We start from the raw sequence: 72,089 nt of genomic DNA on the forward strand, positions 1-72,089 counted from the left end.
GAACTATCTGGCTATAATTTCAAAATGTATGTTTGGTGCACATCATCAAAAGAACACCATACCCACAGTGAAGCATGGTGAAAGCAGCATCATGCTTTGGGGCTGCTTTATTTCAGCTGGAATTGAGGCTTTAGTCAAGGTGGACAGAATCATGAAGAGCTCCAAGTGTCTGTCTATTTTGGTGCAAAACCTTCAGGCATCTGCTAGAAAGCTGAAGATGAAGAGAAATTTCACCTTTCAGCATAACGACCCAAATCATAAACCAAAATCAACAAAGCAATGGCTTCATCAAAAGAGTTCTGGAATGTCTCAGCCTGAGCCTAGACCTTAATCCAATTGAAAATCTGTGAAGAGAGCTGTGCACAGGAGATGCCCTCAAAATCTGACAGATCTGGAATTGTTTTGCAAGGAGGAGTGGGCAAAAATCGCAAAGTCCAGATGTGCCAAACTGATGGACTCTTAATCAAATCAAAAGGTGCTTCAACTAAGTATTAGTTTAGGAGGTGTGCACACTAATGATCGTCTGCCTTTTCTCATAACAGTGTATACTACCTACTATTTGAGATGAGATGTATTGTGATTGGTTGATTCTGAACACAGCCACATCCTTGACTATTACACACTAATACAACCAGGTTTCTGTATGATTTTATTTTCATTTTTTAACTAAACACTTTGTGATTTATTTTCATCTTCTTTGTATAGATTGCAATTTTGCAATTTATTACACAAAATCTGCAATTTTCCCAGGGTTGTGTATACTTTTTATATCCACTGTATGCATAAATAACTAGAACTAGCGACTGGGAGCCCGATCGAATCGGGCTACAATTTCTACGTTTGTGAAATCCATACTTTCTCAGCATTATTTGTTTTTTTTAAGTACTTGAAATGATTTTGTTATCATGGCACTGATTTGTGCTTAAAATAGACCTTCCGGTTTAAATGGGTCTGCAAGATGTGAACTCGGCTCTTCGGCGCACCTCATTTGATTTTTTCCGTCAAACAAATAAAAAAAAAACGTATTTTACGACTCTAATCAGAGTCGGAGTAATAATTATGTTGGCATGGTCATTTTAGATCTGAGATCAGCTAAAATTTAAACAATGACCGTTGTTAATACCCAGCCATCATTACTCAGTTTGCCAATAGATGTCAGAAGGACAGATGCCAAAACTGAACTGCCCAAAGATAGATTTCGACGTATCAAGCAAATGGCAATACGTTCTAAATTACTTACAGTTCCGGAGCTGTCGAAGGGTTTAAGTCAGTCAACGATGTTAGTCCTGGAAAGTATGGCCCACTAAACCAACATTCTAAAACCCAATCGAACTTACTGTTATCTGCTCGAACCAACACCGACTTACTATACTCGGCAGTCCAGTGGCGTCACTGAAGCATTCAAACATTCTTAGCTAATCATGCAATACTGCGTCCATGTTTGCCACGTTATGTTCTAACTACAGAGGCAGAGTCCCATTGCAGGGTTCTAACTTGTATTGAGTCGAGGTATTGATGCGAACACCATACATACTGGGTATTGACTCGAACACCATACATACGGGGTTTTGACGCGAACACCATACATACGGATAGTATCAAATTATATATAAGGATAATGGTTTGCATTTTATTAATACGGTATGATGTTTGGGTTGGTATGATGGTGCATAATTGAGAGATGCTGCCTCATGGATGTAATGTCCTGGGTTTGAATCTCAAGCGTGTTCCCCCCATGTTTCTGTGGATTTTTCTTCATGTACTCTCACATCTCCAAATATATACAGGTTATGCTGACTGGCAAGTCTAAATTGGCATTCGGAGTGTGTGACTGGCATGCAATGCTGTCAGGATTGGCTCAGGTCTTCAGTGCCTGAGAACAGGATTAAGCTGATTTGAGAATGGCATGTTATGCAGTCTGTGTGTGTATGTAATAGGAAATGCACAGTATGAGAATAAATAATAATCCATCCAACTATTTAATCCTTTCACTTTTTCTTCATGGAGGTCTCTTCTTTCATGTCATTTCTAAATTGCCTGTTTTTTTGAAAAGTACCCTTTGTAACGTCTGAATTTACACAGTAGTAGGAAAGTCTGTGTGTCTCAGATTGGGAAAACAATCCTAGGTGACTCAAAAATTTCAGTATGGTGCAAGATTGGTCCTATTCTAAGGTGGAGAATTATGATTTTATTAACTTAGGAAGCTACTTCTAACTTCAACAAGGTTTAGGAGAGCTTGGGTGTTGCCATAACTCACTAGGAGCTGCCAGAAGGTGGAGAGATCGACACGCAGAACCTGGGAAATGCTAAATGTTTTGGAAATGCTGGACAACAATGAACAATGAAGATATGTAATAATATTCAAAACAAATCTTTCACATTATGTGATCAATCCATCTACCTGGAGATGCCAAGTGCTATCAGCCAAAATGAAGCATTGGTAACATAACGTTTTTTTAGAAACAGGGAAAATGCAGCTTTGAAATGATGATTTGGGTATATCATAACCGACCATTTATTGAATATTTCATGAAACTTTGAACATCCTTACAACACATAAAGTAATATGCAATGTAAGAGACGACTGGCAGCCCAACACAGCCAGGACACCCAAGAAGTGGAAGGATTTGGGAAGGCAGCCTCTTTAGGGCACTGCTTCCCCCAGAATGCTAGATGACAGCTCCCCTGGATTACAGTGGTGCCCTGGATTCCTACTGGGTACTATTGAACTTGGAGTTCTTTATCACAGCCCTGTTGGATACCATGGATGCTGCCAGGGGGTGCTGTAAAAATGGAGGAGCCATGTGGCATGGGGTTTCCACCTAAACTGGATGTGCTTACAGGCCACATGGGCAGAAGAACAGAAGCACTTCCGGGTTGGCCACTATAAAAGGACTTGCCAGCCTCACAGCGAGGAGCCACAGTCGCGAGGTGGAGGACAAAGCTTGCGAGGAGGAGTGGAGACAGAAGAAGAAGAAGTGGACTATGCATTATAATATTTGGTGCTTTGTAATGTGCTGTGAAGTGGGGAGCAAAAGAAAAATGCTTCCATCTTGGCACATGTTGCATTATTATTATAGATGTTGTGTAGCACAATAGCACAATATTCTATATTGTTATGCTTTTCTTGTTCTTCTCCTCCATCTTTGAGTATTAAATAGTTTTTTTTTGAAAATGTTAAACATTTTCTTTTACGGCTGTGTTTACGGGTGCCACTATTTTCTGCGTTTTTGCCTGGCTCCAGCCATGTTGATAGTTGCTTTGCACTGTTGCTACCTGTGATTTGCTTTGTTCTGCCAACTTATGCCTGTGTGTCACCTAATTTAAAGTTGGCAGAATGCTGTTTTAAGTATTCACATACTGTATAGTATAACCTTTTAAAAAACATTTATTTCATTAGTGTTAGAGGTAGCTAAAAGGCATTACTCAGAAGAGTCCAGTGTTACCCCGTTTTTTTTCTCTTTCATTTCCATTTTCCTGGTCATTTCTGGATCATCAGTACCTAAACTGTTCATTAACAGTTAACACTAAAATAGTGAAAAATACCCAAATTACTGATATCCACGTGTGGGAGTAATTATAATCATTTTGTCTTTTTGCTGTCTTATCATAGAGGTAGAAAAGCCCACTCATCCATGTCTTTGGAATTTTTCCCTAATTGCCTTTCTATAGTAGTGCAGACAAAGTGAAAAAGGAGCATTTTGAAATAGGGTGTGATTAGGTTTACAGTAATGTTAATCTGTCAACTGCCTACAAATGCTGGACAATATCTTAAAAGTACAAAACTGCCACTGATGTTACCCTTTGATTGTCCTTGTCCATCAACAACAATAACCATGCCATTCATCCAACCATCCATACGTTACCTGAGATCTATGTAACTGGTAAGCTTTGTGCCCACTTCACTAGCAGGCATGTTCACATATTTTTATTTGAGTAAACGCTATTTTTTAACCTCATAGTTATGTGCGTGTTTACACCAAAAAGTGAAGGAGCATTCTATTCAGGCTGAGCTTGTCATTTACAACTTATTTTTCTGGCTAATTCAGGTTGTGCTTGCTTTCAGACTCAGCCAGCCCTATCCCCTGACATCAACATTTTATACTGAATTAAAAAAGATGGGGAAACAAAATTAACCCTAACCCTAATGTCTAACCCTAACCCTAAGCCTAAAGTTTCAAAGCACTGGGCTGGCAGAGCAAGGCAAATTAGAAGAATAGACATATGGAGGTAAAACCACAACAAAACTGGATTAATATCAGTCTTACGTCAAACACACAACGTCACAAACACTTAGCAAAAGACAGGAGCCAAAAATATCATCAACCGGTCAAAGCTCTAAATTAAAAAAAAAAACCACCTGAATAGAATGATTTCACAGAGGCCTGTAGAGCACTATGCTTGAGCACTACTTAAGCAATACACTCCAACCATTTCCTGACTTTTTTAATCCATTCTAGACCAATTATGGACCAAACTTCACCTTGGTGGCAGAAAGCAGCCCTTAACAGAGATGAATTGTGCACATGTTATGAATAGGGTCTTTATTTACATTTTTAATTTGTGTTTCTCTTTGTCTTTGCATGAGTCTGAGCACTCATTTTGCTTTTTTCAGCATCCGATTCCAAATCTGACATTGGTTTGTGGTCAGTGTCTTTTTGTTGTTGATAATTTATTTGGGCTGTTTTCATGGCCATTTTGATTATTTACATTGCAGCCAGTTTTTCCAACCCATCATAGAGGGACAGCTGTAGTTTGTCAAGGGGTGTGTCCTCAGAGGTCTTCTGCCTCCAGTAATGACACGATGGGTTAAAAGGTCTTGTTTCAGACATTTCCCCATCTGAGTTTGCAGATTCACAATACTCTTTTGTCAATCATTTCTGTGCTTCTTAAACCAAAGTTCTGATAGCTTTTCCTGGTTTCAATTCACACTTGACATTTTGATTTGGCTTTGGTAACATTGTGGTAGATCTCCAGGTTTGTGAATCTTTTTTGATTTCTGAATACATCTTTTCTTCCAGTTACTCTTGCTAGGGCTTCTAGCATAAAAGTAACTCGGATCATCAATATGACTGGCCCTGAGTTGAGACGTATTAATCGTGATATGCGAACTATGCACCGAGAGATTAAAGAACCTAAGAAACAAATTGCAGATGTTCAAACGTTTCTTCAGCAAATACCAGGGGCTGTCAATTAGATAGATAGATAGATAGATAGATAGATAGATAGATAACTTTATTAATCCCAAGGGGAAATTCACATAATCCAGCAGCAGTATACTGATACAAAGAAACAATATTAAATTAAATAGTAAAAAAAAATGATGTTAGCATTTACTCCCCCAGGTGGAATTGAAGAGTCGTATAGTGTGGGGGAGGAACGATCTCCTCAGTCTGTCAGTGGAGCAAGACAGTGACAAAAGTCTGTCACTAAGGCCTTGTTCACACGGGCGTTAAGTTTTTGGATAAACGAACTTGCTCTGAACGTCCTAGACGTTTATGTTGCATTTTGTGGTTTCGATCGATTGACTTCTACACCGGCGTTCATTTGTCTCTGTCTAACGCCAGCCTGCAGCCCAAATTGTAGTTTGTGTGTTAACCTGTGGAGGCAGTGTTGGGAACTGGATATGAAAGCCCTTGTAGTTTTATTTGAGGTGCCCCCTTTCAATATGGATCATTTTGCTATGTTAGATATTAATCTTCTTCTTTTAAAAATACTCGTAATATGGCGACGTAGGGAGAGAAAAAATCGCCGCCGCTACTGGGTTCATCCTCTGACTGCACAACGTCGGGTTAAAGGAAGTTTTTTTGTGCTTTATGAAGAAATGCGAAAATTTCCGCGCAAGTTTTTTAATTACTGTCGGATGTCGCTTTCCAATTTTGATTGTCTGCTGCAGCTGGTGCAATGCCACATTGCACGCCGATCAACCAATATGCGACTTTGTGTTAGCCCCAAAGAGAGACTACTTGTCACTTTGAGGTAAGGAAACAGTAGTCGAGTGTGCGCTTACACCGGTGTTATGCACTGAAATCCCCGAAGCGTAAAATAAACGCGCAGAAAACGAACTAGAAGCAGTTTCCTTGCGTTCGTTGGGTTTTGAACGGCAAGAAAAAGCTGCATGCAACGTTTTTTGATGCCGTATAAACGCCAGCCGGAAAACGCACGTCACCAAAGCCCGTGTGAACACTCTCATTGACTCCTACGTAGAAAACACTCGGCGCTTGATCTGCGCTCACCGGACGCTGCGAACGCAAAAACGCTCGATTTTAACGCCCGTGTGAACAAGGCCTAAAGCTACTCCTCTGCCTGGAGATGACACTGTTCAGTGGATGCAGTGGATTATTCATGATTGACAGGAGTTTGCTTAATGCCCGTCGCTCTGCCACAGATGTTAAACTGTCCAACTTTACTCCTACAATAGAGCCTGCCTTCTTAACAAGTTTGTCCAGGCGTGAGGCGTCTTTCATCTTTATGCTGCCACCCCAGCACACCACCGCGTAGAAGAGGGCACTCGCCACAACCGTCTGGTAGAACATCTGCAGCATCTTACTGCAGATGTTGAAGGATGCCAACCTTCTCAGAAAGTATAGTCTGCTCTGACCTTTCTTACATAGAGCATCAGTATTGGCAGTCCAGTCCAATTTGTCATCCAGCTGCACTCCCAGATATTTATAGGTCTGCACCTTCTGCACACAGTCACCTCTGATGATCACAGGGTCCATGAGGGGCCTGGGCCTCCTAAAATCCACCACCAGCTCCTTGGTCTTGCTGGTGTTAAGGTGTAAGTGGTTTGAGTCGCACCATATAACAAAGTCTTTGATTAGGTTCCTGTACTCCTCCTCCTGCCCACTGATGCAGCCCACAATAGCAGTGTCATCAGCGAACTTTTGCACGTGACAGGACTCTGAGTCATATTGGAAGTCTGATGTATATAGATTGAACAGGACCGGAGAAAGTACAGTCCCCTGTGGCAACCCTGTATTGCTGAACACAATGTTAGACCTGCAGTTCCCAAGACGCACATATTGAGGTCTGTCTGTAAGATAGTCCACAATCCATGCCACCAGGTGTGAGTCTACTCCCATCTCAGTCAGCTTGTCTCTAAGGAGCAGAGGTTGGATGGTGTTGAAGGCGCTAGAGAAGTCCAAAACATAATTTTACAGCACCACTGCCTCTGTCCAGGTGGGAGAGGGATCGTGTAGCATATAGATGATGGCATCCTCCGCTCCCACCTTCTCCTGGTATGCGAACTGCAGAGGGTCGAGGGTGGCGGACCTGTGGCCTCAGGTGGTGAAGCAGCAGCCGCTCCATGGTCTTCATCAGATGTGACGTCAGAGCAACAGGCGGAAGTCATTCAGCTCACTAGGACGTGATACCTTTGGGACAGGGTGATACAAGATGTTTTCCAAAGCCTTGGGACTCTCCCTGTTCCAGGCTCAGGTTGAAGATGCCTGTAGAGGACTCCCCAGTTCCAACGCACAGGCCTTCAGCAGTCGTGGCGATACACCATCTGGACCCGCTGCTTTGCTGGTACAAAGTCTTTTCAGCTCTCTGCTCACATGGGCTGCTGTAATTGTGGGTGGGGATGTCTCACCTATGCTGGTATCAGCAGAAGGATGGTTGGAGGATGCAGTACTCCGAGGTGAGAGTGGGTTAGTGATCAAACCTATTAAAGAAGTTGTTCATTTGGTTTGCTCTCTCCCGCCTGTCTCGATGGCGGCACCCGCTTGAGCTGCAGCCAGTGATAATCTTCATCCCATCCCACACTTCCTTCATGCTGTTGTTCTGCAACTTCTGCTCCAGCTTTCTCCTGTACTGCTCCTTCACGGCCCTGAGCTGGACTCTGAGTTCCTTCTGCACGCTTGAGCTCATGCTGATCACCACCTTTAAAAGCCCTTTTCTTCTGGTTCAAAAGGCCCTTGATGTCACTTGTAATCCATGGCTTGTTGTTAGCATAGCAGCGTACTGTTCTTACTGGAACTACAATGTCCATACAGAAGTTGATGTAATCAGTTGTGCATTCAACAGCCTCTTCAATGTTCTCACTATGTGACCCCAGCAATATATCCCAGTCTGTAGTTCCAAAGCAGTCTCTCAGAGCCTGCTCTGCCTCAGGGGACCACTTCCTGAATGAGTGTGGTTGTAGGTAGCGCCCTCACTCTTGGTTTGTATTGAGGCTGAAGCAGAACCAGGTTATGATCTGCTTTCCCAAGCGCAGGCAGCGGGTGGCTGTATGCGTCTTTAACGTTTGCATACAGTAGGTCGATAGTCCTGTTTCCCCGGGTGTTACAATCCACATACTGGGAGAAGGCAGGTAATGTTTTGTCCAGCGTTACATGGTTAAAGTCTCCAGCTATTAGCACAAGTGCCTCAGGGTGCTGCGTTTGTAACTTAGCAACTGCGGAATGGATGATGTCACTCGCCATCTCGCGCTTGCTTGAGGGGGATGTAAACAATAACAACAATCACGTGTCCAAACTCTCTGGGCAAGTAATAGGGATGCAGACTTACGGCCAACAGTTCGATGTCCCTGCAGCAATTGGAGATTTTAACGTTTACATGTCCTGGGTTGCACCACTTTGTATTGACATAGAGGGCGAGTCCTCCTCCTTTCTTCTTTCCACAGGTACTTGTGTCTCTGTCTGCTCTAACTGTGCTAAACCTGGGTAGCATGTTTCACTAAAACAGAGCAAGCTGCATTCTCTGTAGGTTCTGACATTTTTCACCAGCACAGCCAGTTTGTCGATCTTATTTGGTAGTGAGTTTACATTTCCCAGGATTACAGAAGGCACCGACGGTTTATAACGCCATTTTCTCTCAAGTTGTCTCGATTTAATCTTATCTTTTTTCTTTGCGCCGCTCGGCTGCCCCGATATCGTCTTCTTACCTTGTCAGGTAAATAAGGAACCACACCGGCATGAGCATTTCTTCTCAGTGCTTTAAGCTGACTACTTGAATAGGTGATTCTCGGAGTGTAAAATCCATGTCAAGTAGTAAAATAGTAAAAGTGTCCAGGGAGCAATTCCACATAAAAGAAAGTGGTAGAAGTGATCAGTGAAATAGAGAAAAATAGAGATAAAAAGGTAAAAAGATAAAGTCATATACGGAGCTGCTGGAAAGGCTTCCACTGGATGCGGCGCCGGAAATCATTAGCTGTCAAACAAATTAACAACACCAAAAAACAAGAGTATGTTCACAAAATTAATGGCAAGTTTAGAAACGGGGGCCTAAAAAACACCTGAAAGTGCTCAGACTAGCGATTAGACGAAGAGAAACACAGAATGAATAAAGTAAAGTCTCTATTCATAACACATAGTAACAATTTAGCATTACTAATTAAGCTCACATGTAAGTATGTGGAATTTGGGAGTGAAAAAAGTATTTGTTTTTTGATGCCATGATCCAATCTCTCCCAGAAGACAGGCAGAAGATTCCAATGCCAAAGTTGGTGCACTGGGTTTCCGGCTTGGTTTCACCCAGGAATAATACCTGGCCAGGAGGACAATATAATGGAAGGACAGGGGAGACAACCTGGCAGGACTGCAGACCCCTCTGAGACAATAAGAGACAGTTTCCTTGGGCGATGTTATCTCTATGGATACCCGCAAGGCACTCTGGACATTATAGTTCCCTAGAACAGCTTTGTCGGGTTTGGTGGGGGGCACCTGAAGGGATTCCTCATTCCTGCTTTAATGGAATTCCAATGACCCAGAAGTGCTTCCATCGGGCCATATCCCAGCACCAGAAGTACTCCCAGGTCTGGGATAAAAGAAGCTGCTTGACCTCATTCAGGGGAGTCAGAGTCAGGAGGAAGTGGGCAAAGGGAGGTGGAGAGGAGGAGAAGGGTACAAGACAGCATGGTAGGATTTGTGTTTATTGCATTTCTGTAGCCACTGTGGAAGGTACTTGTGTAAATAAACTGGTTTAATCTAAACAGGACTTGTGTCTGTGAGGTTGTATTTGGGGTTGGGAGATATCTGGCGCCCTCTACTGTCCACACAGCGTTATGCATGAATGCGCTAAATGAGTGCCAATCATTGAACTTGCTTATATTTTTGTTGAGCAGTGAGTTAGGTGAATCAGTTTGCACCTAATAAATGTGAAAGTTTGCCAGAGTTAATGATAGTCACACGTCAGAAGTAGGAATAATAGACAAAAATGAACTATCGTTTTTTACGATGGCACTCGGTAGGCGTCTGGCATAGCTACTGCTAGCAATGCAAACAACGCTGTCACTGATACTGCTGAAGCCACCTCATATGAACATTTGAAGGACTTTTATAAAAGGATCAGCAGAGATTCCAATGGAAAAAAATCTCACATTTTATCGAAATTATGTCAAAAAAATAAGTCTGAATGTCAGAATTTGAAATGATAGAAGCATCCAAACACCCTGGGAAAATGTTTTGTGGGGTTGTAGAAGATGTTGATTGGCAGTTGTGGTATGACATACTGGGTATAGAGGTGTAGCTGCATGACAACTGGAAATTATTGACTTTTTGTGTTTGCTTATTTAATGTTTAGTTTTAGTCATTTCCTTTTTAGAGGATGTTAACATACTAAATTTGAACAGACTAGGAACAACCTTAGTTCACATTTCCACTGCCTGGTTCTATTTTCTTACAATTTTTGCCCATGTTGAAACTGAGGACATGTTATTACTAACGTTGTTCATGCAGACTAAATGAATTTTCCATTCTATCTGCATCTCTTTTTTAACTTTCTGCATAATTAAAATGTATATAGAGCTGAATTATATTTGTAAATTAATCTGTTTTGAGTTGTCCTGCTTTACGATACATGAAGAGGTAAAACGTACTATAAGTTATTCTTGACATTTAAAAGGAATCTCTGACTGTGAATCTCTATAGTAGTATATAGTAATTCATCAAATTTGAGAAGTAACAGTGATTGAGGGCTGGCATTTGATGGGTAGGAGGACAGATCAGAGCAGCTCATTAAACAAATGCAGAAGATAGGAACATGAACAAATTTGTTTTTTTTTTTTTTTTTTTTTTCCCTTTTATTTATCAGTTTTCCATTTAACAGCAACATACATACACATCTCTTCAAATACATAAAAATGCCAAAGGTATCGATAAACATTTTAGTGTTGATTATCAGATACAAACAATAAACCTATAATGCCTAAACCCCATATCCCACCCATAGGCCCACAAAAAAGATAAATAGATAAAATAGATAATGATTAATTAAATAATTAAACAACAAGAAAGCAATTAAAAAAAAAACGCTAATACACAGGATGTTACAAAAAATAAGAAGATAACTAACAAAACAAATTTGTTTTTGGGACTATAAACAAAATTGTGAACTATGAAGTTAAACTAGTTCATTTTAATCAGTGTGAACCGAACTTTGAGCCAGCGGCTGTTGTTAACTGAGAACTTGTACAACACAGTTGTTTATTAATAACCGTTTGCTAATAAGTAGCGTGATTATGCTGTGATATGCGTTGATGTTGTGGTAGCCACAATGGCCTGGATCTGACCCTCAACCGAAGCAAATCAAGTTAACTTTTACTTAGTGTTAGGCAGATGAAAAAATAAATCTATGATTGTTCACACTTTTGCTTTGCAGGTTTTTGACTTCCTGTTTTTGTGCTTTTTTTGGCCTTGGCGATTGGCTTTTCTATTTATTTCTCCTTGTAATGACCTTCTGAATTTTTCCAGACTACAACTCAGATTTTTCCATTTGATTTTCTCCATCTACCTGGACATTTTATTCAAAATCAGCCTATTTGACACTGGTCTACTTTGATTCAAACGTTATTAAAACACATGCACACTGGCAATGACCAGGCAGGTATCTCATTGCTAACCACTGTGCCCCCCAGAATTATACCAATGCTTAATATTTATTTTCTCAGCCTGTTACGTGGCGTGACTCCTGTATCATTAACATGGCTGGACAACACATTCATATAGGCAGGTTATGGGCAATTGGCACAGCCGTGAGGACAAGCCCTGATGTGATATCATGGTAGTCTTCTCCACTTATAAAGTTCCTTGTGTTTGACTGGTTGATACTGGCAGGTTTGACAGCAGTTCCACCGTCATAGCAATCAACTGTAGCCTGCTTATGAATGATGCTGAAGTATGTTGTTAAGTGGTCATCATTCTGACCTTCTACCTGTTATTAAATGTTAGCTCATGGACTGAGCCTTTCGCGTTTCCTGTTCAGCGTATATACATCAAACTTCCAATACAACTCGGAGTACTGCCACGTGCAAAAGTTCGCTGATGACACTGCTATCGTGAGCTGTATCAGGAGTGGGCAGGAGGAGAAGTATAGGAAGCTAATCAAATGGTGCGACTCAAACCACTTACACCTGAACACCAGCAAGACCAAGGAGCTGGTGGTGGATTTTAGAAGGCCCAGGTCCCTCATGGACCCCGTGATCATCAGAGGGGACTGTGTGCAGAGGATACAGACCTATAAATACCAGGGAGTGCAGCTGGATGATAAACCAGTCTGGACTGCCAATACTGATGCTCTGTGTAAGAAAGGACAGAGCCGACTATACTTCCTTAGAAGACTGGCGTCCTTCAACATCTGCAATAAGATGCTGTAGATGTTCTATCAGACGGTTGTGGTGAGCGCCCTCTTCTACGCAAAGGTGTGCTGGGGAGGCAGCATAAAGAAGAGGGATGCCTTACGCCTGGACAAACTGGTGAGGAAGGCAGGCTCTGTTGTAGAAATGAAGCTGGACAGTTTAACATCCATGGCAGAGCGACTGGCACTGAGCAGGCTCCTGTCAATCATGGAGAATCCACTGCATCCACTGAACAGTGTCATCTCCAGGCAGAGGAGCAGCTTCAGTGACAGACTGCTGTCACTGTCCTGCTCCACTGACAGACTGAAGAGATCGTTCCTCCTCCACACTATGCGGCTCTTCAATTCCACCCAGGGGGGTAAACACTAACATTATTCAAAATTATTGTCTGTTTTTACCTGCATTTTTATTACTCTTTAATTTAATATTGTTTTTTGTATCAGTGTGCTGCTGCTGGATTATGTGAATTGTCCCTTGGGATTAATAAAGTATCTATCTATCTCTCTATTTATCTATTTACTTCTTTTCTCCACCACTAATGTGGATCATTATTCATTTTAAGAAGTAAAGTCAGAGAGCGTCCATCTAAAATCCAAAGTGCATTGTTAACTGCACCTTACATTTTCAATTACAAGGAACCAGGACTCTGTCTGATGGTAGGTTTAGGTAGTGTCACAGATGCCTGGGGTTCTTACCCAGCAGGGACGCCAGGAAGGACCGGAAGGTGGCATTTATATCTTCCAGGTCACGAGGGGGCAACTGTCCTGGGTTAGGAGAGGACCCCGGGAGAGGAGCAAGGAGGTTCCAACCTGTTGGGACCCGTGGCCACTGCTAGGGGGCGCGTCAAGCCTCATGACACCTGGGAAACGTTTACTTTCCCCACACCTGGGAAGATGGAGGAAGAGCCTTCCAGGGCTGCCCGGAGTGCTTCCGGTGCCACACCAGGTAGTGCTGCCGGAAGAACATCACCAGGCACCTGGAGCACATCCGGGTAGAAATAAAAGGGGCCGCCTCACTACAATCTGGAAGCTTGAGTTGGGAGTGGGAGCAGACACCTTCTACAACTGTCAGACTGTCCTCAGAGGAAGCTTCGTTTTCCACTTTACCCATCAGACATGTTCATTCCATTGCATGTATGGCACAGAACTGAGTGGTCATGCCTAGATTGACTTTTGGGCCTGGATCACACAATACCACTCCTAGCATTGAATAACACTGCTGCATGAGGTTTCTTATGACATATTTTGATTGCCCTCAGATCCATGAGCCACTAGTAGGGGCCTGCATCCTCTGTATAACATTGGTATGGCTGGGTGCTGTAAATGAAGTTCTTATCCAAGTCTAACAGACTCTCATTCATTGACATCATCAGCACAGGAAAAAGAAAAATCACGCTAGGACCTACAAGTTCTCTCAATCATGGAAAAATACTGAAAGCCTGTTTTCTTTCCCCTCACCATATTCACTTCACATATTTTTTTCCAAAGCTGGATCCTAGCCGGCAAAAAAAACAAAACAAAAAAACATGTATACACACATTTAAAGTCACCATATTTTATTTGCTTGTTTTTGCTTAATATTTTTAGCCCTGCAATAAGCAAAACCTAGATGTTTATGTAAATCAATCTGCCCCTCATGTACTCATTTTTAGGTTTCTTTTTTCACTCCTTTCAAAACAACCCGATAAAAAAGAAAAATAAAAATATTTGCAGCCTTGCATTTTTCTGCAAGGAAAGGAACATTTAAAAAGAAACATACCTAAGGAAGTATTGCTTTGTGCAAATGAGTGTCAAGTCATCATGTAGTAAGTTACACACCACATTATTAGAGAAGACAAGTAATAGTAATGCAACTCAATTGAATTTAAGGTGTTTATACCTTAAACAAACTAAAGGTTAATAATCATAATGGTTCAGAAACATATAGTGATAACACAAAACAAAGACACAGTAGACACAAAATACTAAACAAAGCAATAACAATTAAACTATTACTATTACTATTAATGATTTACAGCAAGTAAGCAGTGGTTGCAGACTGACAGGCAGCATGGCTACACTCATGATGGAATCTTGGTCACAGGTCAAACAGATGACTGTATGGAAGTTAAGAGTTTAATGGCCTGAAGTTGGAAAGTGTTTGAGAGTCTGCCATTACAGCATTGCGTGCTACATGAATTATCGTGACGTTTGTGAGACTTACCAGGAACATTTATTGGCTTCATCTGCTCTCACGCTTGAAGACTAACACATACACATTGTGATAATAGCCAGACCCAGTCTCGAGTGGTGCCAATTACCAGTCACTCTGCAACATTCTGCATAAGATTCTTTACCGTATGTAGGGATTCACTATCATCAGCTCTAACAAACACATAAAACACAACTCTTTTGGTTATATGCCACTTACAGGCCAAAACTATATCTTACTTTTGCTGCATTTGTTCTTATTATTGAGGAGTGACCTCATGGCCTTGATAAACCCTTCGAATAAGAAAGCAGATATCTAGGAGCATACAGAAGGTCACCAAAGAACACTTCTTGGTTATCTAAGTTTGAGTTTATTCTCAAGCGATTAATCATTATTGATGGAACATTTGAAGACTGAGATGCGTGTTTTCTTCAATTGAGTTTTGTTTTTATGCATTGGCTTCGGTATTTCTTACTAGTTTTGATTTTGGTAACAACCCCGGCTGGTCTGTCATTTCTGTTTCCATAACTTCCATATTTTGGTCCTTCTTCTTGACTTCCATTGCTCCATCATAGACAGAACAATTGTTTAATCAAATTTATGGTTGGCCCAGAGGCAGATTGCAGAACAAACACACACTGTTATATTCAGGTTAACCATTAAACAAAACAAGGATCTGCTTAGGGCACCAAGGGAAGGGGGGCACCCCCTAGGTTATGCCCTTATCTCTTTCACTGCCACACTTAACTTTAGTTGGATTTCTTGGAACTGTCCATAGTACTAGGGTGTTATACTGTGTTAGCCATTATGGATGTAGTGAGAAGTCAATCAAAGTGACACCTTTTATTGGCTAACTAAAAAGATTACAATATGCAATATGGGAGGAAAACCCATACAAACAGAAAAATTGGGAATCAACTGGACCAACAAAGCAGCAGGAAGGCCAAGATAACGAATGGCCATTATATGGCAACCAAAAAGTTGATCTTCCCACCAAAATGGAAGGTATATATAACTTAAAAAATGTGACACATGCAACTACTGTCATTATTCTATTAAGATTATTAAGTCACTGATATTGTTTTACATTAATTAATACTTTTTGCCCACAATTAGTGAAATTTTTATATTCATGCCTTGTTTTTGTTAATTGTGTTTTATTTCTTTTGGATTTATTTATGTCATTGCATCAACAGGAGTGCCGCTATTTAATGTCAAGAGTTTTCAAGACATTGACCGCTGTAACGTGATCACCGACACTGTGATGCATGACGTCATTGCACAAGTAACATTAATATGGCAGCACGGCAGGCTTGATGTCCGAGTATATGGATACACTCAAAACTAATAATCTCTTGGTTAGTGAATTTTCACATAGGCAGGACTATTTGCCAGTATTTGTTAATTGGGATTTGTGCCTGTCATTTTCAATTATGGCGCTAGATTTGAACAAACCCCGGTTTGGGCCTTTTTGTCCATTTTTGGTTTCCCCCACTAATCAGGTCCATCTCTCTTTTTTTTTGGTCAGCCAGCTTATGACAGATACCTTCTGAAGTGTCTTTTACAAAACACTGTCGCTGTTCAAGAGAAGCACCCATCATGCCTGAACATTTAATGTGCCCTTCCAGTGTGCCATGTATTTTTAAAGGCACGTCACAGGAAGTGCTTCACTCAGGGGTCACAGAATGAATGAAAGGCAGAGATTGAACCCAGAGCCTTTAAATTGAAATTTCCAAAATCCAGCTAACTAAGATCCACTGAAGCTCAGTTTCACTTTTCAGGCATGATGTTGAACAGGCAAAATAAAAGGCTGCCTGATCAAAATGAATGTTGTAGGTGTTGTTGGAGATTTTGTCAGATTTTAAACATAAATATTTAAAACTGCAAAGAAAACGCCCCAAACAAGGAAGCGCTGTGCTGAGTATTTTGATTTTATAAATGACAGCCTCCCATCCAAAAAAAAAACACTCTAAAGGGGCTCTTTCATCAAACTCCTACCAAGGGAGCAATGCAAACTGATCTGAAACTACCGAGTGATATTAAATGAGTCCAACGCTTCCTGTGCACATTAGCTGCAAGCATGGCGCGGAAGGGATGTCTGCTCTTGTTTTTGATTATTGGAGTAACATTAGATCGATCTTCAGGACAGCCGGGACACAGACATTCAAAGTCAAGGAGCACCAGCCTGAGAGGTAACAGTGCTCTCCTTTTAAAAAAATTAATTTAATTTAATTTTAATTTAATTTTAAATAAATTAAGCTGGACGTCGCCATGCTATGCCTAAGTGGCTATGAGTCCCCCCAAACTCTGAACCGCCTTAGGAATGGATGGATGATTGCAGACTTTCAAAAGCTTTTCAAAAGCAATGAAATATCGAAAGTTTTCTAAATTTGTATTAAAAAGTATCCACCATGAATGTATAGGTGGATTTTGATGTGCTGAATTAGATTTAATTTGTTACTCAATCATAACTTTTTTTTCCTTAGCTGACTAATATTCTTTATTTGTTATAATTATCTTTAATATACTTGGGCATGCTGTGTGTATTGCCAGTTACAGAGCACACTGATAAAAGCCTATGCTGACAGGGCAGTTCTCCATTATTTCAATTAGTGACTAATAAAAATTTTAAAAAACGAGTTGCATTGAGGGGCAGCACAGTGATTAGCACTGCTGCCTGACAGATACCGCGTCTTAGGTTTCAAATCCTGCCTGAGTGGACTGTGCAGGTTTCTCTCTTGTCTTTGTGGCTTTTATTCTGGTTTTCCTGGTGATTCTTAACTGGGCTCCTGTGACTGTCAGCGTGCATTAGTGGGCCGTGTGACGGACTGCACTTAAACTGTTTAGTTTAGAGAGTTTTGTGTTATTGTATTTGGCACAGAAGCGCAGTGGTGGTGCTGTTGCTACGGTCCACATCCCGGGTGGGGACTTTGATTGTTCTCTGCCTGGATTTCCTCCCACAGGTTTGATGGACTGGTGATGCTACATTGAGCCCCTAATTAGTATGTGTGTTTTCACCCTGTTGCCCTATCCAGGGGTGCCTGATGCATGCTGGGATAGGCTCCAGTGTGGTCCTGATCTTGATAAGTGGGTTTGGAAAATGGATGGATGTTACTATATTGGGTCCAACAGGCTGTGATCATATAATTCAGAAATTCAAACTAGATTCTATTGAGGGTGTCAGGATTAAACAGCAGTAAGAAGACTGATATCATTTTAATGTTAATCTTGTAATATTTTGCAATCAAAGTTTCTAATTAAAGTAGTTCTGATCAACTTCAACCACCTAATTCCTGCATATATTAAATCATTAATACAATCACTGTTAATTTGTTTGAAGTCTGGATGGTTTTAACTGCTCTGAATTTCTCTTTAAGATGTAGGAGATGACGACCTAAAAGCACAAATCAACAAACTGTGGCAAGAAGTCAACTCACTGAAAGAAATGCAGGCATTGCAGACAGGTACCACCCGCTTGTTTTTCCTGACGTGAATTTGCTTTATTCAAGTGCAGAACGTATCCATGAATCTTGAGAACGAGCTCTAAATGTCAACTTTTCCCAATGTGCTACGATTTTGAAGTACAGAATGAATTAGATAGCCAACTTATCATTTGATTACCTAGGGCTTTGTTTGGTTGTTTAACTCATTCTAGAGAGAATCTGCTTCTTTAGAGGGTGGCACAGCGTTGCCTCAGAGCTCAAATTCTGGGCTCAGCACTGTCTGTGTGGCATTTGCATGATCTCCTTGGGTCTGCATGGTTTCTTTATCCCCAGCTACTCCAGTTTATCAGTTTATAGCCTGATTGTTGTGCACTTTCAACAACCGGCAGAAGATCATGTATTTGTCCCAACAAGAGGAATTGCATCTGACAGAGACGTTACATCATCTAGTTTTATTGCAGCACCTCCAATCATTTGTGTTCAGATGCGCATATTTTCCTCACCATTGTCTTATCACAAGACCCAATGACGTTGGCTTTAAAAAATGTTACTGAATTTTGATTAATAAATTAATCCTCTAAAACAAGGGCGTGAAATTCAAACTCAAGGCACTGAATCCATAAGGTAGCAACTCTAACTGCTGTGCCATTGTGCTGCCCAATTAATTATATACTGTTTTCAAGAAATTCTATACAGGTCTTAAGGATGTTTCTGCTTATATGATGTAAGATAACCAGCCATCTATTATTTTCTGCTCCGGGAGGTGAAAGTTAGGGTGACCAGTGATGAACTGGCACCCAACTGGGGTTAGCTTCTATCATATAGCATGGACCCACAGGTAAAAGTCAGATTTCGATTATGGGCTGACAGAAAAAAAGTGCTTACAGAAAAAAACTGGACTGAGAATAGAGTTCTGGGTTTGAATTGTGGACACAATCCATGGAGACCTTCCATGTCTGTGTTGATTTTCCTCTCACCATGGTTATGTTAGCTTGATTGGTGACACCAAATTGACCCAGCATGAGAGGGCATTAGTTTGGCACAGCCGAAGGCCTATGCCACAAGAATCCTGAACTGCATTAAAGGGGGTTGACAAGACGTCTATAACTGTTGCTCTTGCTTGCCCCCTTGTGGCTCTATTTTGTAATAGACATTTGAGGTTTTCCCTAAAACAAGCTCTTACATGTTAAGTGTATCTAAACCTGAATTGTTTTGTTTTTTTAGTTTTTATTGACTATTATACAGCATCAATGTGAAAATATAACTAATTGATAGGTGATAGGCAGATGAAAAGGCTTGTCCTGGAGCCCATTCATTGGAAAAATTATTTAATTTAATTATTGCTGCCTTTGTTCTATGGAATTGTGGAAGGTGAGGGATATATTACAAAATAAAACAGCATGCTATATTAATGTGAAGTTACTTTACAATTTTCTGAACTTTTTGCCTCAATTGATTTATGACTAGCATGCCCTTAACTCCTCGATGTTGTTTTTTCAGTCATATTTTTCCCTGCTTATCACTTTTTATAATCACAAGTTGGATTATACAGTAGATAGTTTGACAGATAGGGGGCGCTGTCGTCCCCTTGAACCCTTGGACCAGACGCCAGACACCAGATAAAAGTCCAAATCTAATTTTTATTCAGACAAATAAGTGCACAAAACACCCTCCACTCCACTATATTCATAAATCACAATCAATAACCAATAAACAATCCTCCTCTCCCAGATGTGTTGCCACCCTGCCACCCAGCTCAGCTCGTTTGTCTGGGATTTCCCAGAGTCCTTTATAGTCCTTGACATGGAAGTGTTTTCTCTCTCTGTCCATGTGACCGGTAACACTTGCGGGTCAGACAGAAACTTCTCTTCTTCAACCCGGAAGCACGTCATTCCCTCTGTCCATGTGACTAGGACGCACTTCCGGGTTGTAGCGCCTTCTAGCGGCCCCTGTGGATGAAAACTCCATTGTCCATAATTCCCTACTGGCATTCGGGGCACCTCCATGCTGCAGGGAGGGCTCCACCTGGCAGCCTGGGGGTATTGGCCGGGATGACTGGCCGGCCATAGTCCGCAATAGATAGACAGATACTGTGTTAATAATAAATTTTACTACGTTGATACTCAGGATAAGGTGAGTTGGAGGGTACCATGGAGTTTTTTTTGCCTAGGGTCCCCAATGTCCCTAGAATCATTCCTGGCTCAGTGTGAAAAACCCTAAATGCCCAAAGGCAGTGATCGGGACACTGCTGGAAAAACGTGTTGTCCATCAGATGAGATGTAAAACTGAGGTTCTGACTCTCTTTGGTAATAAAAGATCCCTGGGCGTTTTTAGAAAAACAGTAGGGTGTTTCTCAGTGAATTTCCGGGCTATATTGTCCACCATGGTCTGGTCATTTTGGCCCAGTTAATAGGTATCTCTCTCACTCCTTCAGCACCTAATAGCGAATGTGTGATAAGTGTACTGGCTCAAGAATGGCTGCCATCATTTCATTCAGGTGGATTCTAGTGGTTGGACTGGTTCCCCACTGTCTATGTAAAGTGCTTTGAGTAGGTTATAAAAGATTCAAACACGTGTAATTAAGTATTTTTATTTTCTTCCAGTCCTCGATTAACACAAAATTAAATAGTGCAGGTCAACATACATACAGTATATGCCAATTAGCATGCATGCAAATGTGCATTACATTTATTTATAGACACCATTTCTTTAATAAATGTGGAGTTTTCTCACTCGTTAAATTATGTTATACGTTTTTCTATGGATACTTTGGTTGTTCTCCTAAATTCCCCAAACAAATCCAGCTTGCTGATTGGCGACTGTGAAGCTGCTTGCTGTGAGTGTGTCCTTCAACGTAATGGCACATTGTCCCTGACCTTGTGTTTAATGTTATTGGAAATGCTGTCAGTTCTGCTGTGATGTCAAACTTAGTTGTAGAAAATGGATGCCGTGTTGTGTTTGAGTTGCAATGTGTGTGTGGAGTTTGCACATTCTCTTCACGTCTGTGGGAGTACTTCATCAGATATTCCAGTTTGTCTCCATAAATATTCAGGTACTAAGTATGAAAGAAATGTGAGAGTGTGTGTTGTTCTCCTTTTCAGGCTGGTTGTTGGCTTCTGCCCAGTATTCTCCTATTGTACAATGAATGGGTGGCGCAGTGGGTAGCGCTACTGCCTTGCAGTTAGGAGACCCGGGTTCGCTTCCTGGGGCCTCCCTGTGTGGAGATTGCATGGTCTCCGACGTGTATGCTTGGGTTTCCTCTGGGTACGCTGGTTTCCTTCCACAGTCCAAAGACATGCAGGTTAGGTGCATTGGCAATTCTAAATTGTCCCTGGTGTGTGTGTGGGCTGGCACCCTTCCTGGGGTTTGTTTCCTGTCTTGCGCTCTGTGTTGGTTGAGATTGGCTCCTGTGACCCGTGTTAGGATATAGCAGGATGGATAGTGGCAAACAAATAAATTACAAAAACAGGCGTTTTTTAAAAAAAGATGTAATACCACTATACACCACTAGATGTCAGAAATAGTACCAAATATGCCTTCTTGCAGTATTCCTGCTCTTCTAGTGCTGGACACTCTGGTTAAAGATACCAACAGTGTTAAAATACACTGCAATTTTCAGTACTGCTTAATATCAGTAATGTTACCACCATCATATAACACATTTCTGTGGCCTTTACTGATTACAAGTCAAATATTTTAATAAGTACTTGCCACTGTTATCATTTATTTTGATGTTATTCTTGAGAAACAGTTTTCATTTAAATGCACATTTTTTTAATAATCCAGTTGAGACTGTTTAGTATGTTTATTGAATGTTCACCCTCGACCTCTTGTCCCATTCTGTTTTCAGTCTGTCTTCGTGGAACCAAAGTTCACAGAAAATGCTACCTTGCTATTGATGTTCCAAAGCACTTTCATGAAGCAAACGAAGACTGCATTGCCCAAGGAGGAACACTTGTCACCCCAAGAGATGCTGATGAGAATACCAGCGTGCGTGACTATGCCAAGAAAAGTCTTCCTGGGGCAAAGGACTTTTGGATCGGAATCACGGACATGGTGAAGGAAGGCCATTACGTCGATGTAAATGGGATGGCTATTAATTATTTTAACTGGGATCGTTCCAAGAGTCAACCCACTGGGGTAAAAAGAGAAAGCTGTGTCATGATGTCACAGGCGTCCCAGGGGAAATGGCATGATGATGTTTGTCGTAACTTGAAAAAATACATATGTGAATATATCATTCCCTAAATTCTCATTTGAAAGCAATACATAAATTACAAAGTGGCATATGCTAATCATAAATTGTCTTCAATTAAAAAGAAAGTAACATTGTTACATTTCCATGTTATTCATAAGTAACTTCACAAAATAATAACTGATATTAAATATTAATACAATGAATAGTCATGAAACCAAGACCTCAAAACTATAACATTTTCCGTCTGTCTTTGCAGAAATTAGCTTCACAGTAAATGCTGGCTTGCTATTAATGTGCTGTTGTTTCCATGTTCTACACTGACCCAAGCAGATGCAATCTGAAAAGTATGACCTCCAAGGTGCCTGTCTATTAATGTATTCTCTACGGACCACTTTAATTGGACTGATTAGTTAACGATTACTGCACAGGATTTTTGCAAGAACTGTTGTTGTTAAGTACTGGTGTGGTCTATGATTAAATTAACAGCAATATTCATTTTTATGTTCATGAGTTAATGCAGATTTGATTGACCTATGAATCAGTGCAGAGGACATAGTTCTAAAGACATCATACTGGATTGTGCAGGTTAAGTGCCACCTACAGAAGGTCTTCAAATGAACCAATCTCTCTCTCTGTAAGTCACCTTTAACAGCTATGGTCACAAGTTCTGAGCAGAGACTGAAAGAAGTTGGATCTGGCCATGAATCCATGACCACGAAGTCTGAATTGACTCACCTGTCCCCTACCTTACACTAATCCTTTCCCAATTGATCCTAAATATCACCAGTTAGGAATCTCTCAGTGCCTCACCCTTCTCCATCCTTCTCCAGCTCGGTAGGGTAAGTATCAGCTTCAGACTTGGAATCCCTGGGATCACAGTTGCATACTTCTCCTTTTGGATTACTATAAATTATGATGCCTAGTGCCTGATGAACAGCTTGATGGCAACTCCGATCTGTACCAGGAACTGAGAATAATGGCGGCAAGGGCCGATAAGTAGGTGTTTGCTGGAGGAATCTGTGAGCAACTGAAAAACCATCTATGGTCTAGTGACCCATGTCCTGATTACAGAGGAACTGAAGCATTACGCACATCTGAATCTGTTCTTTAAAGAATCGCAGTGAGGGCGGGTGATGGAAATGTCCTTAAGGATGACGCTGCCATTGTGACCCACTGGGCAGGCTACTTTAGGCAGCTATTTAAAGCCGATCCTCCAGCTAGGACCCTGGACATCTCTGGGTCCACGGTTCTTGGGGGTGATCCGCCAATTAGCTGTAAACCCCCTAGTCTCACTGAAATTCCAGGCTGGTTGTAAGGCTGCTGTCCTGACATTGCAAGCAATCTTTGCTTCAATTTGGGAGATAGGAGTCATCCCACCTGACTGGATAACAGGACTTGCCATCCCTATCTGGAAAGGGAAGGGTGATCGCCTGGAATGTGGCAGCTACAGATGGATAACAATGCTCTCCATGCCAGGTAATGTTCTTGCTAGGGTCATCCTCAATAGGATCTGTGATCACTTACTCACCTACACCCGTCCTAAGAAGTCTGGTTTTACGTATAAGAAGTCTACCATCGACCACATCCTGCACTGAGGGCTCTCAAGGAGCTCAAATGCAAATATTGGCAGAGTTTCTTTGCAGCCATTGTCAATTTTTGTAAAGCATTTGACTCAGTTGATTGAGTTGCCCTGTAGGACATCCTGGAAGTTTCTGGATATCATGACTGGCCTGTACACTGCTACTGTGAGCACTGTGCAGGGTGGAGGCAGAACATCTTAATTTTTCCCAGTTGATTCTGAGGTTTGTCAGGAGTGTGTTCTTGCTCTTACTCTGTTCAGTGCTTACATTGACTGGGTGTTGGCCAGAGTCTTGGGGGTCAGTGGCTGTGGGGCATCTGTTGGTGAAGAAAGATTCACTGATCTTGATTTTGCTGATGATGCTGTGATCTTTGCGGTGTGAATGAAGGCTCTGATCTGGGCTGAATGGGGAGTCTGAGCATCTGGGCTTCAGAGTGTTCTGGATAAAAAACAAGTTCCAGGCCTTTAATGACCATTTGGGCATACCAATCAGCAGTTTATGTGTCTGCAGAGAGAATGTTGACCTCTTTGAGAGGTTTACTTACCTCAGCAGTGACATTCCTGTCTCTGATGACTCTTCCTATGAAGTCAGAAGATAGACTGAGAGAGCATTGGGGTGTCATAAGATCGCTGAAAAAGGTTGTGTGGCACTCCTGATACCTTTGTAGTGAAAAGTCAAGAAAAATAACACCTTTTATTGGCTAACTAAAAAGATTACAATAGGATGAAGGTCCAAGTCTTTAGAGTCCTCTTTTGCTATACGGTTGTGAGACACAGGCGCTATCCAGTGACCTGAGAAGAAGACTCAGCTCTTTCGGTACTGTGTCTCTTCAGAGCATCCTTGGGTACAGCTGGTTTGACTTTGTGTTGAACAAGCAGTTGCTCATGGAGTCCCAAATGAACCACATTACAGTACCTGCATTGTGAGGGAGCATCAGTTGCAGCAGTATGGCCATGTGGCGCAATTCCCCGAGGGTGATCTGGCTCACAGGATCCTCATTGCTGAGGAGGGACACCCATGTGACACCTGGCTGCAGCAGATGGATGGTCATTTCCGGGTGGTTGGACTGGATTGCATGTCTGCCTGGGGGGGTTGGGGGGTGGTTGCCATCCCGGACCTCAAGCTGTTTCATTGTGGGTGCGGCAACCTGACCTGTCAATGACTACTCTAACCAACTTCTGAAATCATCTTTTAATTAGAATATCACCACCACTATTAAACAAAAGGCAGCAATTCATCTGTTATTTCGAAACTTCTTCCATTTCTTAATTATTGAAGGCCACTGTGCTCCTGGGAACACTCAAAGCTTTAAAAATTGTTTTACACCCTTGCCCTGCTCTATGCCTTATCACAGTTGTACTGCAGAGGTCTACAGTGAGATCCTTGTTCTTCATAGCTTTGTTGTTGTCCTGACCTGTGGTGTGAATTGTGGGACCTTACATACACAGGTCTGGGCCTTTCTAAATGATGTCCAGTCAATTCTCTTTGCCACAGGCAGACTCCAATCAAGTCTTAGACACATTTCAAGGAGAATTAAAGGAAAGAGGATGCACCAGAGCACAATCTGAAGTGCCACAGTAAAGTATCTGAATGCTTACATAAATGAGAGATATCAGTTTTTGATTTGTAATAAATTTGCAAATCTTTCTGAAAGCATGTTTTCACTTTGTCATTATAGGTTATTGAGTGAGGATTTATAGGTAAAAATGGCAAATTATCATTTAAAATCTTTAAAATTGAATCTTCAATAATATAAAAGTATGGAGAAAGTGAAGGGCTCTGAATACTTTCTAAATCCATTGTATGTTAGTTGTTACTCCATTGTTCTTCTTTTTGAAGTTTCATGGATGTTATCATTGCCTTCTTGTAGAGCTGCTGATGGTAATTGTTCTGCTTATGTTTATTTCATTTATTGACTTTACACTGTAGGACGACCTCTTTGAATTATTAAATGCACTATGCCACTTGACATCTACAAAGTATTATTACTAACACTCTGAAATGAACAGAACCCACCTAGAACTACCAGTCACCCACTGAATAGAGCAGGGGTCTCCAACTCCAGTCCAGGAGAGCTACTCTGGATGCAAGTTTTCATTCTAACTCTTTTCTTAATTAGTGACCAGTTTTTGCTGCTAATTAACTATTTCCCTTTATTTTAATTGACTTTTCTTGAGACTCTGACTGCTGAATTGATTCTTTTTTCCTTAAACAGCACTTAAACATAAATTTGATGTGAAGTGAACAAACAGATGACCAACTAAGTTGGGGCCTCAAACTCCAATCAACTTCACTTCATTCAGTTTCTTAATTTGAAGCCAATTCTCGTTGCTAATTAAACCGATTATTTAATTCCATGGCACTCATTCTACCATGGCAGACATTTCCAAAACTGTTTATTTTCTTTTTTAAGAGCGATGTCAAAATGTTTTGTGGACCTTAGCAGATGAACATTACTGAGGCTTTCACCTTTCTTTATTTTCAGTTACTGTGTGACGCAGGTTGTTGCTTATGTGTTGGTACATTTTGTGACTTAATATTGTTTGGTTGCTAATTATGGAAAAAAATAAATAATTAAGGGGCCTGAGTCTTAAGTTGTGCATCAGTTAAAATTAAGGCAAAGAGTTAGTTAGCAGCAAAATCTGGTCACTAATTAAGAAAAAGGTTAGAATGAAAACCTGCAGCCACAGTAGCTCTCCAGGACTGGAGTTGGAGACCCCTGGGATAGAGTCTCTTGACAGCACACATTCTTTCTTTCCTTTCCTCCTTGAGCTCCTTAACACAGAGACACTCTCATTCAGAGTTTAATCAGAGCAACAGTCTGTGGGGTGCCTGAGTGCTTTTAAGGTCTCGGACAAGCCTATCATTTGGAGCAAAGCAGGAATTGAATCTGGATCTCAATTTGAGAATGTGCGTCTTTATGTGAAAACAGCAGTGTCAGATGGGGGTGTAGGGTAGGATCGTGAACGCGACTGAGAGAATGAAACTGCCCTAAAAAGAAGTCTGACTGCATTCTCGTACCAATGCTTGCAAACTGAAGTGTCTGCGTGCACTTTTTGTGACATTACACGTGTATTTTTTGCACATGCCCATGCCACTCAAACACAGGAAGCTCTGCAAAGTACTTGTGACTTTCTTTTTTCTTCGGTTATAGTCTTGAATAAAAGTGCACTTGTTGCACTTGTACATCAACATTTATGTATTACTTACATAAAAGTCAAATTGAATGTTATTTATTTGGATTTATTTACTTACTTTCTACAGGGTGCAGAGCTATAGCATGTCTTTATGTGAAAACAGCAGTGTCAGATTGGGGGGATAGGGTAGGATCGTGAATGAGACTGAGAGAATGAAACTGAATTAAAAAAAAAAAACAAAGCTAACCTTTATAAGTATCATACATTTACACCGGCTGTTACAGACTGAAATCAAATGTATGTTTTTATTCTAAAATAGTAAGAGCAGCTCACTTCTCAAAACAGACTCGTCGGGGATTGAACCCGTGAAGTTTTGATTACCAGTCAACAGTTGATACCAGTGCACCACCAAAACTGTTGTAGTAAATGCATGTCAATGTCGCACCCTAACGCGTGTTCTTTTTCTGCAGTTATATTTTTGAATAAAAGCGCACTTGTTCTGTTATATTTGTACCTTTTGTGAAAGTGTTTCTTTGATATTTGGACTTCAGGCTTCACACATTATAAACTTCATGTCATATTTTGTCAATTATTACTAAAACATGAAAAACTTTTTTGTTTTAACGATGTGTTTACATAGATCGTTGTAGACACGGAACACACATGAAATGCAAGTGTACCAAATAACGATATAGTATTTATAAAAGGTGTGATTTTACTTGACTTCTCACTCTATACAACTCCAAGCAACTGACACGCAGGTAAACAGACTTGAGTTGAGAAAACTGTGCGCCGGTCGGGGATGTCATAGCAGACTGCTTGCTGCTTATCCACACATTTATGGGACAAAAGACGCTGAATGAGAGGTGAAAAGCGATTTAAGGTGGGATGGATCTACGAGTGTTTTCGTAGGCTCTAGTAATTCTAGTGTTAAGAAGAAAATAACACATCAACCAAGCAGTCAGAATTAATGACAGTGATGTCTGCAGTCATTTTCTAACCTGCTTAGTCCTGAACAGGGTTGCGGGTGGTGCTGAATCAAACACACATACACACACCCACCCCAAACCCAATGACACTCTAGGACCAATTTAGTATTGCCAGTCCACCTAACCAGCAAAGTACCTGGAGGAAACCTACAGAGACATGGGAAGAACATACAAACTCTATGTGGGATGCAAATCCTGGTCTCCTTAATGTGAGGCAGAAGTGCTACCACTGCGCCACCCTGACAGAGATGTCCTGGAATAAAAAGCAGAGCATGCAAGAGGATCCTCTTACTGTGAGATGTGTGGTGGGATGTCTGAATGTTACTGTATAAAATAAGGTGCTCACTGACAGACCTGGGATGGGTCAAAATTAGATGTTATCAAATAACCCATGCTTAAAAATGTCTGTTACTGTAAATAGTTAAGTGAGCAGAAGATAAACTGATCACCAAAGGCAGAAAGTTAAAGACGACACATTTAATTTCAGCATTTTATGCAAGTTTGGTTTATTGTTTTGGCTTTGTACAATTGTACAGGAAAAAAGGAAAGGAGAACCATACAAAATTTTGGGTCTTCCTAGATATTTGAGGTCTCATATAACTTTTCCCAAGGTGGTCTCAGACTTTAATTAGCCCATTAGGACTCTGGCTTGTTCCCAGTCATTGTTAGGAAACCCCAGGTGGTGCAAATTGCAAAGCTGTATAAATTCTCAGGCTCCTCAATCCAAACACTCAGCAGCAATGGACTCCTCTAAGATGCTGCCTAGCACTCTGAGAAATAAAATAATTGAATCTGACCAAGCTAGAGAAGGCTACAAGAAGATTGCAAAGTGTTTTCAGGTAGCTGATTCCTCAGTTTGTAATGTTATTAAGAAATAGTTAACAGGAACAGTGGAGGTCAAGTTGAGGTCTGGAAGCCCAAGAAAACTTTCTGAAAGAACTGCTTGTTAGAAAGGCAAATAAAAACCCCTGTTTGACTGCAAAAGACCTTCAGGAAGATTTAGCCGACTGTAGAGTGTTTTACTGTGCAGCGATACCTGAGCAAATATGACCTTCATGGTAGAGTCAGCAGAAGAAAACATTTCCTCCATCCTAGGCTTAACACTAGAATTACCAGAGCCTACGAAAAAACTCGTAATTCCGTCCCACCTTAAATCGCTTCTTAAATCCCTTCACACCTCTCCGCCAGTGTCCTTTGTCCTCTAAATTTGCTGATAAAGAGAAGCTAGAAGCAACCGGCTATTCCATCCCCCCACCAATTTAGAACGTGCACGAACTTCTCTCAGCTCATGCCTTGATTGAGTATCTGGGAGTGAAGTGGAGTTTTAGAGTGGAAATAATAGATCGTTATTTGGAACACACGCATTTCATGTCTGTTCCGTTTCTACAGTAATCTGTGTAAACACATTGTTAAAACAGAAACGTTTTTTATATTCTAGTAGAAGATGACAAAATGTAGACATAAACTATATGATGTATGAAGCCTGAAGTCCAAATATCAAAAGAAATATTTTCACAAGAGGTACAAATATAACACAATAATTGCGCTTTTATTCAAAAATATAACTGCAGAAACAAAAAGCCGCCTTAACATGCGGCATTGACACCTGACACCCGTTTATTGTAACTGCCTCCATGGTGCAAAAGAATCAGTTCATGCCTGGGAATCAAAAGGTTGCGAGTTCGATCCTGGACCACTCTGTTTTGAGAAGTAAACTGCTCTTACTCTTACTATTTAGAATAAAAGCATACAAAAAAAAAAAAAAAAAAAGTACAAAAGAAACAGCGTACAACAACATGCGGGGACTGGCAGGAACACTCAATTAAATGAATAAAAAGAAAATCAAGTGATGGTGAGATACGAAGAAGGCAGCTTCGACAGCGTTTGTGGGTCAGAACCCTTTTTGGGCGTTAGTATGCATTGTGGTACACTGCAGAGCTATAGCGCGTCTTTATGTGAAAACAGCCGTGTCAGATGGGGTTGTATGGATTGATTCTGAACGCGACTGAGAGAATAAAAAGTAAATTAAAAAAAACAAAAAAATAAAGCTAATCTTTACAAGGATCATAAATTACACCGGCTGTTACAGACTGAAATTAAATGTATGCTTTTATTCTAAAATAGTAAGATGGAGTGGTGCAGAATCGAACTCTTGACCTTTTGATTCCCAGGCGGGAACTGATTCTATTGCACCACAGAGGCAGTTATAATAAACAGGTGTCAGGTGTCAATGCCGCATGTTAAGGTGGCTTTTTGTTTCTGAAGTTATATTTTTGAATAAAAGCGCAATTATTGTGTTATATTTGTACCTCTTGTGAAAATATTTCTTTGATATTTGGACTTCAGGCTTCATGCAATATATAGTTTATGCCTACATTTTGTCATCTACTACTAGAATATAAAAAACGTTTCTGTTTTAACAATGTGTTTACACAGATTACTGTAGAAACGGAACAGACATGAAATGCGTGTGTTCCAAATAATGATCTATTATTTCCACTCTAAAACTCCACTTCACTCCCAGATACTCAATCAAGGCATGAGCTGGGAGATGTTTGTGCACGTTCTAAGTTGGTGGGGGGATGGAATAGCCAGCTGCTTTTAGCTTCTCTTTATCACAGCACATTTAGAGGACAAAGGACACTGGCGGAGAGGTGTGAAGGGATTTAAGAAGCGATTTAAGGTGGGACGGAATTGCGAGTTTTTTCGTAGGCTCTGGTAATTCTAGTGTTAAAAGTCAGCATCTGAAGTTTGCAAATGAATGTCTAATGTGTTTTAGAGTCAAGTTCCGTGGGCTGATGAAGTCAAAACAGAACTTTTTGACCACAACGTGCAAAGGTATGTTTAGAAAAAAAGGCTGCCAAATTTGAGGAAAAGGACACCTCTCCAGCTATTAAGCATGGAGTGGATCGATCATGCTTTGGGTTTGTGTTGCAGCCTGTGGCATAGTTAACACGTCATTGGTAGGGGGAAGAATAGATTCAAATTAATCTTCTTCTTTCGGCTGTTCCCATTAGGGGTCGCCACAGTGGATCATCTTCTTCCATATCTTTGTGTCTTCTTCATCTTGCTCTGTCACACCCATCACCTGCATGTCTTCTCTCACCACATCCATAAACCTTCTCTTAGGTCTTCCTCTTTTTCTCTTGCCTGGCAGCTCTATACTTAGCTACCTTCTCCCAATATACTCAGCATCTCTCCTCTGTACATGGCCAAACCAACACAATCTCGCCTCTCTGACTTTGTCTCCCAACTATCCAACTTGAGCTGACCCTCTAATGAATGGATTCAAATTGTAGCGGGGCCACATAGTTAGTGTTAAATGTCAGTTCTGAGTGCGTCTCGTTTCATTGTCCCGTTTGCTGTTTTGTATGTGTAGCAGTTAATGCCGTCCCCGTAAAGGAGGACGGATGATGGAAGGAGACCACTGCCGCAAACCTGGAAAACACCTGTTCTTAATTAATCAACCACAGCCATCACATAGACTATTTAAGTAATCAGGAGGGAGAGAAGGAGAAATGAAGGAGAGAAGGAAGGAGAAAGAAGACCATTTTGTTTCAACCACATTTCAACTTGCTTGCTGTTTTTTCACATCGCTCCTTTTCACCAGTTTGCTTTTCATTTTGCCGGACTGTCTTTCAACCTCCATCTGCTGAGACCCCAGGGTCGATTCATCATCCACCACACGCCGAGGAATCATGGTGAGGTTGCTCCAATCGCCGGGAAAATCAAACAACGCATTTCCCGCTAGTTCAGTCATCCGTATTCAGGACATTTTTATAATCGGACTCAAGTTCACAATCATTTAGTTTATCAGTCATTTTGTTATTCGTGTTGTGTGTTATATTTTACAGGGGCAAGGGAGGGTTTTTGTTGTATTTATAATTGGTTGTGTCTTGTTGTTGCTGGGGTGGAGGGATATTTATATTTATATCTGTTTTCTGTTCTTTGCATGTCTTGTTTCATTTAATACATTTAATCCATTTAATTTTACATCCTGCTTTTGTGTACTTACATTTACACCGTCGACTGTGGGAAAAAGTTTAATTGGTTAGAAGTACGGCTTGATAGTTAGATTATTTCTCAGTAAATTATCCAGGCCACAGGTCTTGGAGGTGTAGGTGCCGGCTGGGTAAAGGGGTCGGCCGTTACAAAATGAATACCAAACTAACAAGATTACAATATGCAAGCTTTCAAGGTAACTCAGGCCCCTTCTTCAGGCAAGATGTCATCTTAACATCTTGCCTCTGTGACAGATTAGGGCTGTATCGCTCCTTTGAACCCCTGTCTAAGACTCCAGACACCAGATAAAAGTCCAAATGATGACTTTATTTATTCGCCACCATGCACAAAGCACCCTCTCCTCCATGTGACCTGGAACACTTCCGGGTCAGATAAAAATCCTTTTCTTCACCCAGGAAGCACATCGTTCCCTTTGTCCACGTGACTCTGACGTACTTCCTCGGAGTAAGGCAAATAACCATTGTCCCTCCCTGCAGCGTCGCCTAGTGGTCCTCATGGCATACAGTAGGGCTGTGTATAAAAACTGCAATGTCCATGATGCCCTGCTGGTCTTCGGGGGAACCTCCATACTGCAGGGAGGGCTCCACTTAGTGGCTTGAGGGTATTGGCCGGGATAAACGGCCGGCCATACAGCACACCTGTAAAAGGGGCCTGAGTTAACTCGAAAGTTTGCATATTGTGAACTTTTTAGTTAGTCAATAAAGGGTGTCATTTTGCTTGACTTCTCTTACTACAATTAATACCAACACATTCTGGAAACAAATATCACACCACCTGTAAAAAAACAAATTAAAAAGAGGATGGGTCCTACAACAAGATATTGATCAGAAACACACCTCAAAATCTACAATGGAATACCTCAAGAGGTGCAAACTGATTGTTTTAATATGGCCCCCCAACCCAAACATCATTGAAAATCTGTGGATAGATCACAAAAGAGCAGCACATGCAAGACAGCCTAAGAAACTTGCAGAATTGGAAGCCTTTTGCAAGGACGAATGGGTGAAAATACCCCAACTAAGAACTGAAAGAGTTTTAGCTGGCTACGAAAAATATTTATAGGCTGTGACACCTGCCAAAAGAGGGTCCTACAAAGTACTGACCATGTCGAGTGCCCAAACATTTGCTTCAGGCCTGTTTCATTTTTTTGGTATTTTGTACATGTGAATGATGGAAATAAAATTATAATCTTGCTTAAAATATTAAAGAAATGTGTCATCTTTAACTTTATTCCTTTTGGTGATCAGTTCACCTTCTGCTCACTAACAGACATTGGGAGCCTAAATGTTTGCATGCCACTGTATGACTCCTCATATTGCATACTTCTTTATATGACCTGTGAATCCTTCATATTAACAAGTCATTGTACCAGCATATACTGTATTTATTATTTCACACTGCAGAGAGCGGAATAACCTATCTACGTATGCTTTATAAGGGTCATGAAGACCAACAGAAGCCTTTGTTAAGGTTTGTTATGTAAGAGTAAAATGAGTAGAAGATGCATTTTTCCAGTTTCTAAACTAAAGTGTTGCCAAATGCTAATTTGCTTTCTATCTTATTGAACAAAATCCACAAAGTGTTCTGGTATCAAACACTAGCCTCCAAAAGAGAAACCTCCCCACCTTACCACAACACTATAAGACTGCTGTAACGGAGTCACCTTCTTTCCCATTGAAGGCAGAAGTTTTATAGACTTTATAGACTTGATGTATAAGACATTTTTAGAATAAAAATACAAACATAATTAAAGTGAATAGGTGCCCTGTCCAGGGTTTGTTCCTTCCTTACGCCCTATGGTGGCTGGAATTGGCTCCAGCAGACCCCTCTTCAGGACTAAACAGGTTAGAAAATGACTGACTGATTAAGCTGAATAACCTGAAGTGAATTTTCGCATTAAACTGGATCATTCTTTTTTGTTATTTTGCTAACATCTTCACAAAACAATGCATGCCATGACAGCTTTGTATTTTGGTGCAATTTAGGTATAGCAATGTACATGCCAGCCCATAAATGACTTTGGAACCCATCTACTTTAATACTTCTCCTTTATCTGTTAGTAATGCAGTTGCTGGAAAAACCGAAAATTTTAAGTAGAAAAATAAATTAATTTTAAGAGATGACCAGCAGGTGTCTTACTTTTCTAACACTTCTGTCTGATCTCTTATTCTCTCTTATTTTCAGTGGAGAATCTAAATTTGTCAATGACAACTGCATTTTATTTATGTTACAGTGTATGACCTTAACTGAAATATATCATTTTTAAGATATTTTCAAATGTTTCAGTGCTAGTTCCTGCTACTAAAATAATCTCTAAACATCTGGATTTTTATTTTTGTATTTTTTTTTTATTCTACCACACACCAGTTCAATTTCAGACAACAGTACAATACTATACAACTTATTTTTGTAAAGCCCAAAATCACACAAGGAGTGCCGCAATTGGCTTTAACAGGCCCTGCCTCTTGACAGCCCCCCATCCTCGACTCTCTAAGAAGACAAGGAAAAACTCCCAAAAAAACCACAGTAGGGAAAAAATGGAAGAAACCTTGGGAAAGGCAGTTCAGAGAGAGACCCCTTTCCAGGTAGGTTGGGCGTGCAGTGGGTGTCAAAAAGAAGGGGGTCAATACAATACAGTACAATACGTAGAACAGAACAGTCTTGACTAAACGTGTTTATCAAATTTTTCCAAACCCAGTTTTATTTGGCCATCTATACATTTATCCATTTTCTGAACCCAGTGATTGCATTATAAGATTGTGATGAGTCAGAACGTGCCCTGGGAACAATGAACACGACGAGGCAGAAACTAATCCTAGACAGTGTGCTTGCTTGTCTGTTGCAGGCTACACTAATGCACACACCCACTCTCGCTCATGTCAGTCAATTAACTTAATGCACATCTCTGTGAGAAGTGACAGGGACAACAGAACATGAGACGTTACATAAGAGGCCCAATGGTCAGAGCTTCTGCTTCTCTGCTCCAGAGTCCTGGATTTAGCACTGCCTCTGTGGAGTCGGTAGACTTTTGCCCATTTACTCTGGTTTTCCATCCCAATTCCAACAATATGTGTGTTATGTTAATTGAAATCTCTTCATTATGGCACTGCGAGTATTTAAAGTGTAAGAAAAGGTGCTATATTGTGCACGAACTGACACAGATTGACATGGAGGCACGTTTAAAATAGAACAAATATTTATTTTTCTTCATCTGTGGGCTACGCCTTCATCGTACCCAAAGACAAAACACAGTCCCAAAGCACAGTACACTAAGCACACTCTTCTTCTCTCTTCCACCATCACCCCTCCTCAGCAAGCTTTGTCCTCCTTCCACCTGACTCTGGCCGCCGAATGGTGGTCGCTTTGTCCTTTCATAGTTCACCCAGAAGATGATGAATATGCTGCCCACACAGGCTCAGGAGTCCCAAACACAGCACCCCCTGGCGGTGCCTGTGGGAACCAACAGGGCTGCACCCAACTCCAATTCCCATGGAGCCCTGTGGGAAAACTGAGGCATCACTCCAACCCAGGGGGGCGGCCATCTACTGTCCAGGGGGAGGTATTGCACTGTCCAGGGCTGCTCCCCCTGGATATAGTGTGCAGGGGTGTCCCAACCGGGCATGGACCCCGGCTGCCTGCCACAATAGGTATTGTGTGCGAGTGTGTACTATAATGAACGGTTATTAAAATACTTGTTCCATTTTGGATTAAGTTGACTCCCCAGCATTGTTTACCCCTGGAAAAACGAGTCAAAAAAGCCTGAATTTTTCTGAACATATAATTACATATAACAAAAACATTTAAATATCAAAACATCAAGATAAATAAAGTGCAGAAGATATTTCTAGTGTCTACTACTGTATTACTGTACTGCAAGACTGTGACGAGTAAACCAAGTAACAAAAACGTACAATTCAATTGACTGATCATGAGTTTTGGGCCAAGGGCAGAAGAAATATGTATGTTTTGCTGCTTTTTTAGTGTAATGAATTTTGCAGATAAAATGGAGGTTTTTTTTGTTAAACACTAGTTTGATATGAAATTGGCCACAACCACAACATTAAAACAAGGGTCTCATTAAATCAGAGATTGTTATAATGGAGTTTGACCTGTATACATACAAAATGCTTAAATAACACCACGCAAACCTGCTAACATCCATCCATAGATCTTCAGATCTGCTTTATCCTATCATCCAATTGTAGGCAGGTAGAGTCCCAGGTCAGTTCCAGCAGCATCAGTAAGGAACCAACAATGAACAGGGTCCCAGTATAATCTGCAGCATATATATCAAATAAATGAGGTTTCGCTGTTTTAGATGTCATTATGTGTCTCAGGAGAGGCACCAAAGGTTTGGCACAAGATGCTCAAACAATGCAGCTGCTGCAGTAAGGTTTGACATTTACATTTCAAAGGCTGTTACTATGGCATCCATATACAAAGACCTTCACAAAATTGATTTAATTTTTTCTTAATCACTGACTTTCAGTATAATCAGTGTAAGATGGTATCTTGAGAAAAATGACTCAAAGTGGAAAAAGCTTGTTTTCATGCTGCTAATCACAAAGGCCTTATGTAGCTTTGGTATGTAACTGTAATCTGGTTTTTCAAAAATTCAGCTCCATCTCATATCCACAGGTAGAGATTAATAAAATCTCCGATGTAGGACCGAACCTCAGCATGTGGCAGTTAGAACGGTTTGGTAAAACGATTTTCCATATGCCTCTGTCAGTCCAAAGAGCCTCTGTGCAAGTTCAGCCAAAACCACAAAACCTAAAAATGTACACAATGATTTTAATGTGCTTTGTGAAAGTCTAGATGTGCAGTCAGTGGATATTTAAAGACAAATATGCCTTTAGAATTATTTTTTTTTATTTACTACACGAGTACTTTACCAACTCCAATTTCGGATTATTTTCCTAGGCCTATTTTGATTTTTGCAATTTGTCACTGTGCTGTGAGGTAGTCGTTTGTGCATTTGGACAGGAGGATTGTTTCAAAACAATATTGAATGATGGGAAACTCTGCCGTACATACACACCTGATAACTATTCAGAGTAATCAGCCTCCTAAGAGGAGCCAAGTGCTGATCAGTATTCCTACTAGGAGACTACATACAGTAAGGGAACATGGGCACTTCATGGAGGAGAGGTGTTCTTGTGCTGAGTGCTGTTTGGAAAGGCTCCATCCCACTGTGACCCTGAAATGGTTTAAACAGAATTTGATGTAACAGTGGCTAAAATTGCTGTATCACAGCTCCAGTGTCCTGGGTTCAGATTCGACACCTTTATTACAGAGCCTGCATGTTCTTTGCAGGTTTTCAGACTTTCTTCCCAGTTGGCAAATCCATTGTGACAATTTGCTAGACCATGGCATGGGGCTAAGTTAGAACATAGAATAGTGACACTGTGTATATTAGTTTACCCTTCTTTTACAGAAGGGGTTTCCAGAAAAAGGATGCTTGACAGGTGCACTGGTGGAGCATGGGATGCCAAGACAAGGGGCTGGACAGCTGCAGGAGACTGCACCGTGGGCAATGGTGGCAGACGTGTGTATGTGAGTGTGAGAGGCCTATTGAGCCATGATTGCATCAACAGATGGTCCTGGCACCCTGGCATTGCCCCATCCCTTGCTATAGAAGAGCGACAGTTGAGTTGCCAGTTAGTACAAAGATGTGTGAGAGCCCGGAGGGAGTTCAGGGAAAGGCGACTGGACCATGGATCTATTCTGCCAAAGGACATGCACATGCAAGATAATCTGAGACGCTAGGAAACAGAAGTTGCAGTTAGAAGGTTTCACTCAATGGTGCAAACTTGGTGGCGTGTAAGCCTGTGTGTGGGGATGAGGAGCTGTCCACCCAGGTTTGGCTACAGATATTCCATGAAGATATTTAATGTCGGGAGGAGATCTTCTGTGGGTGTGGTGTATTTATCAGCTGAAGTGTATCAACCTTCTTGCAAGCCCTTTGATGGGGGAAGAAGGTGATGCAGAGTTACAGGGTAAGCCCTTTGATTTATTATTGAGGTAGAGGCAAGAACCTGTGACATACAGAAGCTGCAGTTGCTTTAGGACACGGGTGTCGAACTCCACTCCTGGAGGGCCACAACGGCTGCAGGTTTTCATTCTAACTATCTTCTTCATTAGTGAGCCATTACTGCTGCTGATTAACTTGTTTTGCCTTAGTTTGAACTGACGTGACTCATACCCCTTAGTTGTTTCTTTTTCCTTAATGAGCAGCCAAACAATAACAAGACACAAAACTAGCCAGCTAACCTGAAAATAAAGAAAGGTGAAGGTCTCGGTCATGTTGGTCTGCTCAGGTCACCAAAACATCTTGACGGTGGTCTTAAAAAAAACAGAAAAATCTAGTTTTGGAAATGTCTGTTGTGACAGAATGAGAGCAGCAACAAGTCATGATATTCAATAACGGCTTTAATTAACAGCAAGAATTGGCTTCTCATTAAGAAACTGCTCGGAGTTAAATTGGCTGGAGCTTGACGTTCCAATTTAGCTGGTCATCTGTTGGCTCGTTGCATATCTCATTTCTTATTGACTGCCATTTAATGAAGAAACAAATCAAGTCAGAGGACTGAATCCTTAAAAATAGGGCTATTAAAATGAAGGAAAAAGGAGTTAATTAGCAGTGAAAACTGATCATTGAATAGGAAAAAGATTAGACTGAAAACCTGCAGCCACTGCGGTCCACCAGGCCCGGAGTTCGACACCCCTGGTTAGGGACTCCATCTTGACTGCTTAAATTCTTCTCTCAGTCTTATGAAGGGAAGGAAGGCATGGCAGTGCCTGGAAAGTTAATTCCTCTGAAAGGCCTGATAATTTTGGGGAAGGTAAAGTGTGAAAAAACTTTGACATTTTTTTGAATTGTGTCAGTGCGCAATGCCTGATTTTATTGATAATTTATTACCTGGTACAAGACTGTCATTTGGCACACAGCTTTTGTGCCTGTGTCTCTCTATCCTCTCACTCTGCTCACTCTGTTACAACAAAAGATTCAGTAAGAGAATAATTTTAGAGTAACATAGCATTCATCGTAAATGAATAGCATAAAGGGTTAATAAATGTCACAAACCTGTTCAGGCATTTCAGGAAACCAGATAAAGGTTAAGTGAACAACAGACACAAAGATTTATTACACAAAATGTACTGAAAGATGAGTAAGAGATCATCAGATGTCCTGTAAACAGCAAGACTGGACAGTAGATTTCAAGGATAATACTGTAGCTGAACCTAAAGATATAGGAAGAATAAGAATATAATAAAAGATTTTTATTTTATGGAAGTCATTTGGGTAAACCAATGAACCAACTCAAGTAAATGTAAACATTAATTGACATGGTACATAAATTTAATAGCATATAAAATGAACCTCTACCCTCTGTTTCTTTGATCATTTTGACCATGCTGTATCAGGCTGCTGTGATGGATGCTCCCTCTTCAGTCAAGAGTAATAAATGTTGCAGATAAATAAGCTTTCTCCTGTCTGATTACTGACTTGAAAAGGTTTTTATCAAACTTGTCCTGCTAGAGGATACATTTCTTTCTTTAATGAACATGTTTGATTTCTACCACAATGCCCTTAGTCAGAGCTCTGAGCAAAGGAGCAATGTATTAACATGTTTCATAAACATTTCTGTTTTTGCGGCTTATAAATAATTTTGAATTATTTTAATGAAGTTTAATTTCATTTTGGTCCCAGTTTTTTCCTCTCTCTCTCTTTTTTTTTTTTTAACACAAGGCAGTAGTATGTGTCACTTGACTGTGATTGTCGTGTCTTTGACGTCACAGGGGATGATGGTATAAATATGTTGTTTCTTGATTGCTTTGCCCCTTGGTAGATTTACATCTGGAAATCAAAATTTTATTAGCAATAGATGCTTGTTTTATCCTTCTGTTTTGTTGGCTTTAATTGTGCCTTCTTTTGGCTCATTTATCACCTTCTGGCCATTTCCTTTTCTTCTTGCAATAATCTTCAAAAATCTCATAACACCCATATTTTGAGTGAGGGTTTGAACACGAATGGGTTTTATTATGGACACTCTCCTTGCCAGTGGCTGGGTTGTGCCATGATAAGCTTTGCAGGCTTGAGAATGTTATAATAAAGATGTTTTTTTACATGATGTACAGTATACACCACCAACAGGTGAACTGTACTTTCTTTTTGTACCCAGCTCTTCATAAACCAATTTATGATTACTTCATTCACTAAGCTACTAAATATTGACATTCACTTAATTATTTCACATCTTCCATTTCATTCAATTACTGAACACAGCACACCTTTCTTTTAGTAAGGTAAGAACTTGATGTTTCAAAAAGGAATTCACAAACTATCAAGCAACACTCTGCATGTATAAATGAAAAATAAAAATACTTGTTTTGATCTCCAGCTATTTGTGAATTTCGACTAATACACTTACAGCACCTATTCCTCACTTATTTTCCAAAAGTAAGGATCCAAGAGGTCAGCGCCTAATAGGTAAGTAATTTAAATCAAAAAGAGCAGCCGGGAGAACACGATTGCAGTCCACAAGCTCTGAAAAGCATTCCTCTCACACAGACACATTTAATTCAAAAGAAAACATACAGATCTGCAAACATTATGACAGTAACTGTCAAGGTGAAAGATTTTGTGTTTTATGCTTGAACTTTTGGTAAATGGAAAATAGGTTTGTATTAACATAAGGTTCTTCTTATGTTTATGTTGAACAAAAGGTTTAGCAGCAATGCTGAAAGTGGAATGCGGCGCGCTTGTTTTTACGTTTTTTTTCTAAAGATATATGGCATGTTTATTAATTTAAATAAACTTTGATAAACAGTAACTCCAAACATGAGTTATTTATTACTCAAAGTAATAGCACCTAAGTAGTAATAGCCCTTCATTTTTTGAAATATGTGGGTTCAGTTGCACAATTTGAGAAATTTACATTTTTGGAAATATGCATTTTAAATAAATATGTCTATAAACTATGTTGATTGTTATCTTCTAAGACAGCCAAACATGAAATACCTCAAAGCAATGTTAATATTAAAAATACCATGTTTTGCCATAACTCCGAATATTAATTTTTTTACGGCACGACTGAATATAATTTAAAAGCCTTTTTGTACTCTTGCAAAAACGTTACATTTTAACAAATTCACTTAAAGAGAATTAATTTTCTGTTGTCCAGTAACAAATAATGACAAAAAGTTCTTTTTTCTTAGTCTTTTGTTTTTGTTCTATAGCAAAAGCAATGAAACAGCGATGTATTAAAATTGCCTTAGTAGGCACATATTCGATTTTTAGTTTATTTCAAGCTGATGCCTCAGCCCGGGCACGGTCTGTGTGCAATTTGCAATGGCTCCCCAAGTGTGCCTAACTTTACTCCCATGAACGAAATGGCACAAAGAATGACATGCAGTGAGGCTGTTCTTTAAGCAAGGTTTATACTTGACGCTCAGAGCACTTACGTGCGTACATCACGACTGCCACACGTTCGCAGCACTCTTTTGATGCGTCCTCTAAGCACATCATCAGAAATTAACGCGATGCGTGCACCAGTTGCAGTACCACAAAAAATCTGGGGGGCGTAGTGTGTCCAAATTGGTATGTGACGTCAGCATCGTTTTTTACTATGAATATCTCCTCAGTGACGGACATGGCTGTCAGAAGAGCTGGAATCAAATTGCCAGCTCTTTGAAAGTTAATGTGGAAACATGCAAGATGAAATGGAAGCAAATTTCAGACAGATAATGAAAAATTTCTGTGAAATGAAACGGGGATTCATCAATTGTAAGATAATGCAAGCCGCATTGCAGTTCCAACAGTATGCGTGTTTCGAAGTTTGATGAATGGTCCGATGTGGCTTAAATTCTGACATGCAAAAATATTCATGGTGCTTTTCTTCATCCACTTCTCGTAATGACGCAATACATTTAAAGGTCTCACATAACATTGTCTGTATCGCTGTTGCTATACTTTTTTTTTTTGCACCTTCACAACAGCATCAGAATGCAAACTGTTTTCATCTGTAACATCTTTCCTCCTTCAACTCACAATACATTAATGTTTTTTTACCATGATGATGTCTCACACTGCCACCTTGTGGAATCCTCCAGATTTACATAAAGTACTTGCACAAGTATAGTCAGTACACTGCTTGTGTACCAGTGGTGCCCACAAGCGAAAATGTCTCATAACGTTAAGTATATCCTTGGCCTTAGTCTAACCTGGGATGGACTGGCCCCAGGCTTGGTCCTTGCCATTTGCCCAGTGCTTGAAAATGAAGAAATTAATGAATGCATTTATATTATTTTAGGCATTATTTGTTAAATGAAGGTTTTGCTCAAGTGTTTCATATCTGCTTAGACCATATTTTATTTGAGGTGGGGAGAAGTAGCATCTTTAATTATTGGTCATTACACAGTTTAGAATTTTTCAAGTCAAAAATGATTTTTTTCAGAATTATGGTATAAATTAATTTACAGGAGGAAAATGTGTTCTTAAGCTGCAGAATTTTTTTAAATGACTTCTTAAGAGTTATCAGTCCAAAACTGAAAAGGAAAGCCTTATGTTTACTGAGTACACCTTGGCAAACGTAAGAGCCTGATAAGTATCTCATGGAGGCACTGGGATTAGGAATAGCCTTTCCATTTCCTCCCTTAAAGTAGAGGCAGACACAGCTGATAGCAGTTGAAGGAAATCCCACCAGAAGAGTGGATAATTGAAATAAAAAGTTCTTAAATGTTTGTTTTATAGTTAAATTGTTAGTTTTTTGTAAACAATACTTAGTGCTAAAAAATTCTTATTCATATAAAATATAGTAATTGTCTCTGCTACCTGCATAAATAATTACAGGCCAGAAAAAGACCCAATCTTAGAAATTTAAAGTTCAAATAAAAGTCACATAGGTGTCTGTTAATTTCAATAGAATATCATTTTTTCATAGTTACTAAGATTATGGTATAATCTTTTACCCCCCGTAAGTTAACATGAAACAGTCAACTACATAGAAATTATGAAGCACAGTGTCAACTGCTCCCTAAGGAACTGTTTCTCACTCCTCTTCAGCCATTCTACGCAAAGCATAAAAAACACAACTAGGTGAAGAAGTAGTACCCAAAAGATGTACTGCCATTTTAAAAGAGAGTTGCAATAGTCCAGCCGAGAGAGAACTAATGCCTAACAAGGGAGTTATACGGCATAAGTAGTGAGGAAGGGTTGACTCCTATGAATAGTATAAAGAAAGAAATGACCAAACTGGGTCACTGAAGACATATGCTTGATGAATGAAAGCGCGGAGTCCAAGGTTAAGCTCCCAGTCGCTACCAGTTTTACCAAATCATTGTGCAATCTAGGCATTATCCTTTGATCAACTAGCACGTTGATCAAAGCACACATTACAAAACTATCATAAACATGTTGCAAATTTATTGTTTCCTAAATATGCTGGATACTGAGAAATTAATTAATGCATTTATTTCTAGTAGGCTTGACTATTGCAATGCATTATTCACTGGTTATCCAAATCGTGCTTAATGCAGTCTTGAGGTGGGAGTTCAGTTGATTCAAAATGCTGTTGCAAGAATTATTACAAAAAACAGAAAGTATGAACCCCAGTGCTGAAGTAATTACACTGGCAGTTTGGGGCTGATTTCAAAATTTAACATATAAAACCTTAAATGGCCAAGGGCTTGTTTAGTTTTCTGAACTTATTATTACTTACAAACCAGAGTGCACAATGAGATCTCAAGAAGCCAATCTGCTTAAGATTCCAAGGATTACTAGAATAACAGTGGGAGGTAGAGCTTACAGAGCCTGAAGTTGAGGAATTGTTTGCCCACTAATATAAATGGTGACTTTCCACTCTCAGCTTTTAAATCCAGGCTGAAGACTCACTACTTTGGTCTAGCATACCCTGACTAGAGCTGCTGATTAGTGGTACAGTCAGTCAGTCATTTTCCAACCCGCTACATCCCAGCCAGCACAGGGCACAAGGCAGGAACAAACCCTGGGCAGGACGCCAGCCCACCGCAGGGCACACACACACCCCAAGCACAATTTAGGATCACCAATGTACCTAATCTTCATGTTTTTGGACTGTCGGAGTAAACCAAAGCACCCGGACGAAACCCACACAGACACTACGAGAACATGCAAACTCCACACAGGGAGGACCCGGGAAGTGAACCCAGGTCTCCTTACTGTGAGGCAGCAGTGCTACTACTGCGCAACCGTGCTGCTCTTGTTAAGCCATTTATATGTAAATATAAGTGATACAATATTTATTAACCATTATAAATTCTCCTCTATTCTGTTTCTCTTCACAGTATCTTGATGTGGCACTTAGTGCCACTGCTCTACTGCGAAACTGTTCTTCTGCTCATGGAAAAGTCATTTCAGATACTGGAAGCATTAAAGTCATACAGCCCAGCACAAACTCTACTATAGAATGCACAACAACAAAAAACAGTTGGGGCAGATTGAGTTTACAAAATGCCACCACAATATTACCAAAATAACAAGAACATTTCTAACAATACCAAAACCTTAAAATTACAGTGTATGTAGAATTTATTAAAAAAAATAAACATTTGTAACAGATATCTCTTCCAGAAATCTTAAAATACAACAACTTTTTATCCACTTTGACATTTGTATCCAGCAGAGAGTGCTAGCTCCCTGGGAATGAGTTCTTTCGTGATTCCGGTATGTTACATAACCCAAATCTATATAGATATAATATAAAAAGGGGATACCTTTTTAAGGGGACCCTTAGTGATACAGCGATAAGAAATCACATAGGAGAAATAACTTAGCTTTGTTTCATGACAGTTTATGCTGTATAACAGACGAATGAAGCCAACGGCAAGAATCCAGTTCAGGAGTGGGGCCCAATGTGTAGAGTCTGCCATTTTCGCCGTTGCAGTGGAAGGATTTCCAGGATCGCATGACAGTATCTCCCACCTGATGTCGGCTTCAAAGGTGTGCCAGGCAATGTTCCAAGGCTTTATACTCTTTCTTCACATGCAGGCCCCCACTTAGGTAAATCATGCCATTCCAAACAAGGCAAAAGAGGATACAGTTTCATGCTGACTTTGATAGACAAAAATAGTATAAAACAATCCTTGGTCTGACTGAACATTTCCCCGTTGTCTCTATCTGTCTTGTCTTATAATGCTTGCCTAGCAGCTCTATATGATGAACCCCTGTGCTAAATTTGGCTCTGTGTCAACTGTGCATGTGAGTAGAAAAAGTCAGATGTATAAGATTATTTACACAGAGTACAGTAACATATTAAACTTATGCTTATTACAACATATAAAAATACTTTTAAATTCACAGTACCTGAAAAATCACCTCCTCACAATTTTACAACTTCCTAGTGAAAAAATTACTATACAAGAAGTGATTTTGAGATATCTTAAAATTGATTTAATAAATTTTTAAAATACATTGGGGAGTCATTTTAAGAGATTTCAAAATGTCCTTAAGATATCCTTAAATGCCACTGAGATATTGCAAAATATGTTTTCATTTGTTGTTTTTATCCAAGTATAAAGTTTGTACTCAAACTCAAAGGATCATTCACATCATGACTGATATATTTTTGGCTCTGACCCTCTCAAACACTTCCAACTGTAATCTCCAAGCAGTTCTTTCCCAGAACCCAGAACTATTTAATGAGGTGCAGCCTGACTCATTCGGGCAGCTTGTCTTTCAGCATTTAATCAATGAACTGCATTCTAACATTTTAGAAAGGCAGCACGATGTGTAGATTTTATGGGATTTATGAGAAATCTAAGAAACATACCTAAAAGACGGTCTGGTCATTAAGGATGGAAGCTATTGCTTACAAATTGGTTATTATGAATGTGATAAGCAAGTAAACCACTACAACTTACAAGAGTTTGAAATTTAAGGAGGTTCTTTTTTTAAGGTTTGTACATTTCCAACTCAGTTATCCTCTGCTTACTGAACTTTTCAGAACTTTTTGATTAAGTGTCTTACTGCATATTGCAGTTTTGCATGTAGTTTAATGATCCACCATATATGTAACAAACTCGCCTCTCATGTGTACATCTGAATTTTGGGACAAGTCTGGTTGAGTCATAGGCACATTATTTTTGTAATTTTAACATTTGAAATACTTCTAATCCTGCCACCCCAATTCTCAAATGCTTAAATAGAAAAGATTTGGTTCCTGCAATCGTTTCTTGTAGCTCATACTCTGCTGTCCTGGTTTATGTCCAGTTGCTTTTCTGGAGACCTCTTCTGGATCTACATCACTACACTAGAACATCATTTGGTGGCTCCTGGTGTGTCAGCAACCCTGGGACTTTAGTATCCCTTAACTAAGCTACAGCAGCTCTTGAACTGTCTGATTTACAGAGGTATCATGGTCGTCTATTAGCCTATAGGCCATGTAACTTCATCCCAGCTTCCCATGGTCTTTTGTGAAAACTGGACATACCAGAGTATCTCTATACAGTAGAAATGTGACTTCTTTATCATGCAGGAGGAAGCTTGGAGTGACAGAAACCTCCAGCGTTAATGCTTGTTCAGTTTCATCAGGTGTAGGTAATGTCATACTCGTCAATTTTTATTACCTAAATGGAAAAAAGAAAATGTCTTTAAGTAGCACAGTTAAAATCTTAAATGAAATGTAACAGAGAACCTGTAATAAGACTTAAAATCTTAAAGTCAACTGTCTCCAACCTGACATATCAATAACTCTGCAAATATTAACAAGCAAAAATTACAGTAATCTAATGTATAGATTTAATAATATAATATCCTTGAGAAAAAGCTTTGCTTAGAGTAGGCCAAAGTAGCTTGTCAGCACTACTACTGCCATCTACACTGTTTAAAAATTCGACAGAAACTTATAGTCACTGTATGTACAACAAAAGTTTATACTATTACCGTTAACACAATTTAAATATTGATTTATTTTTCTAGTTTTTGACTAAAACATTACATTTACTGTTTTATTTGTAAGATTTTTTGTACATGCATTAAGACCATAAAAACAATTGTGATAAGAAGAGGCCATTTTGCCCCAACACAGCTCCTCAGCTCCTGTTCATGTAAATGTTTTCATAATATCATCAGTTTGAGATTGAGAGAATCCCAGAGTACTACTGCGGTCACAATCCCTGATCATATACTCTATGTATTCTATGGTTGTTTGTGAAATTTACACATAGACGGTTTTCATCTTTGCCTCGTTGTTTCAGTTGAGGAACAAAGCAACAGCATCCACTGTAGGTAGATCTATACATGCAAACATACATAGCACTTTATTTGTCTTAAGGGGGAAACTTAGCTTATTATAGAAACTTATTAATTACTGTAATATTAACTTTTGTAATTTTAAATGCTTCTAATCCTCTCACCCCTATTTTCAAATGCTTAAACTGAGAAGAGGTTCCTTTAAACTTTGCTTGAAGCTAATAACCTGCTGTCTTGGATTAAGTCCTCTTGCTCTTCTGGAGAATTCTTCTGAGTCTGTTATGTCTTCTTTATGCATGAAGCTTGACAAGTGCATTGTTTACTTTAAATATAACTTCCTTTGATTTGTACTCTCATTTCATGCTATGTTATCTAGCATTTCATTATTTTTCTTAATCATTTCTATACACCAATTAAATGTGAACTGTAATGATTCTCTAATTACTTTTAAGTATTTCTAATAAGGCTGTGTGGATGGGTGAAAGAATACAGGCTGAGTCCCAAAAAATATGAGGTGCCAGCTGGGTCGCAACACCCCCTAGTGTTCACAGTAGACAGGCTAAACAAAATACTTTGTGTTAAATTCTTTTGATACTACAGTTTTAAAGACGTCTAGGTAATGATTTGATACTTTAATTTTTGGGTTATGTATTGGGCTTGAAGATCTATCCATCCAGTGTTTCTGATTACAACCTCCACTTGTTTTTCAGTTAATCCTTTGATCCTACACTGTTGCCCGTCAGTCTGCACATTTCCATCCTAAATGTTACTTATGCTATCAAAAACTAGTCTAACTATGTCATTCTGAGGTGGAATATATTTACTCATAAAATTTATACAATTATTTACAGTCATTGATGATATTCTAATGGCATTCTCACAGCGACCTCATGCATCAACTGATTATGCTTAACTGGAAGAATCATAATGTAATCCCTAAAATTCAGTGGGAAAACGATGTCTTATATTGTGTTGCAAAAATTAAAAAAAAAAATCACATTTTCTTTATGCGGTACAGTGAAGAGTTTGTTTATTTTTTTTCAAAAATTGCCAAGAATTTATTGATCATACTGTAAAATAGGTTTGGTGGTCTTCTGCATTTCTCTTTTACCTGTGGTGTTTTATTCTACATGATTGCTATAATGTGTTATATTTGTTGCTTTTTTCCAACATTAGAATTTTTTTCTGTAAGTTTTGAAACATGGATAATCGAGTTTCAACTTGATAGTAGAAAACTGATTTCTGATGCAGAATTTGATGGTGCGACAAACAACCTGGAACAAGACTCTTGGGTATCTTTCAAAGAAGTAATCTCTAAGTTTTAGGTCAGCGTTTCTCAACCTTTAAGTATTTGCAACCCAAGTTTTCATAACAGTTTTAATCGCAACCCCCCTAACATTTTTTTGAAATGTAGATGCATATTTTATTATACATACTTAGCTTTTATCGACATTTATCTAACTCTATATTTATTGTTCTAGTATTAGAATGTAGTTTAAGTTAATTTGTTTTGGTTTCAACAGATGTTTTTTTCATATTTTTGATTCGTTTTCTTTTTTCACATCTTCGCACAGGTTGAGAACCACTGTTTTAGGTAATAATGAAGATCTAAATTATAAAGAAACTATGAAAAAATTATTAGCTAAGTTTAAGGAATTGGGTTTCAACGTGAGTCTCAAAGTTCATTTTTTAGATTTGCATTTGGAATTTTTCCCTGAAAATCTTGGAGTGGTAAGTGAAGAGCAGGATAAGAGACTCCATAAGGATATCAAGGACATGGAAAGACAGGACTAGGGATATTGGGATGTCAGTATGACAGCAGCCTACATCCGGATGATTCATAGGGAAGCATCAGAAAAAGTTTACAAATGTCAGGCCACCAAAGAAAGTTTTAGATCGAAAAAACTAAGATGAGACTAAAACTTGATAAGTTATATGTAAGTCAAAGGATATACAGTATATTGTCGGTTTCTTTGCAAATATGTTACAATTACATTTACCAAAAATTGTCTTGTTAAAACAATTTAGAACAGTGTTATATAATTGACTAAATTGTGCAATTTGTTTAACTTTTAATTATATTTCTTTTTAGTTTTGTACTTAAATGTGATGTGATGGACTTATTGTAATTATATTTTTATTGTACTCATGAATAAAATAAAAATAACTATTCAAAATTAAAATAATATTTTATAAGTTGAATTTTGCTAACCTGTGCTGATCAATATTGACACTGTTTTTTGCATTTGGAAATCTATAACACATTTTCGATGTCAGACTACAATTTTTACTTCTCAGAAGAGTCAACATGCTCTTTCTAGTATGTGGCTCATTGAAGTCAGTGTGTATTTAAATTTCCTCTTATATAAATGTTCATCCCTCACCTTTTTTGATCTTACCTTGTATTTTGCCTGAAGAAGGGGCCTGAGTTGCCTCGAAAGCTTGAATATTGTAATCTTTTTAGTTAGCCAATAAAAGGTTTAATTTTACTTGACTTCTCACTACATTCATAATGGCTTACATTGTACAACAACCTAGTACTATAAATAATGTATGTTAATGTTTATACTAATTGTCACCTCTAGGTTCATTCCTTGGTTTAAGTGAATTCTCCTTTTATTATTTTTTAATGTGTTTTTGTTACCATGTTATTTTTGTTAATATTGTTACGTATTGAGCCTTGAGGCTATTTTCATGATGTTGTGTGGTTGCAACCCCAAGTGGCAGGGCCACCATGACACAAGTGCTGCGGGGCTGCCCTTTCTCTCTCTCTCTTTATATTTATATATATATATATATATATATATATATATATATATATATATAGTCTGCTGGAGGAAATAAGACTATTTCATAACCCTCAGAGGTTCATTGACTTTTATAGTAAGTAAAGTAAAATTCTAGAGAAGGCAATCATTATGCAGCTAAATGACCACCTCAATAAATATGCTATCATTGATAAGTTTCAGTCGGGCTTCAGAACAAATCACAGTACAGAAAGTGCACTCAAAGTAGTAAATGACTTGCGGGTAAATGCAGACAGAGGCCGTTTATCTGTACTCATCCTCTTAAATCTGAGTGGCGCATTTGATACCATTGACCACAATATTCTTAGAAATCGCCTTAGTCAGTGGGTGGGCCTCTCTGGCACGGTCTTAAATTGGTTTGAATCCTAACTGGCAGGTAGAAAATTCTTTGTTATTTGTGGTAATTATACTTCAAAGACACATGGTATTCTATATGGTGTTCCACAAGGCTCTATCCTGGGTACGCTGCTCTTTTCGATCTACATGCTTCCGTTAGGTCAGATTATCTCGGGGCATAACGTCAACTACCACAGCTATGCTGATGACATGCAACTGTATTTATCAGTAGCACCCAGATGACCCAGACTCTGTTGTTTCACTAACACAATGTCTTACTTGTGTTTCTGAGTGGATGGGTAGTAATCTTCTTAGCTAAATAAAGAAAAAACTGAAATTTTAGTGATTGGCAAAAATGGATATAATGAGGTTATTAGAAATAAACTTGATGCATTAGGATTAAAAGTCAAGACAGAGGTAAAGAATTTAGGGGTGACTGTTGACTGTGACCTGAATTTTAAATTGCATATTAATCAGATCACTAGGACAGCATTTTTCACTTAAGAAATATAGCAAAAGTTAGACCTCTTTTATCATTGAAAGATGCTGAGAATTTAGTTCACACTTTCGTTTTCAGTTGACTAAATTACTGTAACACACTCCTCTCAGGACTACCCAAAAAAGACATAAATCACTTGCAACGAGTGCAGAATGCAGCTGCTAGAATCCTAACTAGGAATAGAGAATCCGAGCATATTTCTCCAGTTTTAATGTCACTACACTGGTTACCTGTGTAATTCAGAATTGACTTTAAAATACTGCTTATGGTTTACAAAGCCTTAAATATTCTCGCTCAATCTTATATATCGGAGTGTCTAACATCTTATATTCCAAATCGTAATCTTAGATCTTCAAATGAGTGTCTGCATAGAATTCCAAGAGCTAAACTTAAAAAAATTGGTGAGGCAGCCTTCTGCTGTTATGTACCTAAAATCTGGAATCACCTGGCAATCGGAATTCGCCAGGCTAATACAGAGGAGCACTTTAAAAAACTGCTAAAAACACATTACTTTAACATGGCTTTCTCATAATTTTATTTTAATTTAATCCTGATGCTCTGCACATTCAATTAATTATCATTACTATTCATGGTGGCTCCAAAATCCGTACTAACCCCTACTTTCTCTTCTGCTCTTTTTCCAGTTTTCTGTGGTGGAAACCTGTGCCACCACCACCAAATCAAAGCACCATGATATCCCTACATTGATGGATTAAAGGCCAGAAGTCCACTTGACCGTCATCATCAAGTCCTACCATGACAACCCTGAATACAATGAGGACTGATCATTTATGTTAGGTAGAATGCCTAGATTGGGCTGGGCGGTCTCATGGCCTGGAACCCCTGCAGATTTTATTTTTTCTCCAGCAGTCTGGAGTTTTTTTTTGTTTTTTCTGTCCTCCCTGGCCATTGGACCTTACTTTTATTCTATGTTAATTAGTGTTCTCTGATTTTAATTCTTACTTTGTCTTTTTTCTCTTTCTTCATTATGTAAAGCAGATTGAGCTACATTATTTTTATGAAAATGTGCTATATAAATAAATGTAATTTTGTCAGCATTGTTCTTGATTCTTGGTTTATTGGATTTTTGCTTATAGCTGTTGATTTCTGATTAATATGGATTTCTTAGCCTTGGGCTGCCTTTTCAGACATTCATATTTTGCCTTATTTTTGCTGTTTATCCGTTTTGCCATTTTGTGATTCTTTTTGTTGATATAAATAAATTCTTTCTTTATATAGATTCATCATTTGCCTTATCTTCTCAAGGTTTTATAGTTTACATTCTTTCTTGAAGAGCATTTTTGTGTATTTTAAACATTTAGAACATTGTTTTGAACTTAGCCAGTGTTCTTGAGTTTGGGGTCTGACTGCCTGGGGTGAGGCCTATTTTGGACCAGACTGGTGATGTCCTTGTCTGCAATTTTTGTGTCTTTTGTGACTTACCCTTTTGCTATCTTGGGTCAAGCAAATGGACAATTACATATAAGTATAAGTGATTTGTTTTACTTTTCATTTTTCTGTTAAGTACGTAAAGTAAGCAAGTAAATTAAGAAATGTTCTGGTGCATTGCTGATTTATTTTTTCAGATTATTCTTTCTGTGTTAAAACTTTTAGGGCTATCATTTCTGCTTTTACTAAATTACTATATGTCAACATTATATGATCTTTTAAACATGGACTGTCTTAACCACCCTCAGGGCCAGATTTAGACTTGATAAGGCCCTAAGCTATTTGAGACATGGGGCCCTTTATAAGTCCAGATATTCTATGTAAGTGCCAAATATGATTTGTTTTGGGGGCCCCCAAGAAGGCGGAGGCCCTAAGCTATAGCTTGTGTAGCTTATACGTAAATCCTGCACTGACCACCCTACAACTTGTCCTTACCCCAATTAACCTGCTCATACGCCTCTACAGTACCTCAGTGCTCCTCTAGCTCAGACATAACTGGTCCCATCTGTTCCAAAAAGTGTCTCAATGCTTAATAACCATTAAAATCTCTATCCAACACCAAGATTTGAGACATGCGTGAATCATCTACTGTTTTTAGGCTTACCTGGACTGATTTATGATGAACTATAAGATTTAAGATAGATTTCATGTTGTATTTCAGAAGTTTTATTATAATTTTTATAATATACATATGCAGGAAATGCATTTTGATATTCATAAATAAGTTCAAAAATGTCACCCTGGAAGTCAAACTCACTTGCTTTTTGATAATTTATTCAAATAAAGCTACATCTCCATTCATACAGTAACAAAGCCATCTTTCCCAGCAGGATCAGGGGCCTCATGCATAACGCCGTGCGTAGAATTTGCACTATAACATGATGTAAGCACAAAAGCCGAAAATCCAGATGGAGGAATCTGTGCGTACTCCAACTTCTGCGTTCTTCCGCTCCATAAATCCCGGTCAGCATGAAAAGTAATGCTCGTGCATGCGTGTGCTGTCCCACCCAAACTCTTCCCAGAATTACGCCTCTTTGAATATGCAAATCAATATAAATAGCCCTTAAGCTTAGCGTTCTGTGAAAAGACACTGGGAAAAGCACGGTGGAAAATATAAGAATTTCAGCGAATACCAAGTGGAGGCAAAGGAAAAACATACTATTTGTTTATTTAAACCGTGGTATAATCAACAAAAGGATGTTGATCGAGTGACATAGCGTGTCGGAGAAACTCGAAAGCTCAAGTTCACAAAGTCACACAGTGCCAAAATAAAAAAGAAGTCACATATCAAAGTCGCCGTGAAAAGGCGAGTTGTAGCCCACCGTCTGAGCTTATTAGGGTACAGACAACAAAAAAAAATAGGCACACAGTGGGAAAAAAAGCATGAAATGTCAACTTTAATCTCAAAATTTCCACTTAAATCATGTAGATGATTTTGTCATTAAAGTAGAACATCATAAACTTCATCTTAAATTCATTTAATTTACTAGTTTCTCAAATCCCATCGTAACTAAAGTAGCATGTTAAATGCTTTGTTTTGTATTTCATCTTCAATGTGCTCTATGTGTGTGAATCACTATGTGCTTCCGTTCTTTCTTTTTCTCCGACAGGACACAGAATCCATTACATTAATGATTTTACAGCTCTCTGAATAATTAAAATACTGAGATGTATAAGTGATATCATTTTCATGATGATTGGAATGAAAGCATGTTATTAAACATGGGAACACGATGGCTCAGTGATTGTTCATGTCTCACACAAGATGCTGTTTTGCCATGCGCGACCTTCAATGAAATAATTTATTGTAGCAGTACTGTCTCTTTCAAACGTACTAACCTGCAATTCCTGTCGTTACTTTTCTTTCCCCAAATACCAAATCGCCACACAATCAGCTCTGTAATAGACATTAAGCCATCTGTAAGCTTACAAAGACAATTCTTCAAAACTTTTAAGGAACATTGAAATATCTTCATAGTACGTGTTTAATTATTCTATCCATCTATCCTTCCAGTGTCGTGCTAGCCTCAGTATATATACAGCGTGCAAGGCAGGAACAATACGTGAACTTGCTAGCGCTGTGGCACCGTGGCCTCACATGTTTAATTATTATCAATACAGATTATTTAAATGAAGTTAAAGTTTTATCTGTATAATATAATCAACATGTTTTGCTGCATTTCATCTTAAAAATGTTATCGTCATCATATGTAAATACGCGCTTTATAAAGTGGCGCAGGTTGTGTAATATTATAACTGTAGTGCAAGTTTACAGTGAGGTAATTGTACTTATAAGTACAAACAGTTCTACAAGGAGCAACTGATTGAGTGCGTTTATAGTTCTTGGGATGAAAGTGTTTCTGAACCGCAAGGTCAGTACAGGAAAGGCTTTGAAACGTTTTGCCGTGGCTTTGGCAGCATGTGCTTGATGCTGTATACCAATGATTCTCTTTCCGATCAGCTGCTGCTGTGACTCCCCACTCAGATACAGTGATATAAATACTCCGAGTGGTGTAGTGAGAGTACTATGGAATAAGATGATCCGCTGTGGCAAACCTTAAAGGGAGCAGCTGAAAGAAGAAAAAGAAAAAGAAGAAGATGGTGCAGTGAGAGTAACAACGCTAAAGCAGTTATTGTATTTGGAATACTATGGCTATTCCCTGGGCCATTATATTGTTACAGGTAATCTACAATCAGATGCATTACACTAATAAACAATACGCGGTTAGTTTCAGTGTATTTATAAAGCTGCGTCAGAAATGTGGTTCTAAGAAATAAAGGGTAACCACACAGGAACAGTAGCACTGCTTTGACGCTGGGTGCCGCCAGTCTGCAAAACCGAGCGGAGAACTTGCGTACGACAGGGTATGAGGCAACGTGGAAAAGTGCGTGGCTTTATGCCAAGGGTAGGTTTTATACATCGTGATTTGAACGTGGAAACGTTCTTATTCAACATTTCTGTGCGTGCGCACCGTTTATGCATGAGGCCCCAGGTGAAAGGCAGGGCAACTCATTTCAAGCCATACTTACACTCCTCCACTCACTTATACTGGAGCAGTTTAGTGTGGCAATCATTCACTGGGTAAATTCACCAAACAAATCGAGGCATTGTCATGAATATTTTAACTTGCACCTTACATACAAAGCAATTGCCTTTTTAAGTTTTTTTTTGCTCTCTACTTCTAGGATTTTAAAACTTTTGAAATGACTGCCCTTTTAACTGGGTGCTATGTAATGACTGACTTAACCAGAAGCTGGTGAATTTGAGGAGCAACTGAACTACTAACCTTCTGGAAATAAATTTTTAATGGTGGTCCTTGGAGGCTTTTCTCAAGGATGAGAAGGAAATTACCAAGTAATTGTATGTGTTATTGTTAAGAATTTTTCTTTCATTTTTTGTTTTCTTTTCTTGCATGTCTTCATCAAGTCCTTCCATGAGAACCCTAAATAGAAAGAGGACTGTTTCATTTATGTTAGGTAGAATGCACAGAGGGGGCTGGGCGGTCTCGTGGCCTGGAACCCCTGCAGATTTTATTTTTTCTCTCCAGCCATGTGGAGTTTTTTTTTTTGTTTTTTCTGTCCTCCAGAAGACACAACTGAGAAGTGTTCTGTTTTAGTCTAAATACAGAAGAATTAATTAATTACATTTATATAGTGCTTTTCTAAGATACACAAAACATTTTACATATTCAGGGGGGTTACCACTTCAACCACCACCAATGCGTAGAATCGACCTGGATCATGCAATGGCAGACATTCATGCACCAGTTTGTTCACCACACATTAGTTATAAATTGGTGAATGGGTTAGAGAGATAGCTAACCAATAAAGCACAGGGGATAATCACTGGGCCAACATGATCAGGCCGAGGTGGGCAAGTAAGCCAGGACATCAGGAAATACCCAAGTCTTTTCAAAAGATGTCCTGGGATCTTTTATGACCACAAAGAGTCAGGACGTTTGTGTGACAGGAACAGAGAACAATCTAGCTTACACCCCAACACTTTGTCATTTTCTCAGTTCTCTCATTTTACAGTGGCAAAGCCAATAGTGTGGAAAGAATGATGAATTTTAATTCATAAATTTGTTCAAATATCCACAATGTATCTCTGCTTTGGGATTTCAGACATTTTGTTACACTGCAACACAGATATAACTCAGACATGCACAGTTCAGTAAATAAGTACAATTATTTTAGTACACAACATATGGATATATTGCATGTATATAAATTTTATATAATCTAATATTTATAATGTATATTTTATCATATTTAATGTGGGTAGTTACATCCTTCATATCTTCTGCAACTCTGTTATTTGATTTTCTACTCTGGGGTGTGCTGGGCTGGTAACATCACTTCAAGAGAGGCCCACCCAATCAACAAGCTAATTAAAAGGGCAAGCTCAGTTATGAGATGCACTCTGGACCTCCTGGATGTGGTAGCAAACACAAAACCGAGTGCCATTATGAACAATGGTGTACATGCTCTCTCTGACGCACTAACACTGACGACTTTCAGCCAACAACATATTTAGCAGAAGTGTGTCAAGCAACACTACTGGGGCTCCTTTATACCAACAGCAATATGTCAGTATGATACCTCACTGTGACTACCAATTCACAACTTTTCTTTCTTTTTAATTGTCTTGCTTTATAGTCATTTTAGTGTGTGTTCAAAACGAAAGTGTGTGTGTATATAGTTATTTATCTACCTGTTTATGTATTTATTTATTTAAAGGGCTTCTGTAAAAAGCCAAATTTCCACCTGGGAACAAGTAAAGATCTATCTATCTATCTATCTATCTATCTATCTATCTATCTATCTATCTATCTATCTATCTATCTATCTATCTATCTATCTATCCCAACACAAAGAAAACAACTAAAACATCAAGATATACATGTAAGCAGATTGGGTTCCTCTTTATCCTTCTCCTATAAAGAGGACACAATCTTATGTATATTATTCCTTTGCAGTTCTTGTCTAAGCATTCATCTCACGAAAAACATTTTGTTCAGCTGTTTATAAAAATTTTTGAAAACATTTCTGATGACTATATTGGTTGATAATTGGTTGAGTTTGTGGCCCTGTGTGTGTGTGTGTGTGTTGTGATACATTACAGATAGACTGAAGTAGATGCACTGCTGGAATTAGCAGGTATGAATTTATGGAAGAAGCTTTGATTTCAGAAATGTAGTTTTCCTGATAAATGTGGAGGAAGAAAAACTTATAAAGATTAAACCAACAGACAAAGGTTATTGCTTTCAGGTTAGATAACACCAAAAATAAGCAATACATCTGCTATACATTTCTTAACTGCTATGAGGTTACCATCACTATCAGCCACAGAACCAAAAGGCCAAAGCAATAATGGTACTTAGTCTTAGTCCAACTTCTGTCTTCTGCCATACTGCTTAATCCTGAGGCCACTGGTGCTTGTGGCAGGAGAGTACACTTCATGTGCAGTTACCATCTTCCAAGCTCTCACACTGTGATCCTCTTTCGCTTGCATAACATGTGTTTACTGATGGTTAGTGACCGCTTCACGCTTTGCTTTAGTGAGACAAATGTAATTATTTTATGTACAGTCTCCCTTGTTTGTGCATATTGCTTTCATTTAGTGAAGCAAGATTCAACATAGCACCCACAGCACACTCCATTATAGGTTGTCTTCTGCTGCTGAGGTCCACCTACCAGAATTCTCTGTGCAGTAGAGAAATGCTCAAGCCTTCAGTCTGTGCTACACTCTAGAGCAGTGTTGGAGTCATATTGAAAAGATGCAGGGAAATTAGTTTCTAGTTCTTTCACTCAATAATATAGCAAGGCAAAATACATAGTCTATTGGCCCAAGCTAGCAGGAAAACTGTGACAAGAACAGACTATTTAGCCTAACAGCCTTATTCTTCCTATTCACTTACTGTAGATTCACTTAAATAATATCGAGTTTTTTAGATTCCTAAAGTCCTAGTAATTTATTCCATGTGTCTATGGTTCTTTGCATGAAGAAAAATGTCCTAACATATGTGTACAATCTGCCCATAACAAGTTTCCAACTGTGTTTCCACATTTAGTTGAAGAATTTATTTTATAGTTACAGTTGGGATCCACTGTACTAATTTTCTTCTTTAATGTTAGGCACTTTGCTTATGTTTCTTCTTAATGGACACTTAAAGTGAAAAGGTTCAACTCTTTTGGGTGTTAACTTGTACAAAAATATAACTATCTAGGCTTCCAAAGTTGATTCTTGGTCACTCTCCTTGGTGACTAGGCCATGAAACAGGCTCCCAAGAGTCCTGGCTATGTTAACAGGAGTGGTCTTTAATTGTGATTAACATTGCCTTGTCAGGCAGAGTGAGTAGGATGTTGTATACTGAGAGAGAGAGTCATCTTCCCAGTTCCAGAAAACATTGTCTTTTTTTTTTTTTTTTGCTGTTTAAAGAATAACACAATGGCTAAAGTGAGGATTATATGTTATATGTGCAGTCAAAGCTTTCAACTTTCTGGCCATAAGGCTGATGTGAAAGTCTCACCATGCCAATGCCTGTTTGTACTGTATAAGAGTTAGGTTAGACCAAGGCTGGAGGACCAATTTGTGTAAAAGTGGGAGATATGAGTGAAACATATTCTTGATTTTTGAATATTAAAAATAACATCTATTATTCTAATAAATGGGGAAGATGTCTTCCATCTCAGCATTTTGTCATTTTACAGAGGCATAGCCTATAGTACTGATACTCAAACGTTTGGGCCTCCCGACTCACAGATGTCGGTAGATCCAAACAGGATCAAAATGTATATAGCAAGTCTTTTGCAATTAGTATACCACTGCGCAGACTACATCAAAAATCTGCACAGCTCTTCCTTGTTAAATTTAGCTGTTATTCTGTAACTCAATCATCTCTTGCTGGAGTGAGGTCTCATCTGTACTCGACAATAATGTCTTGGCTTCAACAGCACATGAGTTGCTCGCTGTGACAGTGAAAGGCTTTCTTACAAATAAAAGCAATTCACTCTGTATTTTGAAATTTTCAAAGCATGTTTTAAAATCCTCAATGAAACTGATCAGCAGTGCTTGCATCACAGAAACAGCGGTCAGATTCACAGAGCTTGTGACATTATGTAGAGTGGGAAAATGTAACATTTTTCCCTTCACATCATTTAAAAATGAATCTAGTGTTGCACAAAATGCCGTTACTTTTTCACAGTTCCCTCACATTTGCACCATGTCTTTGCTGTTGCACGTTGAGCTTGTTTAAGAGGCTAGTTAAATCACACAGAATTGTGACACAAGCCATGAGCTCTGAATCGTGCATAAACAAAGAGAACTCTTCTGCTGTGACATATTTCTGATTTAAAAGAAATTTCATTACTTCATTTTGAATCAGAAGGAAATACTCCAGGAAATCTGTCCCTTGCTGAGCAATTGTCCATCATTATGCTGAAGGAGGTCCGTGTATTCTTATCTTTCAGCAGCATTTTAAAAAAATCGATGCTGCAAACCTGAAGTAAAGCGAATGTGGTTAACAATTTTGGTGACTATATACATTGTTTCTTTCATCTTGCCAGACAACTTCACACACAAAACAGTTTGATGAATTATGAAGTGCAGCAAATTAATACCAGGATGTTCTGCTGCTAAATTTGAGGCAAAGCCTTTCTCCTTACCAACCACCAATTGACTGCCACCAGTAACTAGGAGTTATGTTTTACTGAGTTCCATTGATTTCTCTTCAAATACTCTTTTCACTTCAGCAAAAATAGTCTCGCCCGGTGCGTGAATCTTCAAGGGCAAAAGGCACAACAACTCTTCCTTGAAAATTTTTACCATTGAAGTATCCTTCAAACACCAATAGTTGGGCTGTATCTGTATTACTTATTGACTCATCAATATCATGGATAGGTGATCAGCCAACTTCAGTTCTGATTAAAGAGTTGAAAAACTGTCTTTGTACAGAATTTTAACCCTGCTAGCTACCAGATGAGTCAGACATGGGTAACTGTTCCACTCATTTAATAATCTTCATTTTTATCTCCAGCAAAGAGTTTCTCAATCATGTCCAAAGTGCAATGTTTTACCAAGTCAGAGTCTAAAAATGTCTCGCTATTTTTAGCTAATTCCCAGATAACATGAAATGAAGCTGCTGTTGCCCTCTTATGTGTAGTTTTTGTCATTGTCAGAATTGTCGTGGAGCTTTCGTAGGAACATTTCAGGGAAGAAATGCTGTCTTGTCTGGCTGGGCTACCAAGGGGGGTAAGCACTGTGTAAGCTGGCATGCTTCGTTTCATAGTGTCGTCTGATGTTAGAAACTTTGTTAACTGAAACCGGGGTTTGACATATTAAACAGAGTGGACTGACATTGGCATGGGATGGTACAATGAAGGAAAATGTCTCTGTCCATTGAGGACTGAAAAGTCTGCTTTCACCATCTACCTTTCTACTTTTGCTGCAGCTCACCATTACTCCTGCTGTCCTCTAATTATAAATACATAATAGCAGTAGCTCATTGGCTGATCAAAACAGTTAAACGTTGCTGTTGTCACATTCATATTAGATTGGCGGGCCAATTAATATCATTTGGTGAACCGGATTAGGTCCCCAGCCTGGACTTTGAGTATCAGTGGCCTATAGGGTGCTGCCTACATTGGTGTGAGAGGATGTAAGAAGGAGAGATAGGGATCGTATTTAGATTCAAATAGTGAAAACCAAATGTTTCTCACTCATAAAGTGCTGCTATTTGACAGAGTAATGGCCAATACAACCACAACCAAGCTGTAGGACAGACATGTCTGAGAGCTGAGAACGAGAGAAATTCTTGCATTTTGAATACTAAAATAACATCTGCTATCATAAATAAACTGACTTGTCCGGTAGCCCGTCATTTTGTCAATGATAAAGTGTTCTTAATTTGCAGTATGTTCTGGCCATGCAATGAAACAGACAAAGCTAGTAGTACCTAGTTTTACCCTCAGGCCATCAGTATTCTGAACTCTGATATGCCAACAAACATTCAAATCTAAAACTGATTGTACATTTATTTTAACATACTGCAAAGTCACTTTATACTTTGTTGTTTCAGATTTCAGATTTTAATTCTTTTAGAGTGGATGTCAACTTTTGTCGACAGCAGGTGTTGAGGTTGAATGCTGACTTTAGCTGATATCCAGGGGCAGAGGGTAATAATCAGCTGCATATGTCAACAAAACTTACCATCATATTATGGGTAGACCCTCTTTGCTAGGAAGACTGTTAGAGTCGTTGACTTGAAATCAAATCCCTGTGTGTGTGTGAGGAGCGTAGAGTAAAAAATGTCTTGAATGGCATGGACGAAACAGCAAAACAAAATACTCTGGGTGCATTATTTATTTATTTTTCTATTTGTGTATTACTGCTGAATCAGACTCTGACTTATCAAATCCCAATTTTGATGCAAGTGATCTGGGAATCAAAAACGAAAGTCACGTAGCTGTTTTTTTTATTCCAGAATAGGCCTTTTAGAAAATGAATGATGGCGTTCTACATGCAGCTTTATATTAAGTACAGTATGTAAGTAGTGCTGCAGCCTATCTTAGAAAGCTAATGTTTAATGTTAAATACATATAGTGCTTACTTTGTATACTTTTAAGAAAACTGTGTTTTTGGGAAAAATATTCAGACCTGGGAGAAAATGGAAAAAAAATCAGCCCTAAAAGAGTTAACTAACTTTAATCTTGTTTAACTTAATTTTATCTGACTTAATTTACTTATCTTTTTCTTAATTTTATTATTATTGTATTATGTGTTTGCTTTTGTTTTGCACAATCTTGGAGTAGGCCAGTTAGTTCCTTTCACTGCATATTACACCTGTATAACTGTGTGTGTGATAACTAAAACTCGTGAATCTTCAATCTAGTGCTGTACCTTGTAAGTGACAAGGTTCTAAGTCTTGACAACAGAAAAAACTTCTGACTACAGGATTTCACAATACAGAAAACTAACATAGAACTAAAAGCACTCGTTCGATTAAATAGAGCATTTTATAAAATAATAATACTACAAAATCCCAGCTGTAGGACCTCTAAAAAGGTTGGCAGCTAGAAATAAGAAAAGAATGTCCTTTAAGAGTTCATTAAGATTTAATTTTTGCACTAATAATGCATGAGTAATGCATACACAGTATAAGCTAAATCTAAAACTGATGACTTAATTTGGTCTTTGCAGCTGCAAGTTGTATAAAATGAGCCCAGCAGCCAAACTATTTAATATTGAAAAGTTGTAGATGGATTTTATGTTGTACTTGATCTGCTTAGTTTTATTTTTGTAATATGCATATGAAGCATTTAGTTAAAAAAAATCTTTCTTGGCAAGTTGTTACAAGGTAGAATTATAACACTGTATTAAAAGTCATTAATGTAGTATGACTCATGGAATAACATTTTTTGATGTAAAACATAGCTTCAGTGTAAATGGCTCAGTTGGTCTTTATTAAAAATGTGCACCTCAGGTTAATTTATTAGAGCTGTGCACATTATTGTAGTGATAGATTGTCTGAGAAGGCTTTTTGTGAAATCGAGTTATCTAAAAATTTGGTTACTTGTCTTTTGACAGAAATATTAATTCAGCCATAAGCCTATTAAAACCAAATAAAAGGTAATATTTAATATGAAATGTTTGAAATAATGTCAATATAAAACACCCCACATTATATAAAGGTATCCATGTTGAAAAATCAGGTTCAGAATTATACTTGGCTTAAATGATTTGCTTAAATGATTTACCATACATTGAATGAGAAAAACAAATTACAGTGGCACCTCAGGTCATGAACGTCTCTGAACATGCACAAATCGGGTTACGACCAAAAATTTCGCCAAACTTTTGCATCTGTTGACGACCACACACTCGGGTGATGAACAAGCCAGTTTCCCTTCCAGTCCGTCCTCGCCAATGATTTCCACACGTGTTCAGTCTCTCCCTGTACTGTACATTGTTCTCTGTGCATCACGCAGAGGGACTCTCCCTCAAAACTGTAGCCTCCTCTCAACCTAGCTTCCTCTTGTGATATAGTGGGTCCACAGCTCCCTTCAAAAAGGCCAGTTTTAATAAATAATCTCCGCACTCGCGGCTTAGCGAGGAGGCTTGGTGGTGTGTGGCCGAAGCGGTTCCTGAGGAGTTCATGATGTGGGTGTTTCTCACCTAAATGCACAGGTGAGAAGTGGTCCACATTCGTAATTGTTCCCAGGAGCTGCCGATTGCCACGATTACCACGTCCTCATCATAAATAGAAGCGCAAGTTGGCTAAAGGGAAAAAGAAGAGAACAGGAAAAAATGGGAGGTTGCAGGAGAAGGTAGGAAGCAGGAGGAGAAAGCTGGTGCAGGAGAGAGAGAGAGAGAGAGAGAGAGAGCATGAGTGAGAGCGCACAGGCTCACGTGCAGCTGAGCCGGGAGCCTGGGTGTTTGTCTTAGTGTTATTCAATGTTTTTACATTTAGTTTACTATTACACTGTGCATTCTATGGTATAATTAACTATTGTTGTGCTTAAAAATCTTTAAAGAAAATATATTTACATACAATTCATACAGACTGGAATGAATTAACTGTATTTACATACAATCCTATGGCTTCGGGTCACAACCAAATTGGGTTATGACCAGAGTTTTGGAACGAATTATGGTCATGACCCGAGGTTCCACTGTATTTGTCTTTAAATCCTAGACACACTGAATACATTATAAGTAGTATGTCAGATGCAGAATGCAGAAGGTAGTCAGAGTCCTGCTTAGGGCAGTGAAGGAGCAGTACAGGAGAAAGCTGTAGCAGAAGTTGCAGAATAACAGCATGAAGGAAGTGTGGGATGGGATGAAGATCATCACTGGCTGCGGCTCAAAGCGGGGTGCCACCATCGAGAGAGACGTGGAGAGAGCAAACCTGATGAACAACTTCTTTAACAGGTTTGACCACCCTAACCCACTCTCACCTCGGAGTACTGCGCCCTCCACCCATCCTTCTGCTCATACCAGCTGTCACGCACGAGTGCATTGGGAGCAGTTGAAGGACCCGACGAGCACCGCGATAAAGCCAGCCAGGGGACGAAGGCAGCGTACTAATCTCTCTCTCTCTTGTTCCGTAGAAAAGACGAAGCGACACCACCATAAACCAACCCGGAGTAAACAAAGGACTGCATTTCCGGGTTCCTTTCTTCCCTCTGGTCCCCCAGTGATAACGTCAAACTCTCATACACCACCACGCCTTCACAGCAACCATCACATCTGATTTCTGGTCCGCACCTTTATATTGTCCCTCCAAACCCTCCATTTTTGTCTTGTGTTTTCATGCAATTTATGTCTAAAGGAAAGACCTTTTCTGTTACAGTATATGGGGCTCAAAACCCCAAACCCTTTATGCTGTGTTTTGTACTTTATTCACACAGCATAGGAGAGAGTTTCCCCCCACCCACAATTACAGCAGCCCAGGTAAGCAGAGAGCTGAGGAGACTTTGTGCCAGCAAAGCTATGGGTCCAGATGGAGTATCGACATGACTGCTGAAGGCCTGTGCGTTGGAGCTGGGGAGTCCTCTACAGTGCATCTTCAACCTGAGCCTGGAACAGGGGAGAGTACCGAGGCTTTGGAAAACATCTTGCATCACCCCAGTCCCAAAGGTATCACATCCTAGTGAGTTAAATGACTTCTAGCCTGTCGCTCTGACGTCACGTGATGAAGACCATGGAGCGGCTGCTGCTTCACCACCTGAGGCCACAGGTCCGCCACGCCCTCGACCCTCTGCAGTTTGCATACCAGGAGAAGGTGGAAGCAGAGGATGCCACCATCTATATGCTACACCGATCCCTCTCCCACTTGGACAGAGGCAGTGGTGCAGTAAGAATTATGTTTCTGGACTTCTCTAGTGCCTTCAACACCATCCAACCTCTGCTCCTTAGGGACAAGGTGACAGAGATGGGAGTAGATTCATACCTGGTGGCATGGATCGTGGACTATCTTACAGACAGACCTCAGTATGTGTGTCTTGGGAACTGCAGGTCTGACATTGTGGTCAGCAGCACAGGAGTGCCGCAGGGGACTGTACTTTCTCCGGTCCTTTTCAGCCTATATACATCGGACTTCCAATACAACTCGGTGTCCTGCCACGTGCAAAAGTTCACTGACGACACTGCTATCCTAGGCTGCATCAGGAGTGGGCAGGAGGAGGACTATAGGAACCTAATCAAGGACTTTGTTAAATGGTGCCACTCAAACCACCTACAACTGAACACCAGCAAAACCAATGAGCTGGCGATGGATTTTAGGAGGACCAGGACCCTCATGGACCCTGTGATCATCAGAGGTGACTGTGTGCAGAGGGTGCAGACCTATAAATACCTGGGAGTGCAGCTGGATGATAAATTGGACCGGACTGCTAATACTGATGCTCTTTACAAGACAGGACAGAGCCAACTATACTTCCTTATAAAGCTGGCATCTTTCAACATCTGCAATAAGATGCTGCAGATGTTCTATCAGACGGTTGTTGTTTTGGTTGTTTTATTTGTGTTGGGATAGATAGATAGATACTTTATTATTCCCCAGGGGAAACTCACATACTCCAGCAGCAGCATACTGATACAAGAACATTATTAAATTAAAGAGTGATAAAAATGCAGGTAAAACAGACAATAACTTTGTATAATGTTAACGTTTACCTTAAGCCCCCCCCACCCCCGGGGGGAATTGAAGAGTTGCATAGTGTGGGGGAGGAACAATCTCCTCAGTCTGTCAGTGGAGCACGACATTGACAGCAGTCTCATACTCCTCAAGTAAATTAATATAGAAAAAAAAACCCTATCATACAGCATAGCATTATATAGCATATATACCATTTTTGTGGTCTATATATACAGTATATTTGCATGTTACATGCATAATATTAATAAAAAGCAGCATTTTTAATATTGTTTAGTTTCCATTCCTTCTGACCGTATTAAGCCCTTGCAAAACTTGCTGTGAAATTAAATGTAAGAATTCATTTTGTAGCAAGTGTCGCAGTTTTGAATTGAAAACTCTTGGTCAGTGTATCAAAGGAAATGCAGGTCTATAATTCAGAAACATGACCTTGTATGAAAGGGTATCCGATTATGGGTGAATTTTACAGAATTATTCAAATTAACAATATTTTAGCAAAAATCACACGTGTTTTGCATGTTTTGATTATATGACTCTATGACTTGATGTGGATTATGTGTCATGAGTAATGTGAGATTTTTTCATGGATGTTTTGGATATAGTTTGCTGTTATCCAGTATTAGTCACCATCCACTTCCATCGAAACATAAACATTAACTCTGTTCAACATGAAAAAATAAGATTAAAAAATTTTCTCTCCATCGTGGCAAACGACATGGGGTAAGAAACATTTATAAAAATATCACTTTTGGGTGGAATATTTATTTATTTATGGAATAAGTACTGTTGGGGCCAGTACCCCTGCTGCATAATTAGGTGTCCCTGCCTCCTTAGGCTCCACATACAGTAGACAGAGCAGATAAAAAACAAAAATTAAATATATACTTAACATTAAACATAACAGTAAAATTAAACACCAATAACATTACAAAAAAGCAACAAAGACAAACAAAACACAGAATTAATATCTTAAATAATAAAAACAAGGATTAAATAAACAAAAACAAACTTAAGGTGGCGCAATAACTCTGGGTGAAACATAAGTTAGCAAACGACTGGTAAATGGAATCAGTGCTTCATAAAGCTCTAAGACATCGGATACATTTTTAAATTATTGCTTCTTCCTGCACTTTGACAATATAACAATACTAAGGAAAACTCATTAAAATTTTGTGCTTATGCTTCCATAGCTTTTGATCATCACATATGCCTGCACATATCTGGAAACCTTGCGGGACTTAATGGGCATTCTCTATTTTAAATCCAATTATACCCCCCAGACCAAAACCAATGAGTTCTTTAAGCACGCAAAAGTCAAGTGTAGAGTTTGGAATATCACACATTTCATGTCTGACTGCACCACATTCTGCTATCATATGAGAATATTAATTAATATTTAGCAAAATGAGAATGTTTATTTAATTATATGGTCTGCTCCGTCACTGCCACTTGACAAGTCAGGACTTTTCTCTCACCCTTTTCAGCCTCTGTAGTTTTATGCACTCTTTGTTTTTTGATCTATTTTGCTTTGTCTTTTGATTTTTAGCCTTATATTACTTTCCATTATTACAGGCAACGGGAATTGAACTATATGGTTGCCTGTTCGATTCTGTTTCTGATTTTTGCATTCATGTTACCAGTGTTAGTTATAGATTTTGTACTACTTCACATGTGAGTTAAAAATAACAGAAAATGTTTGACTGTAGTTTATTCAGTGCTTAATTTGAAATGCCTCGCTTTCTAGTACAACAATGCAGAGCAATCCTTAATATGATGCTTTTCCCTGATGTGTCTTTTAACAATGGACTGTAATTGTGCTTCTACTGGTAATGAAATAATCAATGATGAACACTGAATGAAATAATCAATAATGAACATTGAACAGAAGTTAAAAAAGATACAAAGAGCAAATGGTTAATAATACTTTTGTCAACAGCATATGTGGCTACTCAAATTGAAGGCTCTAGGAAAGGCTAAGGGAAGCTCAGTGACATGCCTTTCTCTGGCCAGCAAAGCACAATAATCATTCCAACATTGCTTTAATGATTTAATGAGCTCATCCTAGGAGTCTGGAGCAAACTACCAAGACATGTAGTTAAGAAGAAAACCTGTAAGAAGAATCAGTATGAGATTGATGTCTTAGGATATTGAAACATGTTTGCATGCTGATCTCCACAAAGACCAATTGTCTGTCGTAAACTTGTGCAGAAGGAGTGCTCTCCCATAACAAGACTATGGGTGAAAGGTTTTGTCACGGAATGGCACTACAAATGAAACATAGATCAAGTATCTTGAACTAAAGACCAAAACACAATTAATGGAATGATATTATCCTACCTCTCCTCTGAAGATGTTATTTAACTTTGCCCACTCAGTTGGGGAAGTCATCGGTACTGTTTTTGGGGAAAAAAGCAATACTGATTTTGACAGACATAATATTTCGTGGTTAAACTTTGTCACACCCGCGCGCGTGGGAGACAGCAGCAGGATCTAGTTATTGTTGAAGCGCCGCATGGGACTGATTATATGCACTAATACCTTCTCTCATTCCTTGCAGGTGCACTTAAGAACTACACTTCCTGTTTCAGCATAAGACCGCCCTGTGATGACGTCACTTCCCCTTGACGACCTGCCTATTTCTGCCTCTCCACCATATAAACCCGACAATTCTCCTGATCTTCATTCTGTTATATGACTCAGTTTGAAGAGATTACTCTCTTTTCTAACCAAAAGATATTTTGCCTTACAGCAATCCTGACAATATACAGGGCAGATCCCCCCAAACCTTTATCTTGTTCCCTTTGTTTTCTTACAAATGTTAACTGAGGTCTGTACATTTAAGCTCTGAAAAAAATGCAGAAGCAGGGACTCTGATCTCACTACAATGCAAGACTAAACAATGGTTTGAAAATACAGAGAGCAAACATAAAACTTCTGTGCATTATTTGTCACCATCCATCCTACAGCCAAATCTTTTCCCTTCAGATTTTCATGAAGCCATCAATTGGAAAACTTCTATGTGTCGAAACTGAAAGTCGTGTGAGCACAGGTTGTAAAATACTTTAAGAAGGAGTACAAGTTCTTGTTTCTTGCAGTTGCAAGGCTGTTGAAGTTGGCAGAGATTACATAGAAAAGTAGAAGTATATAGCAAAAAATGTTTTTAATGGGCAGTTTCAAATAATACAGCCCATAGTAATTTCACTGCTCAAAGGTTGATCATGAGATTTAAAAGAGATTGTCATTTAAGAATCAACTTTGTCACAGATGTTTCTCCTAAAATTGCTTAGGAGAAATAGCTCGAGACAAAAAGAGACATGAGATACAACCGAGGTAAAATAAGTCAAAATTGAGGATTTCTCTTGAAAAGCATGTTCTGTTTTGTGAGGTCTCTTCCTAGTTTTGTTTTATTCTCTTTCAAGACTGAATGTATTCTTGGACTAACACCTTTATCAAAGGTGACTTCCAACATTAAAAAAAAGCTTTAGTTTTTCCATTTGGAGCACAGACAGATTAATGACTTTCTCATGGTCACAGAGTGTCAGTAGTGGGAGTTAAACCCACAATCTCAGGGTTTGAAGTCTTAAGCACTATGCCACACAGCCTGCCTTTTATTTGAGACTAAGTTTAATCTAATTAGAGCACAGCAATATAAGCTAGAGCAACTACAAGCATTATTCAGAAGCAAGGACTACAGTGAAGTGTTTTATTTCTGCAAACAACTGTCCATACAGTTCAATATATATTACTAAGACACAATGCAAATACTTTCAACTTGTTAAAAAAAATGTCAAGGCACTGCTTGTCAAATCTGAACCATAAGTCATAGCGTGACTTTGCTGAGTGATCTCTGATGAAACTCAAGATAAAACACTTCTGAGACTAAAGAGGTAGTTTTTCTTAGGAGACAAATCTGAGAAGCATGAGACAAAAGAAAATGTCTCCAGTTTCTTTCACTCTGATCTCGTTGTTATCTAGGAGAAACCAAACAAATATATAGATTATATGTAACATGTTCAGCCAAAATGGATCTCCTAATTATGTAAACATTACAAAAGCAGGGAAGCTATTTTTCTCATATGTTTCTTCAATAGTTTAATTGGTAACACTTTAATTTAGGTGCCGCAAAAATGTATTTATTACTCATTAACTCTTAAATAACAAAACATTAACAAAAGCTTCTTTTGGTCTTCATAACACTTATAAAACATCAATAGATGGTTATTCACTTCTCTGCGGCATAATAAAGTTGCTAATATAAAGGACTCATAGGTCTTATAATGAAGTACCCAATATCAAGGGACGTATCTCACATTTAAGCCACCTCTGACCATTCCAAAGGGAAGTTATTTTAGTTGGTCACATTGCAGAGATGAATGATAACACTTACAAAGCATCAGTAAAGTGTTTAACACTTGAAGTAGTCTTTGTTAAGATCTTGTTACTTAAGAGTAAATGACTAATAGATGAATTTCTGCAGAACCAAAACTAAAGTGTTATCATGCACTTTTTTTCAATATACCACTATAATGTTTTTTAGCCTTTGTTCTCTTTATGGACACTTACAGAAATTAACAGTCTCACTTTCCATTTGAACTAGACCCCAGCCATGTCTCAGAAAAGCCACCTTAGACAACTCCACAGGGATGTGTTGTTAGTAGGTCACATTGCAGAGATAAATAAACACTCTACTGATGATTTGTAAGTATTAGGAAGACCCAAAGAAATGTTTGTTAAGGTCTTGTTACATGATAGTAAATGAGAAATAGATGCATTTTTGCAGTACCTAAACTAAAGCGCTACCTTTAAATTGCACTTCTCCGGATATTATATTGTTAATTGCATAAACAGGATTTCAAAAAGGCTATAGTTTATTATATTACACAGTGGACTAAATTTCAAAGTAATCTACACTAAGTGATTAAAACATTTTATAACATTTACAAATGTACTTTTTCCTTCTTTGAAGTAACAGACTATGTTACTCAGTACTGGGATGTTTCATAAGACAATGTGCCTCAGTTATAGTGCCATCACTTCAGTCGATGTAACATGTAGCTAAGTACTTTTCTGTATGAAATATTTATTTATTTAATCAAGGGCTAATATTATTGGTAGACAGTGTGATGTATTGGTTAACGCTTTCGGCCTAAGCCTTCAAACCCTGAGATTTGTGGGATTAAATTGTGGTGCTGTCACTGTGTGACCATGAGCAAGTCACTTCATCTGCCTGTACTCCAACTGGAAAAATGAAAGAAATGTAGCCAATTGTATCTCAAATGCTGTAATTCACTGTGGATAAAGGAATCAAATAATGAGTAATAAGAATATTATTAGGTCACTGCCATTGCTTAATCTTGAACATGCTATATACAATTGCCCATGAGAGAAACATTTCTGCTTTTTCTAGTGACTTGGCTTTTGTTGACAGTCATTGCAAAACATAATTTTACAGGAGAGTGTGTTCACTTTCAAAGTCTGTATATGTGAATATAAATTACAATGGAGTAGCTTGTGGGGGACCTGTTAAGTTTAAACTGATGTTATTTGTAAAGGATTGCCACTACTTCTCTGCTTCCTCCCTTTTAAGTTCTAGTGAAACAATACCTACACTTGTAGCCAGAGCACCTGGATTCTGTAGTTTTATAGCTTTCTTGCTAGCTATTGAGCTTTGCATTTTCCTTGAGCTTTACTGAACTTTGTCCTTCCATTTCACACCTCACTGCATTTGCCAGATGTAATTACATCCCTTTTTACTGGTCCAGGATACCGCCCTTTTTTCAGTACCTGTCCATCCTATTGGTTACTAATGCTGTTGGCGTTGCCTGTCAATTGCTTGTGCTCTGTCATTTGTTTCCATAAAGCCCACTTGATGACCTGTCTAAAGCAGAGTTTAATATACAATTAAAATCTACCTTTATGTTTTTGTCCACATTTGGTACATTTATTAGCTATAATTAAATTAATTACCACT

At 39.0% G+C, this 72,089-nt stretch overlaps 1 protein-coding gene across 1 annotated transcript; it reads left to right on the forward strand.

The window, feature by feature from the left end:
* Positions 1-16,823: 16,823 nt before the first annotated feature.
* Positions 16,824-22,909, forward strand: clec3a (C-type lectin domain family 3, member A). Its single transcript, XM_039762463.1, has 3 exons — positions 16,824-16,959; positions 18,145-18,231; positions 22,061-22,909. Exons 1-3 carry the CDS (start codon positions 16,848-16,850, stop codon positions 22,456-22,458), a joined length of 597 nt encoding a protein of 198 aa, XP_039618397.1. The 5' UTR covers positions 16,824-16,847; the 3' UTR covers positions 22,459-22,909.
* Positions 22,910-72,089: the final 49,180 nt, after the last annotated feature.

The sequence above is a fragment of the Polypterus senegalus genome, chromosome 9, assembly GCF_016835505.1.
Source record: "Polypterus senegalus isolate Bchr_013 chromosome 9, ASM1683550v1, whole genome shotgun sequence".
Taxonomy (NCBI): domain Eukaryota; kingdom Metazoa; phylum Chordata; class Cladistia; order Polypteriformes; family Polypteridae; genus Polypterus; species Polypterus senegalus.

What these genes read in the sequence shown, in the direction of transcription:
- clec3a (XM_039762463.1), top strand. Translation starts at nt 16,848, where the DNA reads ATGGCGCGGAAGGGATGTCTGCTCTTGTTTTTGATTATTGGAGTAACA. An exon ending in AAGGAGCACCAGCCTGAGAG is followed by an intron (nt 16,960 to 18,144) that starts GTAACAGTGCTC and finishes TTTCTCTTTAAG; the next exon opens with ATGTAGGAGATGACGACCTA. An exon ending in AATGCAGGCATTGCAGACAG is followed by an intron (nt 18,232 to 22,060) that starts GTACCACCCGCT and finishes TTCTGTTTTCAG; the next exon opens with TCTGTCTTCGTGGAACCAAA.